The sequence below is a fragment of the Thalia democratica genome, chromosome 2 (assembly GCF_965202585.1).
Source record: "Thalia democratica chromosome 2, ktThaDemo2.hap1.1, whole genome shotgun sequence".
Classification (NCBI taxonomy): domain Eukaryota; kingdom Metazoa; phylum Chordata; class Thaliacea; order Salpida; family Salpidae; genus Thalia; species Thalia democratica.
The window spans coordinates 67722288-67794376 of record NC_139166.1 but is presented as its reverse complement, the minus strand read 5'-3'; the positions used below and the strand labels follow the sequence as shown (position 1 = coordinate 67794376).

At 28.8% G+C, this 72089-nt stretch overlaps 1 protein-coding gene across 1 annotated transcript; it reads right to left on the bottom strand.

The window, feature by feature from the left end:
- Nucleotides 1-27351: 27351 nt before the first annotated feature.
- LOC145828884 (splicing factor 45-like) lies at nt 27352-57055 on the bottom strand. Its single transcript, XM_082936630.1, has 12 exons — nt 56924-57055; nt 55422-55520; nt 52656-52813; nt 32265-32346; nt 31700-31769; nt 31348-31416; nt 30719-30776; nt 30141-30234; nt 28438-28620; nt 27769-27846; nt 27652-27713; nt 27352-27433 (listed from the first exon to the last, which is right to left on the bottom strand). Exons 1-12 carry the CDS (start codon nt 57014-57016, stop codon nt 27352-27354), a joined length of 1128 nt encoding a protein of 375 aa, XP_082792756.1. The 5' UTR covers nt 57017-57055.
- Nucleotides 57056-72089: the final 15034 nt, after the last annotated feature.

The window sequence follows — 72089 nt, the reverse complement described above, 5'->3', positions numbered from 1 at the left end:
GTGGGTAATCCTAATTGTAATTTGACAGCAACATTATCAACTTTTGTTTTTGAGTCTGCATCTCGGTGACTTGGCTCGTCTTCGTTTGACGCTAAAAACTCCATCAAAAGATTTCTCCGTGCTGGCCTTCTTATTTTCCCGCTGCAGTCTCCTGAATCCACGGGGTTGGTAGTTTTTGAAGAGTCTGATGAAGCCAGCTACGTTTTCCGCTTCTGAAAACAGTCTAATAACGTCTCCTGCGCGCTCTTCGGAACTTTCCTCTTCCAAATCCTTATTTTTAAACAAAAAAATTTTGATCATGGAGATCGGCGACTAAAACGACTTGGTTCGTCTTCGTTTGACGCACTAAACTTCGTCATCAGGTTTCTTTGAACCGTTCCTCTCCCCTCATTTGTTTCTGCCTGCTCATTGAGAAATTATTGGAGCAATTTTCTATAAACCGGCCTCCTCTTTTCATTCTCTTGTGTCGGTTCGTTGATCAAGTTTCTTTATGCCTTGAAAACCTGCTGCACTAGGATCTCTGAGATGTCAGCATCAGATTTTTTTATGCTGGGAAGGTCCTCTTTTTTTAAAAAACATCTATAAAAATCAATAACATCTTGTATTCTTTATTTGGCGCCAAAAATTTGTTAAGCCTCCTCTCATGCCCTTGTGCCGGTTCGTTTAGAATTCGTACTTCTCACTCTGTTGTTCTTCATTTCGCGCTTGTGCAAACTGAGAATAATCTACCCTTTTTTTTCATTTTGATCTGAACTCTATTTATAATTTTTGGCGCCAAAAATTGGCGGGCTTCATTGAGAATGTTGTCATAATGGTAAGGAGGTCTTAGAAAATTAGAACAAGAAGCTGTTGTTTTACATGCACAATTTTTTAGTTTTTATCCAGTTAAGCATAGGTTTTTTATTTATTTTAATTTTAACTCCAGTTGAGTGTAAATGACCAATAATAAACTTACAATTATATTTACATTTACTATGATAAACTTCAACCTTTGTTGCAGTATTCTTCACAGCTACAATCGCAAGATATTTGTGAAAAGAATTTCGAAGTATTAACCTATAATAGGAACTGACCGGCAAATTACGTATTTGTACTCTGGCTTAATTTTAACAAAATATATTTGGTCAATTTGGAAACTTAACATACTAAATGAATAAATGACAACTTAAAACATCATAATTATATCAAACACGGTGGAGCGAATTTTCTATCTTTTGTTTGGTCACTCATCGCCCTTCCTTCAAAAAGAAGGTAGTTCACGTTGTGTTGCCATCTATGGTTTTAGCATCAATAAATTCAACCCGTTTTTCGGCCTGTTCTTTTCTTACATTAATATTTGAACAGTTCCTATGCATGAGTACCAGCGATTTTTCATTGAAGAGACAACACCATGCCTGCGCTGAAAAGATCGAAGCTGTGATCGTGATTCGACTGAGTCATTTCGGTACTTTTTCTTTAACACCTCATTAAAGCTGTCCTGTTTCTCCACTTCGGCGTGGTCAGTTGAATGGTCCGATCGCCTCAAGTGCTGAATATGTTTGGCTCATTTTCGTTTGACGCAAAAAATTCCGTTATCAGGTTCCGTTAGAAAGTCATCTATCAAGTTCCTCTGTCTTTCCAAGGTCGTTGTTCTTTATTCGGCGCTTGTTTTGCAAACCTAGACAAATTTATCCTTTTTTATCAAAAAAAGAGGTCTCTTCCCTTCATTCATTTCTGCTGGCTAATTGAGAAACTATCTGCAAGTTTTTGTGTGTTGGCCTACAATAATGCTTTAGTTGTGATTCAATTTTTTTCTTAAAATTTAAAAGGCACCTAAGGTTTGAGTTAGAGGAGACAGTAAACTATTAAATATTTGCTTTTGTTGTTTTTTTATAATGATTTGTGTTTAAAAAAGGAGTTGCTCTAACTAAAGTAGTAATATAATTAACTTCATATAGAAATCATTTGATGTGGTTTTTATATGCGAAGACAATGAAAAACTGAAATTATTATCATATACTTAAAAACGCATATTTTAATTGAAACATTATTTAAATACTTTTTAACTTTAGTGACTAAGTGAAAGTATTGTGTTGAAAGTTAAAACAAAGTTTTTAAAAGCCCACCTGTTTAAATTACAGATCTTGATTTAAAAAAAGAAATTAACAAATACCTAGTATATTAAATTTTTACAGATAATATCTTGTTATTTATTGATAAAAATAATCTTTTTGTTTTACAAACAAAATGGCTGAGAAAACAGCTGAAACCTATTCTAATTTGATGAATTTTTTTCGCACATTACCCATGGTTTTAGCTGGAAGTTTAAGTTAGTAATGAGTTTTTTAATAGTCAAGTTTCACCTATGAACTGATTTTTTTTTTCAACAATAAATGGCTTTTTATGTTCTAAACCAACTTCCGAATCTGCCAATAGCTCTTCACAACCCTCTACAACAACTTCCAAATCTTCTCTTATGTTCTCACAACCCTCAACACCAACATCTGAATCTTCTCTTATGTTCTCACAACCCTCAACACCAGCATCTGAATCTTCTCTTATGTGCTCACAACCCTCAACACCAGCATCTAATTCTTCTCTTATGTGCTCACATCCCTCAACACCAGCATCTGAATCTTCTCTTATGTTCTCACAACCCTCAACACCAGCATCTAAATCTTCTCTTATGTGCTCACAACCCTCAACATCTAAATCTTCTCTTATGTGCTCACAACCCTCAACACCAGCATCTAAATCTTCTCTTATGTGCTCTCAACAACAGCATCTAAATCTTCTCTTATGTGCTCACAACCCTCAACACCAACATCCAAATCTTCTCTTATGTTCTCACAACCCTCAACACCAGCATCTAAATCTTCTCTTATGTGCTCACAACCCTCAACACCAACATCTAAATCTTCTCTTATGTTCTCACAACCCTCAACACCAGCATCTAATTCTTCTCTTATGTGCTCACAACACCAGCATCTAAATCTTCTCTTATGTGCTCACAACCCTCAACACCAACATCCAAATCTTCTCTTATGTTCTCACAACCCTCAACACCAACATCTAAATCTTCTCTTATGTTCTCACAACCCTCAACACCAGCATCTAAATCTTCTCTTATGTGCTCACAACCCTCAACACCAGCATCTAAATCTTCTCTTATGTTCTCTCAACACCAGCATCTAAATCTTCTCTTATGTGCTCACAACCCTCAACACCAGCATCTAAATCTTCTCTTATGTGCTCACAACCCTCAACACCAGCATCTAAATCTTCTCTTATGTGCTCACAACCCTCAACACCAGCATCTAATTCTTCTCTTATGTTCTCACAACCCTCAACACCAGCATCTAATTCTTCTCTTATGTGCTCACAACCCTCAACACCAGCATCTAAATCTTCTCTTATGTGCTCACAACCCTCAACACCAGCATCTAAATCTTCTCTTATGTTCTCACAACCCTCAACACCAGCATCTAAATCTTCTCTTATGTTCTCACAACCCTCAACACCAGCATCTAAATCTTCTCTTATGTGCTCACAACCCTCAACACCAGCATCTAATTCTTCTCTTATGTGCTCACAACCCTCAACACCAGCATCTGAATCTTCTCTTATGTGATCAAAACCCTCAACACCAACATCTAAATATTCTCTTATGTGCTCACAACCCTCAACACCAGCATCTAAATCTTCTCTTATGTGCTCACAACCCTCAACACCAGCATCTAATTCTTCTCTTATGTGCTCACAACCCTCAACACCAGCATCTAAATCTTCTCTTATGTGCTCACAACACCAGCATCTAAATCTTCTCTTATGTGCTCTCAACACCAGCATCTAAATCTTCTCTTATGTGCTCACAACCCTCAACACCAGCATCTAAATCTTCTCTTATGTGCTCACAACCCTCAACACCAGCATCTGAATCTTCTCTTATGTTCTCACAACCCTCAACACCAGCATCTAATTCTTCTCTTATGTGCTCACAACCCTCAACACCAGCATCTGAATCTTTTCTTATGTTCTCACAACCCTCAACACCAGCATCTAAATCTTCTCTTATGTTCTCTCAACCCTCAACACCAGCATCTAAATCTTCTCTTATGTGCTCACAACCCTCAACATCAGCATCTGAATCTTCTCTTATGTTCTCACAACACCAACATCTGAATCTTCTCTTATGTGCTCACAAAACCAACATCTAAATCTTCTCTTATGTGCTCACAACCCTGAACACCAGCATCTAAATCTTCTCTTATGTGCTCACAACCCTCAACACCAGCATTTAAATCTTCTCTTATGTGCTCACAACCCTTAACACCAGCATCTAAATCTTCTCTTATGTGCTCACAACCCTCAACAACAGCATCTAAATCTTCTCTTATGTTCTCACAACACCAGCATCTAAATCTTCTCTTATGTGCTCTCAACACCAGCATCTAAATCTTCTCTTATGTGCTCTCAACACCAGCATCTAAATCTTCTCTTATGTGCTCACAACCCTCAACATCAGCATCTGAATCTTCTCTTATGTTCTCACAACACCAACATCTGAATCTTCTCTTATGTGCTCACAAAACTAACATCTAAATCTTCTCTTATGTGCTCACAACCCTCAACACCAGCATCTGATTCTTCTCTTATGTGCTCTCAACACCAGCATCTAAATCTTCTCTTATGTTCTCACAACCCTCAACACCAGCATCTAAATCTTCTCTTATGTGCTCTCAACACCAGCATCTAAATCTTCTCTTATGTGCTCTCAACACCAGCATCTAAATCTTCTCTTATGTTCTCACAACACCAGCATCTAAATCTTCTCTTATGTTCTCACAACCCTCAACACCAGCATCTGATTCTTCTCTTATGTGCTCACAACACTCAACATCAGCATCTAAATCTTCTCTTATGTGCTCACAACCCTCAACACCAGCATCTAAATCTTCTCTTATGTGCTCTCAACACCAGCATCTAAATCTTCTCTTATGTGCTCACAATCCTCAACACCAGCATCTAAATCTTCTCTTATGTGCTCACAACCCTCAACACCAGCATCTAAATCTTCTCTTATGTGCTCACAACCCTCAACACCAGCATCTAAATCTTCTCTTATGTGCTCACAACACTCAACACCAGCATCTAAATCTTCTCTTATGTGCTCACAACCTTCAACACCAGCATCTAATTCTTCTCTTATGTGCTCACAACACCAGCATCTAAATCTTCTCTTATGTTCTCACAACCCTCAACACCAGCATCTAAATCTTCTCTTATGTGCTCACAACCCTCAACACCAGCATCTAAATCTTCTCTTATGTGCTCACAACCCTCAACACCAGCATCTAAATCTTCTCTTATGTGCTCACCTCCCTCAACACCAGCATCTAAATCTTCTCTTATGTTCTCACAACCCTCAACACCAGCATCTAAATCTTCTCTTATATGCTCACAACCCTCAACACCAGCATCTAAATCTTCTCTTATGTTCTCACAACACCAGCATCTAAATCTTCTCTTATGTGCTCACAACCCTCAACACCAGCATCTAAATCTTCTCTTATGTGCTCACAACACCAGCATCTAAATCTTCTCTTATGTGCTCACAACCCTCAACACCAGCATCTGATTCTTCTCTTATGTGCTCACAACCCTCAACACCAGCATCTAAATCTTCTCTTATGTGCTCACAACCCTCAACACCAGCATCTAAATCTTCTCTTATGTGCTCACAACCCTCAACACCAGCATCTGATTCTTCTCTTATGTGCTCACAACCCTCAACACCAGCATCTAAATCTTCTCTTATGTGCTCACAACCCTCAACACCAGCATCTAAATCTTCTCTTATGTGCTCTCAACACCAGCATCTAAATCTTCTCTTATGTGCTCACAACCCTCAACACCAGCATCTAAATCTTCTCTTATGTTCTCACAACCCTCAACACCAGCATCTAAATCTTCTCTTATGTGCTCACAACCCTCAACACCAGCATCTGAATCTTCTCTTATGTGCTCACAACCCTCAACACCAGCATCTAAATCTTCTCTTATGTGCTCACAACCCTCAACACCAGCATCTAAATCTTCTCTTATGTTCTCTCAACACCAGCATCTAAATCTTCTCTTATATGCTCACAACCCTTAACACCAGCATCTGATTCTTCTCTTATGTGCTCACAACACCAGCATCTAAATCTTCTCTTATGTGCTCACAACCCTCAACACCAGCATCTAAATCTTCTCTTATGTGCTCACAACCCTCAACACCAGCATCTAATTCTTCTCTTATGTGCTCACAACCCTCAACACCAGCATCTGATTCTTCTCTTATGTGCTCACAACACTCAGCATCTAAATCTTCTCTTATGTGCTCACAACCCGCAACACCAGCATCTAAATCTTCTCTTATATGCTCTCAACACCAGCATCAAATCTTCTCTTATGTTCTCACAACCCTCAACACCAGCATCTAAATCTTCTCTTATGTGCTCACAACCCTCAACACCAACCTCTAAATCTTCTCTTATGTTCTCACAACCCTCAACACCAGCATCTAAATCTTTTCTTATGTGCTCACAACCCTCAACACCAGCATCTAAATCTTCTCTTATGTGCTCACAACCCTCAACACCAGCATCTAATTCTTCTCTTATGTGCTCACAACCCTCAACACCAGCATCTAATTCTTCTCTTATGTGCTCTCAACACCAGCATCTAAATCTTCTCTTATGTTCTCACAACCCTCAACACCAGCATCTAAATCTTCTCTTATGTTCTCACAACCTTCAACACCAGCATCTAAATCTTCTCTTATGTGCTCTCAACAACAGCATCTAAATCTTCTCTTATGTGCTCACAACCCTCAACATCAACCTCTAAATCTTCTCTTATGTTCTCACAACTCTCAACACCAGCATCTGAATCTTCTCTTATGTGCTCACAACCCTCAACACCAGCATCTAAATCTTCTCTTATGTGCTCACAACCTTCAACACCAACATCTAAATCTTCTCTTATGTGCTCACCTCCCTCAACACCAGCATCTGAATCTTCTCTTATGTGCTCACAACCCTCAACACCACCATCTAAATCTTCTCTTATGTGCTCACAATCCTCAACACCAACATCTGAATCTTCTCTTATGTGCTCACAACCCTCAACACCAGCATCTAAATCTTCTCTTATGTGCTCACAACCCTCAACACCAGCATCTAAATATTCTCTTATGTGCTCACCTCCCTCAACACCAGCATCTGAATCTTCTCTTATGTGCTCACAACCTTCAACACCAGCATCTAAATCTTCTCTTATATTCCCACAACCCTCAACACCAGCATCTAAATCTTCTCTTATGTTCTCACAACCCTCAACACCAGCATCTAAATCTTCTCTTATGTGCTCACAACCCTCAACACCAGCATCTAAATCTTCTCTTATGTGCTCACAACCCTCAACACCAGCATCTAAATCTTCTCTTATGTGCTCACAACCCTCAACACCAGCATCTAAATCTTCTCTTATGTGCTCACAACACCAGCATCTAAATCTTTTCTTATGTTCTCACAACCCTCAACACCAGCATCTAAATCTTCTCTTATGTTCTCACAACCTTCAACACCAGCATCTAAATCTTCTCTTATGTGCTCTCAACAACAGCATCTAAATCTTCTCTTATGTGCTCACAACCCTCAACACCAACCTCTAAATCTTCTCTTATGTTCTCACAACTCTCAACACCAGCATCTGAATCTTCTCTTATGTGCTCACAACCCTCAACACCAGCATCTAAATCTTCTCTTATGTGCTCACAACCTTCAACACCAACATCTAAATCTTCTCTTATGTGCTCACATCCCTCAACACCAGCATCTGAATCTTCTCTTATGTGCTCACAACCCTCAACACCAGCATCTAAATCTTCTCTTATGTGCTCACAATCCTCAACACCAACATCTGAATCTTCTCTTATGTGCTCACAACCTTCAACACCAGCATCTAAATATTCTCTTATATTCCCACAACCCTCAACACCAGCATCTAAATCTTCTCTTATGTGCTCACAACCCTCAACACCAGCATCTAAATCTTCTCTTATGTTCTCACAACCCTCAACACCAGCATCTAAATCTTCTCTTATGTGCTCACAACCCTCAACACCAGCATCTAAATCTTCTCTTATGTGCTCACAACCTTCAACACCAGCATCTAAATCTTCTCTTATGTGCTCACAACCCTCAACACCAGCATCTAAATCTTCTCTTATGTGCTCACAACCCTCAACACCAGCATCTAAATCTTCTCTTATGTGCTCACAACCCTCAACACCAACATCTGAATCTTCTCTTATGTGCTCACCTCCCTCAACACCAGCATCTGAATCTTCTCTTATGTGCTAACAACCCTCAACGCCAACATCTGTATCTTCTCTTATGTGCTCACAACCCTCAACACCAACATCTAAATCTTCTCTTATGTGCTCACAACCCTCAACACCAGCATCTAAATCTTCTCTTATGTGCTCACAATCCTCAACACCAACATCTGAATCTTCTCTTATGTGCTCACAACCTTCAACACCAGCATCTAAATCTTCTCTTATATTCCCACAACACCAGCATCTAAATCTTCTCTTATGTGCTCACAACCCTCAACACCAGCATCTAAATATTCTCTTATGTGCTCACCTCCCTCAACACCAGCATCTGAATCTTCTCTTATGTGCTCACAACCTTCAACACCAGCATCTAAATCTTCTCTTATATTCCCACAACCCTCAACACCAGCATCTAAATCTTCTCTTATGTTCTCACAACCCTCAACACCAGCATCTAAATCTTCTCTTATGTTCTCACAACCCTCAACACCAGCATCTGATTCTTCTCTTATGTGCTCACAACCCTCAACACCAGCATCTAAATCTTCTCTTATGTGCTCACAATCCTCAACACCAACATCTGAATCTTCTCTTATGTGCTCACAACCTTCAACACCAGCATCTAAATCTTCTCTTATATTCCCACAACCCTCAACACCAGCATCTAAATCTTCTCTTATGTGCTCACAACCCTCAACACCAGCATCTAAATATTCTCTTATGTGCTCACCTCCCTCAACACCAGCATCTGAATCTTCTCTTATGTGCTCACAACCTTCAACACCAGCATCTAAATCTTCTCTTATATTCCCACAACCCTCAACACCAGCATCTAAATCTTCTCTTATGTTCTCACAACCCTCAACACCAGCATCTAAATCTTCTCTTATGTTCTCACAACCCTCAACACCAGCATCTAAATCTTCTCTTATGTTCTCACAACCTTCAACACCAACATCTAAATCTTCTCTTATGTGCTCTCAACAACAGCATCTAAATCTTCTCTTATGTGCTCACAACCCTCAACACCAACCTCTAAATCTTCTCTTATGTTCTCACAACTCTCAACACCAGCATCTGAATCTTCTCTTATGTGCTCACAACCCTCAACACCAGCATCTAAATCTTCTCTTATGTGCTCACAACCCTCAACACCAGCATCTGAATCTTCTCTTATGTGCTCACAACCCTCAACACCAGCATCTAAATCTTCTCTTATGTGCTCACAACCCTCAACACCAGCATCTGAATCTTCTCTTATGTTCTCACAACCCTCAACACAAGCATCTAAATCTTCTCTTATGTGCTCACCTCCCTCAACACCAGCATCTGAATCTTCTCTTATGTGCTCACAACCCTCAACACCAGCATCTAAATCTTCTCTTATGTGCTCACAACCCTCAACACCAGCTTCTGAATCTTCTCTTATGTGCTCACAACCCTCAACATCAACATCTAAATCTTCTCTTATGTGCTCACAACCCTCAACACCAACATCTAAATCTTCTCTTATGTTCTCACAACCCTCAACACCAACATCTAAATCTTCTCTTATGTGCTCACAATCCTCAACACCAGCATCTGAATCTTCTCTTATGTGCTCACAACCCTCAACACCAACATCTAAATCTTCTCTTATGTGCTCACAATCCTCAACACCAGCATCTGAATCTTCTCTTATGTGCTCACAACCCTCAACACCAGCATCTGAATCTTCTCTTATGTGCTCACAACCCTCAACACCAGCATCTGAATCTTCTCTTATGTGCTCACAATCCTCAACACCAGCATCTAAATCTTCTCTTATGTGCTCACAATCCTCAACACCAGCATCTGAATCTTCTCTTATGTTCTCACAACCCTCAACACCAGCATCTAAATCTTCTCTTATGTGCTCACAACCCTCAGCAATTAAAGGTTTTCTTATAAATATGTACAACAAGATATAGACTGCCTCGAAAATAAACTACAAGGTAAAGTGTAAATACTGTTAAATCTTCTCTTATGTTCTCAAAACACCAACATCTGAATCTTCTCTTATGTGCTCACAACCCTCAACACCAACATCTGATTCTTCTCTTATGTGCTCACAACCCTCAACACCAGCATCTGAATCTTCTCTTATGTGCTCACAACCCTCAACACCAGCATCTGAATCTTCTCTTATGTTCTCACAATCCTCAACATCTGAATCTTCTCTTATGTTCTCACAACCCTCAACACTAACATCTGAATCTTCTCTTATGTTCTCACAACACCAACATCCAAATCTTCTCTTATGTTCTCACAACATCTGAATCTTCTCTTATGTTCTCACAATCCTCAACATCTGAATCTTCTCTTATGTTCTCACAACACCAACATCTGAATCTTCTCTTATGTTTTCACAATCCTCAACATCTGAATCTTCTCTTATGTTCTCACAACCCTCAACACCAACATCTGAATCTTCCAATACTTTCGCAGAGCCAATTAAACTAAAGTATTTTTCTTTACTGCAGGCATTTGCTGTCCGTTTAACCCTCGTGAATACTCAAGCAGAGGAAGATCAAATTATACATCCACCTGCCCCGTGAGATTTACAAAAAATAACAAAGATGTTTATGTAAATCATGTGTTTTTTTAAATGCTGAAGTGTAAAACTTATTTTTAATATTCACTTTAGCTCTCGTAAAATATTATATTTTCTTATGGTAGCATTTTTGAAAAGTAAACCTAACTTGTCTTAACTGCTAATTTTTAAATTTCTTGATTTTTATCAGACAATTCTTTTTTCTTAAGTCTTCCTATTATGGTGTTTAAACTTAATTTACTTCAACAGTTTCACTTGCATCTTTGCAAACTCAATTATAATAGAACAATATGTTTTCTATTGTTTTACAATATATCTACTTTTTCATTTTGAGTTTATATGGTTAATAAATTAACTGGTCTTCAATATACCTACATTAAAAATATAAGTTTTTTGTTTGTAATATTCATTTTTATTTAAAGCTTCAATTGCAAGCGGTTTGTATGAGAATTGTAGTATTTTAATTCAGAGCTGACCAAAAATAATTATTTTTTGATTGTCTTTTTACTTCATTAAAATGTTTTTGTTCAGTTTGGAATCTTAATACACTAAAAGAATATAATTTTTTCAAAAATTGTTATTAGTAATAACAGCTTTTAAAATATAACACTTTTGACTGTCAGTCCTGAGTATCATTTTAATTTACTATCTATGAACAGCAGCTATTTTGTATGTTTTTGGAGGACACCCAATAATCAAATGACTCTCACTGAACGTCTCGGGGTCTGCACATTAAAGAGATCTCTCACATTAAGGTGCTTATGACAACGAAAACCCTGATTTACGATTATATGATCGTTGATGCGTTTGAATCGGTCTAGTGGGGTTCCAGTTTGTTGCGGCACCCTGGCTTGTGTAAATTACGCTCATTGTCCTTGTTTTTTCACTTGGCAGTGTCGATGATTGTTCTGACAGCGTGGTCGTAAATTCTTATGTCTAAGTGGAATTTTTCCCTAATCTTCCGCCTCAATCTAGGGGATGCTAAGTGTATTGTGACAAACTTCTTCAAGATTGCCACATCCCTAAAGTCTGCCTTAAACTTGCCTACTTCGACGTTTAATTCTTAGCCATAGGACGAGTATTTCAAATCTAATTCTAGGATTAAGTCGGATAATTTCGGGCTCAAGCACAGTGACATATGTAAATTTTGGCATACAGAGAAGTAGTAATACAAAATCAGTCTGCAAAACCGTGTTTTTTTAGATTTGATTCTCTTACAAACAGATAGCTTTTACATTCGGACATGTTTTCATCTTTTCTTTTAAAGTAACAAAACTTCTGTTTAAGGCTGTATTCTGATATCAGACTCTTCAGTTTATCCAATTCTTTTATATTTGAATTTTTTGATGATGATTTTTCAACCTGGTGGCCAAAGTTAGGGAAACTATTTAATATGGGAAATTTTTTGCACACTTTGTGAACCTCTTAAAAAGAGGTTTCAACCGAAAATATCTAATTAACTTTGCAACTATAAACCATCGGTAGAGAAAGAAGCAATTCCTAACAAGACTAGTTGGATGCTAACCGCAGCTAAAATGACATGAAATACATACATTCGAAACATCTAATTAGCTGCTAAGTAGGATAATATCGTGCTCGTACACAGCGAAATACGAAGGTCTACAAAACTGTGTTTCTATAAATTCCGAATCTTTAACAAACAGATAAATTTTACATACGGTATTTTTTTAACCTTTTTTCACAAGTAATAATAATTGTATTTAAAGCTATCTGTAACTAAGTTAAGCAATTAAGTGTAAACCATTTGCCACAAAAATTTAACCGTGTTTCTCAGCTTACAGTGAAATACAATAAATGCTAATTGCCGTCCAAAATGCCAGCCGACCGCTTGTCTGAATTGGATACAAAATTGAATATACAATTAAAAATTAATTTTACTAATGTTCTATTACATATTTATACAATACAGCAATCGCAAGATATCTGTACTGAGAATTTTGAAGTACTCTAACCTTGATTAGGACCTGAATACCAATTTAATTTCTTTTTTGCATTTTGATTTCATCAAAATATGTATGTTCAATTTGGAATCTTAATATACTGTTTAGATTATCAACAACAATAACAGATTCTTGAAACATAACATTATTTTCAACTATCAGTCTTGGCCAGAGGTATAGTGTTTCATCAGCTCTATGAAGTAGTACGTGACTTAAGCGTCCCTCGCCACCTATAAGGTATTCTTTTAATGTATGATGACCCCGATCTAACCTATTTCTCTAATCATATTTATTCCCACACGCCACCGAGCAGCTGGTATCGTTACGTTCTAAGCACAAGTGTTCAAAGAACTCTGGCTTGAGAGTAATAAATTCTTCCTCGTGCTTTAACTCCCCTATCCCGATGTGTTTCAGGAAGAGATCATTCTGGTTCAAGATGTGAGAAAGTTGAAATGGGCCACGCGGGGTGTCTCACCATAGCTTTCTGTAGATGTGCCAAACCTGCCTTCCTCCGGTTAAAAATGGGCAGTCAATTTACGGTCCAGAGTTTTCTCCTACGCTCTGTCCTAATGGGCGCCTGTCTGAAGAAATGAGGCTAACCATTAGTTGTGATTATGAGTTAATTGTTATCTAGTTGTAAGTCAATTTATATAAAGTTTTATTTAATTTAATGCTTATTTGCCACCAAAAGTTTGTTAAGCAGATTTATTTTTACTGGTTTCTTTGCAGCCTAGTCGTCTAAAATGTGGTCTCTTTCAATGGATTTCAAAAAGTACTTTTATAATAAAGCCTGCCGTGTTCGGCCTGTTCACAATTTTCCATGTTTAGTAACCCATTGCCCTTCCTTCAAAAAAAAAGGTAGTTGACAGTATAATTCCATCTCACGTTTTCTACCTCAATTTAGTATCATAAAAATTTTTAAATAGTTTTTCGGCCTGTTCTTTTGTTGCGTTCAAAAACTCAGACGTCCGGCTTCTCCGTATAAGTACCAGCGCTTTTTCATTGAAGAAATACAAAACCTTTTTATGCTTTAAAGTTTTTTTATTCAAGTAATTTTAGTATTTAAAAACTAAGGTTCAACAAACGGGTTGTTGTATGTCTTTTGTAGAGTTTTTAAGAAAATTAGGGCACTTGCCTACAAAGGAACTGTCGGGGACAAGTTTTTAAAAATTTTTTGAAAAAATTAAAGTAAAAATAGTTCTTTTTACCTTTAGGTGCTTGATGGTTTTGATACATCATAATTCTTTTTAGGTGCTTGGTGGTTTTGATACATTGCCTGGCTAATGCTTTTTTACGGTACTTTTTAAACAACATCGCGCTTCTCTCAGAACTTTAGGTGTTCAATTTCGAATTAAGAGCTCCTTTAAGTAAGCGTTCATTTCCTGTCTGAGTCCATGATCGCTTCGTAAACTTGTCATAATCCTATTGAGTTCAGCTTGTCCGTGAAGATGTCCTCTCAGGCAACATATTTTGCTTTCAAAGCTCAACTGCGGCCCACAAGTAACTTTATTTGAAAGTGCATCGTTATACCGCAAGAGTACAAGTCGACTCGTCATAAAAAAAACTCTCCATTCTTTTGTAGGAATAAACCTATAGACTAAACACATACACCAACTTCTCTATCTGTTCTGTTGCAACGATTTGTTAGTACGGTACCGCAGTACTTTATCCGCTTCCGAGCGGCGTCCGGCAGGTTGATCCGACCAAGAGTTTGATGCTTTTTTCAGACAATTTTAGGATTTACTGTTTGTATGAAATTAGTGTTGAAAGTTTAAAAAACTTATTTTTTAATTTACTAACCATAGGCTGAAACAAGCACAAATTTGTATACTAATCAAAAATTTTGATGATTTATTCTGAAGTTTTTTTGTAGAAACTTATTCATGATAAAATTAAAAAAAAGGCAAATACACTTTTTTTTTGTTTTAATACTTCTTAATATTTTACTACCGCAAGATTCTTTCCAAATCTTACTAATAATAATCAGCTGATGATTTACTTCACGAGTTTTACCAAAATTAAAGTTTCAAGTCTCGTTTACAAGCTGACTGTAATAAAATAGTTGTGTTTAAAGTTTATTTTGTTTAAACAAATTCATTTTTTACAATCTCTGTTTTTCAAATTAATCTAAATTTTAAGTAATATTTTATTCTAAATAGTTCATAATGATTGGTTTTTATTAAACTTTCTATATTAGTCTTAAACTTTGCAATGCATTAAATCAAGACAAGTTTGCGTAGCAGATAGGTATATTGAAAAACCCGACAGAACAAGTAAAACTTTCGCAAAAAATAATCTTCCAACAATCTGTTTTCCTTCCGTCAAGTAATTGAATTTTACCATTTTGCTTTTAAATATTACTCGATGCTTCTCTTAGTTATGCTGTTGTTATTCCTTATATGTTATTTATATTTAACTTGTATATTTTCAATCCAGTCTTATTCACTTGAAAATTTTCTAATACTTACACAACATTAATAGTGCAAAATATCAATATTGCCTGACTGACTGTTCTTTTTAGTGATCTACCGGATCTAAAATCCGGATCCGGTCGGATTCTAATTAAAAAAAGATCCTGATCCGATAAAATCTTAACTTTAAAAGATATCGAGATCCGGATCCAGTTTGTTTGAAAACTTTGTTATCAGCGATCAGATTCTTTCAGTTTTATATACTTAGATTATTTGGTTTTGAGTACTTAATATATATAAAACTAGTCAAGCGAAACAGACTAATTTAAGTTTATTTAATTCATTTATTTGACAGGGGCGTGGGGTGGAACGCTGTAGCTGTAGCTCCACCTAAAATAATGATAGAATATGCTAATTTTTTTTGACTTTAGAGTTTAAGCCTTTAAACACGCTGATTTAAATGGGCCCCTACTTCAGCTGTACAACCCTAAAATACGTCAAATTAACTTTATTTATTAAGCTGAGGAATTAAGCTTTAAAATGATATATAATTTTTTAAATTACTTTAAAAATAAGGAAGTTGTGTTATCATAAAGTTGTACTAAAATACAGCCAAATGTGTACATAAACGTCGTTAATTTCCCTGCTAAATTAGGATTTTCAAATTTATATGTTTGATGTTCAAAATGTTTGTAAAATTGGAGCTGCAAGCTCAGTCTGTGTCAGCTGCATCTTAAATATATACAAGTTTTCAATACAAAAAATGTTAAAAAAGTTGAATTTTTGAGCTGCATGAACTTTCAGCACCATGAGAATTAAATCATGATTGTTATTGAAAATTTACTACAACGCGACAACAGTAAGACAAGTTGAATTCAAGCAGAGGCAACTCGAGCAGAGGCGATTCAATCAGGGGCAACTCGAGCAGGAACATCTCGAACAGGAAAAGCTCGAGCAGGAGCAACTCGAGCAGGAGCAATTCAAGCAGAGAAAACTCGAGCAGGGAAAACTAGAGCAAGAGCAATTCGAGCAGGAACGATTCGAACAGGAAAAACTCGAGCAGGAACAACTCGAGTAGGAGCAATTTAAGCCGGGAAAACTCGAAAAGAAATAAACTCGAGCAAGGGCAGCTCGACAAGGAATAAACTCGAGCAGTAAAACTGGAGCAGGAGCTACTCGAGCAGGAACAACTCAAACAGGTAAAACTGGAGCAGGAGCAACTCGAGCAGGGAAAACTCTAGCATGGAAAACACGGGCAGGAGCAACTCGAGCAGGAACAACTTGAACAGGAACAACTCGAGCAGGAGCAACTCGAGCAGGGGCAACATCGTTTTTTTAAGTTGCTTGCATGTTTTTATTTGTTTTTTGTTACTAGTTAGACAACTCGTAAAGTTAATTTGGTAAATTTATAATTGTGCAAATACAGAAACTTACATTGACATAAACAAAATAAAAGTAGCTATAGTCGTTAAGAAAAGGTGATGATATACATGGGTATGAGATATGTGTTTTTTTTTAATTCTTTTTTATATTATTTTTTTTTATTTAAACAAATATATTCAACTTTTTTTTTTTCTGAAAAATTTGCTTCTTCTTTATGTTACCTTTATGATTTAAATCTAAATGTTTTAAACTAGGGGACTTTTTAATTTGAGAATGTCAATCTGCAGCACCCCCTAACAAAAAGACCACGCGACGCCACTGCTATTTGATATAAAGATACAAGTATATACATTCATTAGAGTTAAAAAAAGTGAATTGCTTATTTAAAGTTTATTGCAGATTAGATTCTTTTACTGACCTTATAGTTTAGTTCTATTTAAACAACTTCCAACTTACAATTTTTTAATATATAACATGTATTTAAACTTTTATGCATTTCAATTTCTTAAAAGTAAGTATAACTGATCTATTCTCATTTAAATACAATGAATAATGTAAAAACTCTTCAAATACAGCTCATTTAATATTTGGTTGCTATAACTTTAAGTGGCAGCAGTTGTTCAACATTTTTTTTGATTTTTCAATTATTCACATTAAAAAAAAATTGTTTAGCACTGGTTTATATTAGATGAAAAATAGTATATAATAGTAGGAAATATTTCTGTGAAAAGTTTAGAAATTTGTTGAACAACTGCTGTTTCTTATAATTTAAGTAACCTAATAACTTAAATACTTTATTCTGTATATATAAAGTAGTTTATTAAGGAAAGTTTTTATAAAAACAAGAATGGCAGCCACAAACTCAGTATTCTAAGTACACACAGGATAACTCTTGTGGCATTTGATTGTGGTACACTTAACTTATTAGTACTACCCATCATAATTAAATCTATTTAATTACTATCTAATAAATACTAAATTCTATTTAAGACTACTTTATATAATCAGACAAGACAGTTTGGAGTGATGAATCTATTATATAAAGAACCACAAAACAATACAAACAAAATATTACAGATATAATTTAATATGATAAACACTTTAGGAACTGGAAGTTATTTAAATCTATTTCAACAGATTTAAAACAATAAACTAAAAATTAAATAAAACTTTTAGTAAACAAGAAACTGTAAAAGAATAAACTATTAAACTACAAACATGGCTTAAATATTTAAGCAATTAAACACAGTTGAAATATTCCTTTTAAAGTTTAAAACAATACTAACAATAAACATTCACAAATCAGTTCAAGATATGCTGTTGCTTCCAGCTGCACACCAAACTAAGTAGCTGCTTACATTAAACTGCATACCACGCCTTGACGCCCTGTTGCATCAGTATTTAGTTTGAAACATTACATCAGATGATTCTCATTGGCTCGTGCAATGAAGCGTATCTAACTCTAAATACTCTCAAAAACAATGACAATGCAAGGAATTTTGCACGGTCATTACACTCTGAATGTTTTTTAATCTGTTAAGTATTTTAGATAACTGAAGATATAATGCCTAGTTAAACTTTTAGAAAATAATGCTAAATAAGTTTATTATTAAAATCTCTGGGTAGTTATAATTTTTTATTAAATTTAACACTTAAGATTTGAATTTAAACGAGAATAAAATGAACCAGTAACAATACTTTGTTATTACTTATTTGTTTTATATAACCAATTTTATTGAAACCCTAGTTTATAAAAGTTAATTTAGTTTTCTTTTAAACCCATGGCTTTTTTTTTTACACTTTGACAAATTTTTATAACATAAGTTTAGTAAACATGAAATTTAGCAGAATTTTTTCTTATCTCTTAAAAGTTAAAATGTTTTAAGGTATAAGTTTGAGAAAGAGGAATACTTTTTTAGGACTTTAAAAAAACAGGATAAATCAGGCTAGTTTTAGGTAAGAAAGTATAGTTTTTTCAGGACAGTTTTAAAACTTAGAGGACAACCATAATTTGTTCTGAGCAGAAAACTATTTTACAGGGTGGCCAAATAACCTGGAAACCTAGAATTAGAAAAATAAGTGAAAAAAACTTGCAACAATCAGGTAGATCTATTTAAAAAAAAAAAAATAAGTATTTAAGTATTAATTAAAAAAAAAACAAGAAATTAGTTAAAACTTTGTTAAAAGAAAACTTATGGGATAACCTGTAGTTTTTAATAATTTTTTTACGTCATATAAGGTATAAAATTCAAGTTTAGTCGTATAAGTAGCTTGAAATTTAACATTTAAACTGAGATTTTGTATAGGTAATTTTTTTTTACAAAGTTCTTTTTCTTAGTGTTCAAATAAGTATTTAAACAATAACATTAGACTTTTTTAACAAATTATTTGTATTAAACAGTTTTTACTAATTAGTTGTATTATAGTAACTAAATTTTATAAGTTTGTTCTATATTGAAACTAAATAAAACTTATAACATTTAAGACTCTCATTTAAAAGTTAAATCCGGATTTTGCCTAGTCTTAAACTGAAAAAAGATCCGGATCTTGCCGGATCCTAAATAGTGGATCCAGTAGATCACTATTTTCTATTTAAAATTTAATTGGTCTAGAATTATGGTCTCCTAAATATTTTTTTTAAGAACTTGAGATGTCGGAATTTGAATTGTCATGTAACCATTATTTTAAACGTTATCTCAAAAAAACCTTTTATTAATTTCAAACACTTTGTTATACAAATTCAGGTGACACTGCGCTCATCCGTTGCGTGGAAGCCAACAAGATGGTGCTGAGCAAAAACATCTAAGGCAGCATCGTGGCGAGCTTGAAAAAGAAGATAAAAATTCTCAACGCGGCCGCAATCCTTCCGGTTGTTCGCATCTTCCGCCCGCTTGAGTTGGAAATTTTCAGCTACGTGGAAAGGTGCTTCGCCAACGTTGCCGAAACTCCCGCCTTCTTAGAACTGGACTTTGATTTGGTGCAGAATATACTTTCCAGCTCCGGGCTGAACCTCGGAGATGGAAGTTTTCGCGGCGGCGGACGTTTGGGTGAGTCACGCTTGGGTGAGTCACGCTTGGGTGAGCACGCGCAAGACCTGCTGGCAACCGTCCGTCTGAGCTTACTGTCGCAACCGGCTTTGAAGTTCGTTTTCCACAACTCGTCGTCTTTCAAAAAGCAAAGTTGTTGTCTCGGCGTCATGGAACGCCATCTGGAAAACAGTAAGTTTTGTGGCAAAGCGTCGAGCGCACCTGATACGAACAGACATTGCAACCAGTATTCCTACAGGATACTGACCTCCGGGGGCGCTGTTACAAAGTACGGGCAAACTCTGCTTACTGGTAAAGTAAAACTTCAAGATGAATCGAAAACAAACAGTTTTACTTTTCACGCATTATCAGATAGAGCTTGCAATTACAAAAGTGTTGTTTTGAAGGGAAAAATTTATTTTTTCAGTGAAGATCCATTGCTTGGTAAACCCATATCTGTTTTTACGTGCTTGCAAGATTATATTTTAAATAAAAAAGTGGCCACAATAGGACAAAGGCGGGTGCAAAGACGGAAAACGTGCAAAGTTTGAACTCTTGTACTGAGTTTGACACAAAAACGAACAAATACAAAGAGGTTTCCGGAATGTTTTACACCAGAGCGACTGCCTCTAGTGTTCAAAGGAAGAGTCGTGGTAACCGGCGGTTGTGACGTCATCGACAGATTTGAAGTGGATCTGCAAACAGTTGAGTGGTACGATCACGTGTCAGAATCTTGGTCGCCGACATGGTCCGTCCTAGGAGCCGTCACGGGTCGGTGGCGATGAGAAACAAGATCTTCGTCGTGGGAGGAGTCGGAAGAAACACGTGCGAGGTGTTTGACGCGGTTTCTGAAAAGTTCGCCCTCCTCGCTAAAGCGTCACCGGTTTTCAAGAGTAGCGCTGTCCATCAAAAAATTACATTTTTGTTCGGAAACAAAGTGGTCGTGCCCGGTTCGAAAAAAATTTTGTTTTTCGACACGGAGACTGAAAAGTGGTCGGAAGTAAAGTCAAAAAAAGTAAGTACCATTCTTTCCATGTATTTTTGTGTTAAAGCTCCCATCTCAAAATATTAGGTTAAGAGTTCAAGAACGTAAACGTGTTTTATGTTGAGCTGAATTTAATAAAGCTTATTCTTTATACATATACGTCTTTTATTCATTTAGCTAACAGTCGTCTAGGTATTTGATTTTACTGAGAAGTATAAAAACTATTAAATAAAAAATACTGTTATTCGTTTGAAAATTTTTATTTAAATAAATAGTGCATGAAAACTCGTTTTATAGTCTTGAATGTAAGAGAATTATTTACAACTTTTCGAATGTGCATTAAATTATTGGAAATTTTATAACGGGTCAAATGTGCACTAAGAATTTTTGCTCGAAGGTTCAAATATGCAGGAGAGGTGACTTTTGCACAGAAATGTAATGAACCTGCTGCGTTAACTTACATAACTTTGAACGTTGAAAATGTAGTTTTTGTTGACAAAATAACCATATATGAACTTGTGCGTTCAAGCATAACACTGAATAACAGAAATTTTAGTTTAGAATAGATTAATTACTCGAATCGTTTGTCTGATATATATAAAGTAAACTTAAATTGCTTCAAGTAATTAAATGAGTAAAAATTTTATCATGAATAGTAATAATAAACTGAGTAACCAACAACCTTATAACTATTAGTCATACTTTTTTTAAAATTAATATGTACTTTTTTAACTTAATGAAACTTAACTCGTTTCACTTTTACCAAACACTTTCATTTTCAACTATGATACTAATGTATATGTTTCAATAGTATGAACTTATACAAGTTTGAGTGTTATAAGTTTAACAAAAAATAAAAAAAATTAAGTTTAAGTGGCCTTACATCCGAACAAATTGCAAAATTTCAACATTTTGGTGTAGATTTATCTATGGTCGTCGAACAATGCGTTGTTTGTTTGAAAGACCTGGAAATTAGAACACAGGTGGAAAAGTTTAGACCAGGGGTCGGCAGGCAGTTGGTGCCAGCAGGCCAAGTTTCAAGTACTAAAGTTTTCGCAGGCCGCATTTTTAGTTTAATTGACATTTAATTATGTAACATTTTGGTTTAATTTTAGTCAAGTTTTAGTTTAAAAGACAGTTTTACTTTTATTCAGTTTATTATTTTAAATGACTTTAAGCTAAAAATAGAATGTCTATTTATTAGAGTAAAACTTAAATTGACTACTATACTTAAGTCATAAAACTATGCTGTGTACAACTCGATAACCGAAAGGTTCCTTTGTACACCAGGTCTTTAGACCAAACTTTTTGAGCGCCTTTATTTTAAACTTTCAATAAAAAAAAATATATATATATGTACTATCTTAAACAGTTAATAAGTTTAACTTAACGGTTTTATTTTTTACGTACAGCCTAGCTATCCATAACGACCGAGCTTAAAAACTATTATTGGTCACTTTTGTACAATTTTTATATTATAAACCACTTTTTAATATTTTCAACATATCAATTTTTAAAAAAATTTTGCATTGCAAAAAGTTGTCACTCTTTAAAAAATTCAGTAACTAGTTGACTAAATAAAATTAATACATATTTTAACTACAAAGTTGAAAATTACAAAAATTTTAATCACATACTAATGATTGAATAGTTTAATAAAATGCGTTATTATTAATTAAATATTCTTTTACACGGTTGCCACATTTTATAGCAAAAGTTTCCAAGTCACATCAAACCAGCCTACGTATACTAAAAGTTGAAAAAGTCAAAAACTTGTTGTTTATCAAGCTTAAATACCTAACTAAAGTATCATCATTATAAAAAAGTACATAATCAGTAACAAAACTAGAAAAACTACAACTATTAAACTACACTACAGTTATAAAAACTATTCTGAGAGTTGAAAGATTTAATTAAAAAGTATTTAAAGTAAAAATTTTACACACCCCTATGTTTTTAAAAATGTTTTAAACAGGTTCAACCTAGTCTGAGTTTTACAAACTCGCCTGTTTGTTTGGCAACCCTGTTTAAAATAAAATTAACAAAATGGAGAAATAAGGAAGTTTATTTGTATTGCGATAGATAAATACAGCAAAAATATATAAGTTATTATAAGTCAGCTTGAATAGACAGATAAGTTTTTGAAATATTGTTATAAAATTACAAAAAGTTATAAAGCCATTAATGATGTATAAAAACTTATTTTTATTGAGCGCATTCTACCAATTCTTTATTGTTTTATCTGCAATAAAATATTGCATTAAAAAGATTAAATGTGAAAATAAGACAAACTGCGCCAGTTTACCTCCCCACGCTACGCCCCCGGTATGCAATGCACGTAATTTAACTTAATATGCCGAAAAATCTAAAAAATAAAAATGTATACTGTTCAAAGACGATTACAACTTTTGTCATGTATGTTGTTTTAAATGTGTCTATTCACACTTGAATAGTACGTGTGGAAACAATTACAAAAAAAAACCTACACTAAATCTAATTTTTGTAATTACATGAAAATTGGTTTGAAAACTGAGCATTTTTGTACATAAGAGTTAGTTTAAAGTGCATAGAAAATTTCTGAAAGATCAAAAATTTTCAAAACCAAATTGATCAATAACGTTATAGTACAAACCTAACTTTGTACTATAATCTTATTTAAATGTTTCTGTGTACTTTCAAATATAACATGTAGTGATAAGATATATATAACATAAACTTAGGTATAAATTAAAATTTAAACAAAATACCTTAATTGTAAAAAAAAACTTTAGTTAACTACTGAGCATTATTTTTGTACATGATAGAAAATATTATTTAGTTTATTTACTTTATTACATAAGTATATCACTGAAACGAAGTATTTTTAGCAGTCTTCTTACAGACCACAATATACTATTGTAAGAAGAAAGATATTTTGAAACGAGAAATAAACACTGCGCGAAGGATAATCTGTCTTTTTCAAATTTTTAAGCCAAACCAGTAAAGTCCTTAGCTGTTTTAAATGCTATACAGGGACTTAACACGAAATAATCAAATTATATCAAACAACCGAAAAAAACTTAACTTAAAATATATTTTTGCTCAGCGGGCCACATTTACATACTCGCGAGCCGCATTCTATTCAAAATTAAAACATGCTCGAGGGCTGCAGGTTTTCCCTTCACGGGCTGCAGTAGGCCGATCACTGAACTAGTTTCTCTGAAGATGTGCTCATAATAAATTGTAAGCGGTCAAACGAAAATAATTCAAACAAATTTTATTACATAACCCCTTGATATTTAATTAAATATTTTAGTATAGTAGCATTTTAAACTGAACGAGAAAAACAAAGAAATTTTAATAAGATTAAATCAGAATACAAGTAAAAAAAGACTTGACTCTAGGTTTAAGTATTTCAAGATTTTGAGTGCAAGTCTTTTGCAATTGAAGCAATAACATTATTACACGTTTGCTATTAGTGTTACTTATCTCCTTTTAAAAGTTAACTTAAAATTATATATATTTTTTTGTTCTTATGTTACTAAACAAGATTCATCGTACATTATTAAACACAAAATTCAGTTAGTTTTCGTTCAGTTTTATTTTATTCATTTTATTTTCTTTCATTATTATTATTTTTTAACTGATTGTTTTATTAGTAATTGTCCTGGACATGACTTTAAATTGTATCCTGGTGTACGACTCAATAATCGAAAGATTTTTTCGTACACCAGGTCCTTGGACCAAACATTTGAGCTTTGTTCAATAAACTTACTTAAGAAACTTATCAAAGCATAGTAAAATTTAAAAATTATTACAGGTATTTTCAAGTTAATAAGACTGGATTACAAGTATACAACTTAAATATAAATAACAAAAAAATGCTTTACATATAAGGAATAAAAACAGCATAATTTTTTTAATAATACATTATATAACTAAAATGCAAACTAACAACCCATCAGACAGATAATTACACTAATAGGGAAAAGTGAAATAATTCAATATGAAAGATCCACAGTTTTCTTAGAGGCATTTTACAAAACAAATGATTGGTTTGCACAACTTTGTAGAAACTTACCAAAAGCTAATTTCGCACAAGTATTTTTAAAGGTAGAGTGCTTAAAAAAGATAACCTTTTTGTCAACCTAAAAATACATAATGCTATCATCAACAAAAAAAAATGTGTACTTAAAATTTTTTTTAAACTCAGTCTTAAATTATTTATGAAAGTTATAAATCAACTATAAAATAGTTATTTTGTTTGTCAAATGTACAGTTTGTTATTTTAATATGATTTGTCATGTATAAGTTCCGTTATTTCAGGAAATAAGATAGTTTTGAAGAATTTATACAGTATAGACTGTTAGCAAACTATTAAAATTGAAAACAAAAATTATTTTTCAATTACAAATAAAATTAAAATAAGAGTACGTTTGCAATTTGCATACTTATACGAATAATTATTAAATTTCCAAGAACTTTGAATACTGAAAAAAACATCATAATTTTAATAAAAAATATAATTTTCAATCAATTAAGGCTACTCGCTTATCACTACATTTGCAAATCTACTTATAATTAATCATAATTAGGTTTTTTAGGATTGTTATTCTTATCTTAGACGATATAAAATGTAATTGTGTTTTACAAATTTAAATCGTTATCATCAAAACAGTACTTCAGACAACTTATTTTGCTATCTTTTGTTATATCTATTTGTAGATTTTTTAGAGATTCTAACTACTTCTGTAAAAATATTACTAACATGATAGCGCTATTGGGAACGGGTCAAAATTGCAAGAACAAAAAATTTGACGGGGGGACTAAACTGCACGAAGACAAAGTTGCACGAAGGGTCAACTTTGCACGAAGATACTTTTGCACCAAAACAAATTTGCACGAGGGGACAAAACTGCACGAAGACAATTTTGCACCAAGGGTCAAATTTTGCACGAGTTACAATTTTATACGGAGGGTCATTTTTGCATGAGAGTAAAATAAAACTAAAATAAACTAATAAAAAAACATAACGAAAAAAGAAAAGTTCCTGACTGAGGGTAAGGGAAAACAGTGATAGTAAAAATCTGAAAAAACTAGAAAATATATTATCATAAAAAAACAAGAAAAATGAATTAACAAAAATAAATTAGTTGAAAAGAAAAATAAGTTACCCACCGAGGGTAAGAGGTAACAGTAAAATAAAACTAAATTAATGATAAAAATTGAAATTAATAGAAAAATAACAACAAATTAAAAATTTAACCCGTGAAAAAATGTCTCCGTGCAAAATTTCCCATTATGCAAAAATGTCTTCGTGCAATTTTGTCCGCTCGTGCAAATTTTACACCTACCCACCGCTAGTAGTTATTTTAAACTACTATGCTTATTTTATTCAGTTTGCTAGCAAAATTTATAAACCAATTAGATTGATTGATGTTATTAGTTCTACCTTTTGGATATGGTTTATCTTTATGTGCATGTAACATTACTATAAAATATTTTAAAAATGCTTTATTGTAAAATTGTATTAAAATCATGGAACCTTAGTCCTTTAATTCGAAAAAAAGTCAGGTAATTCAATTGAATAAAACTTTTAATTAACTTGACTTAGTGAACAAGTTCTTTGTAATTTGAATTGTGAACTATCCTTTTTTTATAGCATTAGAAATTACATCTATTTTTGAAAAGATTAATTTGTACTTGAAAAATTTACAGTTAAGGTTTTAAGAAAATTGTTATTCAAATTAAGCATTTTTTAAACAAAAATTTAAATAAGCTGTTGTAGAATTCACAAACTCTATTTAGATACAATATATAAAAGATTGTAATGCAATTGAAAAAAATAGCATTTCAATAAAACTTACATTACTTTAAAGTTTGTAAATTACAAGGGATAAAAGCTTGAGTTAAAAATGATATTTTTGTTTAGCAACATAAACTAAACTAGTAACTTTTTAATACTTTGATTTCAAAAAAACTTGTTTTACAACTTTTATTTATATAAGTAAAAACAATAAATAAAAACAAATTATACAGTAATCTTTTCTTATTCTACCTAGAATAATCGAAAGTAGAATAAAGGAAGATTACTGTATAATTTGTTTTTATTTATATTCCAGTGAAGTTACTTCACTAGGATCTTTTGTTAGCAAACAATTAAAACTATATTTTGAACAGTTATAAGTAAAAACATAAAAGTTCTAGTTTTAAAAAAGATTAGAATTTTAAAGTTAATTTTGAAAAATCAACAAATTAAGTGTTTTTATAAAATCTACAATTCAACTAAAAAAACTTAAAATAAGTCAAGTACTTAAAAAAAACTTGAAATGTCGTTTTCATAATTACACAAAAACTTAATTACATGAACTTAAATGTTTAGCAAAAAGTTTTCATACAATTATCTAGAATAAGATAGCTTTAGAATGTAATATAAATACTGCTTAAAATTTGATAATACATATATCATAAACAATGACTTTATGAGTAACAATTTAAATTTAGCTTTCAGCTTTAATTAAAGTTAAATTTTACTTTCACTGAGTTCAAGTTATACAAGCTTTAGAATATTATCATTTAAAAACTACGCATTTTATTTCCTTAAAAACAAGATTATCCATTCGATTTCAATCTATCCAACAATACTTTGAAAGCTCATTTCTTTCCAAATTAAATATTTTCTCCCAACTGAAAACTTTTGAACTTGTCCTCATTGTAAAAATTTGCTCTCACCTTTCTACCTCCGAAGAATCTGAATAGATTACAAATTTGAAAATTACGTGTTAAAAATATTCGGCAGATCTTAAGCCACATCTACATACATATTCGAATAAAATAACAAATATTTTTATCAGGACATATTTTTAAAAAGTAACTAATATTTAAAAAAAAAACAAGTATTTAGATATATTAACATTTAATTTTATACTAATATATAAGCAAGTTAATAAGAAATGTTTTTATACAAACCTCCCTTTGAGATCAATCATTGCCCTAACAGCAAATGGTACTTTTTCAAATTCAATAAATAACTAAATAATTTCAGATACATTTTTATACAAATCTCCCATTCAAGTCAATCATGGCTCTCACAGCAGATGATACTTTTTCAAATTCAATGGATATTCTGATTGCTTTTTCATCAGGGACTTGTATACCTCGCATCTGTGATGAGATTTTACTTTCTTAAAAGTTTATTTACAAGTTAATTTAGTGTAATATTAACATGGTTATTAAATTCTAACTTATTCAAATTTTACCAATTTAGTTACTTTGCTTTCACTTTTACATAATATTTTGTTTTGCACTGTATATTTAATCTTTTGTTTGTTGCTTTTACTAATTACTTAAAAACAATTCACTTCCCGTTAATCTTAAATATATTTCGTCAGAAAATTTTAGTTTATTTCAAACTGATTATTCAAAACAGGGTTGCTATATTTTTGGCAAAAAAAAAACATCCTGAGACCATAAAACTAGCCGGAATAAAACCAGCCTAAATCTATGAAAAATTGAAAAATAATTAATGAGCTAAAAACTCAAAAACAATACTTTTAGTAAATAAACACTTAAAACAATAACTCTGATAACAAATAACAGTTTAACATAATTATATATTTAAAAATATTTGAAAACTAAAAAATCTAGCTTGACATTTTCAAAAAATTCAAACTATTCTGAGTTGTTCTGAGTAGCTAGAGTGCGTTACAGCCCTATTAAAATACAAATAACGACAGCAATCAAAAAATTACTAACCATATTCTTCAAACAAACAATCTTGGTAGGTTCAGCCAATGGATCATTCTGCAAGCTAGCGGGAGGTGGCATGGCGTTGAAACTAGGCGGAGGCATATCAGGTTTCACGAATTGTTGCTGGTTCCTCGCTTCCTGCTCATTGGAGGATATTATCTTGCCTCCGCGCTTCGATGTTTTCTCAACCTGGGGGAATTTTTGTTAGATAATGTTACAAAAAGTAAAATTTAAATATATAATATGATATAAAATCATATTGAAAAAGCCGTTTATCATCTGAAGATGTTTTAAACAAACAAAATACTCATGAAAAAAAACTTTTTTTGTTAATTTTTTCAATGACATTAAAAACAAAATTTTATTTATTACTATAATTTTGTTGTTACTATATATTTTATACTATTACGATTAGATAGCTTTCTTATTGTTATATTAACTATGTTCTAACTTTAAACAATTTTTAACTTATAAAATTGTTTATAAGACTTGAATGTGAAAATTGCTCAAAATGTTTATTGGCTTACAATGTCAAGTTTAAAAGTTTACATATGCTTTTAATTAAGGGTACTTTGATGAAAGTAGAAATGACACCAAAATCCCAACCTTGACTAAATTTGTATATTTTTTTAGTCTGAAAACTAATGAAACCTTGATGGAATAAAATAACGGAGACATATTAGGACAAACAAAAAATTTCATAGACTTTTAAATCATTTAACTATTTTTTTGAATTTAGTTTATATATTAAAACTTATCATCATCTCGTTTTGACGTTTTCTCAACCTGAAGGATTAATTTTTAGTTTTACAAGTCTTAAAATAATATGTTGTGCCTATGATTTTCTTCTAATTTTGAAAAGTGTCAAGATTTTTTCAATTAGATTGGGTAATTTTACCTCCCAACAATAGAACTTCTGTACCAAGGGGAGAAAAATCTTTCTATTTGATATTAGGTATAGTATAACAATGATCAAAAATTTAAGCATGACCCATTCTACAGGGTTGCCACTTGTTTTTCAAAAATTTTTCCAGGTTTTTAAAATTTCTTCCAGATTTTGAAAAGTACAAACTTTTGGGTCTATTTTTGGTTTAAAGTTAAGTTTAAGGTAAGAAACTGTTTTATATAGCATAAAAACATTGAAAAGATAATATAAAGCTAATTTTATTTAAATAAATTTAAATAATAATTTAAAATATTTCAAAATTTTTTTAATTTATATGATAGACTTTTTGGGTCAAATCAAAATTTTACTACTGAACATCTGAAAAGTTAAAATACCAGGATTTTTTTCAGGTTTTTTGTTCAAAATTCCAGGTTTTTCCAGGTTATTTTCAAAATTTCTCAAATTCCAGATTTTTCCAAGTTATTTTTGCCTAAATTGTCGAATTTCAGGTTTTTCCAGGTTTCCAGGTAAAGTGGCAACCCTGATTGTAGTACTATCTTTATCAAAAATATTATTATTAGAATTTTATTATGTTCATTACACTAACAATTAGAGCATGTGAAATTCCTGTATGATCTTTTACCAATATAAATAAATACATAAATAACTAATTAATTACAATCAAATCCAAATAAATAAATAAAACTAACAATTAGTGCATTTAGCATTCGTGTATCATTTTCACTAAATATCAAACTTAATAAACTAAATAATTAATTATAAATTATTAGTCTAAATTAATTAAACATTAATTAAAACTAACAATAAGTGCATGACTCATTCCAGTATTATCTTTTCCCAATCCTTTACCCTCTTTGAACCCATATTTTGACATAATTTTGTGAGCTACAGATCCCCTGAAAACATGGAAGTTTACTTAAAAATTATAAAAAATTGTAACAAATTTATTTTTTTACAATAAATTTTATTGTAACATGCTTTATTGAAATCTAGTAGAGCTACTATAAAACTACAGTCATGTTTTATGAATGTAGGCTTAATAAAAACTAAAAAGTCTTACAATTAAGTTCTTTTTTAATTGATCACTTATCTTTTTAAATTAAAAACTCTAAACAAATTTTCAATAGTTTAATTATTATATTTATGTACTTAAGATCAAAAACAAACTTAAGATCTTTAGCAAATTGATTATTGTAAATTGAACTACTTTTATTTCTAATAATTATTGATTAAATCTTAAAGTTTTAAAAATATTATAATTGTTGATGATTATTTTCAATATTAAAAAAAAAATTAATTAATTTTAATAAATTTTTCCAAACTAAAGATCTTAACAATTTAAAAGATTTTATAAGTTTATTTAATTTATTTATTACTTACTTGAGATCTTTAGCAAATTGAAATCCTCCCTTGCCCATGACTGGCGCTGGTGTTGCAGCTAAAACAAATTAAATTAATTAAAATAAATATACAGTAATATTTTGAAAATTAAATTTTGATGTAAGTCAATTTTGAAAAAAACTTCAAGTCAAAATAAAATTATATCATATTATTTTGTAAATTTTATTTTATATAGTCAAATTTCGTCACGAATTGAAAACAAACTAATTTATCAACATACGTTGTAAGCGTTGAAAAATTTATTTAAAAGTGACATCATAAAACTAAATGCTAATAAATTAGAAAAAAAAGTAAACTATGCAAAGCATAAAGCAAACTTTTATGAAACAATTTTTTCTAGTAAAATGTAAAAATTAATAAAAAGTAGAAAAAATTCAAATAACTTGGTATGTAAATATACAAAAAAAATTACAACAGATAATTTTATAAGGTTTTAAACTATTAATATAATAAATAAACAAACGTTGTGATCTAGCATTTGTTTAAAAGTAAAACTACAAGCATATACTCTGCAACCAAATAAAAAAAAATTACAAAAAATAAAATACCATTTTATATTATAAATAATATTTTACCATTTTACATAATATATAAAATAATAAACAAACGTTGTGACAGTAGCTTGCTGTCAGATTCCATCAACACGCTTGGTGGCGCTATTGCAGCTTTGGTGGCCGCTGTAAATAAAATAAATTAAAAAAAAAACCTGTAAGATAATATAATGCTAATCTTTACTTTTTTTACATTAAATATCAAACATCAAAACGCTTGGAGGGGCTATTTCTGCTTTGGTTTAATTAAAATCAAACTAAAAAATACAAATATATAAAAGGTATTGATTTTTCATACTAACTTGAATACAATTTCTTAATTTTGTTATTTATTACACATGTTATCTAATGATTAATACCTTTAACACATTTAGTTTTAGAAAAATTAAATATTTAACTATTTCAAAACCTCTAGCAGATTTAGCTTTTTCATATTCCATGTCTTCTGTTTCGTAATCTCTGGAGACCAGACTTGTTACCTGAAAATAAACAAATTAAAAATAAATAAAGCAATGTAAATTTTTTTTGTAAACTTTAATTTATAGCATTCTCAATAATTAGTTCTAATAAATACCGGATTGACTTTATTACATATTTTAGCAATATAAATAAATTCAAAAAATTTAATAATAATTCAAATAAATACTTTTGATTTAATTACATATTTTAACAATATAAATAAATTCGAAATATTTAATAATAATTCAAATAAATACCGGATTGAGAGAATCGGGATCAAATTCTAAATTCAAAATATTTTATAATAATTCAAATTACTACCAGATTGGGAGAATTTGATTTAATTACATATTTTAAAAATATAAACTAGTTAATTCATACATTTAATTGCATAATTCCAATAATTACTGTATTGGGAGAATTGGGATCGTACTTGCTTATTGCGTGTCTTTGATTTAATTACATATTTTAACATAATAAATAATTTCAAAATATTTAATAATTCAAATAAATACCGGATTAGGAGAATTGGGATCGTATCCTGTTCTCGCGTGTCTCTGTGCTCTGCGCTTCCTCCGTTCTTCTAACTCTCTTACTCTGTAATAAATAACCTTTTATTAAAGTTTTTTTGTTTATTAAATACAACAAAAAAAGTACTAAAAACATCAAACTATTTAATCCTAACGGTTACAGTAGTAAAAGATTAAGAAAAAAACGTTTGTAGCTAAATTAAATACAATAAAGTTTAAAAAAAACATTAAGTTTTAATTGTTTTTTGATAAAACAGGGTTACCACTATTTTGAGAAAAAAGTCAATCTGAATGACCAAAAAATAACCTAAAAATTAATAAAAAACATATAAAATATAAATTTACATAAACGAAAAACTGTTTAAAAAAACTGCTATCGAGTTTATACACAAGAAAATACGAAAATAACAACAAATTGACTTTATATGTCAATTTCTTTTAATAAAAAGGTTTAGAGTTAGAAAAACTATCCTGAGATTAAGAAAAAAGTATCCAAATCAGTCAGAGTTTTGCAAAAGAACTTAACTAAGCACTTGGGTGTGCACCCCATTTAAACGGTTTGAATTGTTTTATAATTCTTTCAGCTGTGTTACGACAGCTACTAAATTGTTTTAGTCACAGAAGATTCTTGGCAGTTACTATATGCTTTGCTATTTATAACAAGTCTTAATTACAGAGTTTGTGGCTTCGCATTGATTGCGTCACGAAAAAAGAGAAAAGCATAATTAAAAGCAACCAGAACGTACATAATATAATAGTTGTAATATATATCTTTCAAATCTTTTAAATTCAAGAGTTTTTACATCTTTTTTTCAAATCTTTTTCTAATAACACTGAGCAAAACTTCGCATGCTGAAGAAAGTTCAAAGAAACAAAAACATAGCATACAATTAAAAAGAGTGAAACATATGATTAAAAAACCAGTGGTCTTAAACTGTTGTTAAAGTTCCGCGCACTAAAGTGCTACAAAATAAATTCTGTGCACACTAGTCTTTTAAATATATAGTTAGAATTTTATGTTGTGCGTGTCTTGTTAAGCAATTAACGTGATAAGAACTTTCTGTAAAAAAACGACGAAACAAATAGAATTAAAAAATTTTTGCTAAGTTTTCAGTGTACAGTGAAATCATTACAATGCACTGCACAGGTGTGTACACAGGTGAAAAACAATGAAATAAACAATAATATTTATGAGAAGTAATTGGAAATAATACTAAGTTTTAGTATTTTAAATCTAAATAACATTAGTTTTAACTCTATTAGGAATAATCATCTTAGTTAAGATTTTATTTATGTTTTAAATTAAAGTCATACTATTTACACGGTAAAATTAATTACTTCTACTTCATACTAGTTTTAAATTAATTGATAACCTGATATAAGTTATCTTCATTTAATTTTGAGTGTATTTTAGCTAAAATATTTAGCTTTAAAATTTATGGTATTGTGATATAAAATTTCCTAATATTTAAAGTTGTAATTTGATTCTATAACAACTTTACAACACAACGTTTGTGATCTTGCATTGAAAATCACGAACAGAGAGAAAATTGTTATTTGAAAAAGTAAAAGGCTGAAACGTAAAATTAATTGAGTCTACACTTTACTGTCAAGTATTTGTAACAAAAGTTTGATAATTGGAAGTTTTAAAACTTTCTAGCTTTAGTTCTAGCTTTGTAGTGTTGTGTGCTTCAAAATTTACAAATTTAACTTCTTTAATCGAAATAAAAGACAGTTATGTATAAGTATTAAGTTATAAATTTGAACAATGTAAAGATATTACAAATTTGATTAAAAATGTTATAAATGTACTACAGATAACTTTTGTTGTAGTAAAACTAAAAAAATAAGAAAAAACTTTAATATCTTAAAAAAATTATAGTTCAGGTTTCATATAACGATAGTTTTCCAAATACTTAAACAGGCTTGAGCTGGTCTTTATTAAATCAAGTCTATCTAATTTACGTATATCCTCCACGGAAATCATACTTAACAATATTTGCAGAAAAAAGAAAACTTTCTCAAGCCTTAGTTTTTAAGAAAATAGTTTCAATAAATCCTGTTAAGTGCGTTTAATACATTATTTAAAGTAAATTTGTCACGCAACTTTGCACGTTCATTTTTTAATGAGTGCGAAGATACAGTACGTATGCTAAAACCAAGGCAGATTCAGTTTTGATTTTTTTCAATTCCACAGTTGTAAATGTGCAAAGTTAAACTGTGTTTAAATGTACTCAACTGAAAACACTTTAGTCCTGATGGAATCATCACCTTGAATGTGCAAATGTCAAAAAAAGGCATACTTTTCAAGATTTTTTAAGATTGCAAAAATACAAGGCGTATTTAGTGTAATTAATACAAATTCAACCATTGGTCTCATTTGAATCAACTATAAAAGTTTTATAGCTGTATGACCACAGCTTACAAATTAAAATTAGCATATTTGTTATCATGTTGGGCACGTCAGCATTTTTAAATATTAGAAGTGAATTTGAATGTTTGCGATTTTATGTTAGTTCGTCACAAAACCCAATACTTCAATGCATTTCAAATTGTTTTTAGAGTGAATAATTTTGTAATGTAATTTCAAATACGCTTACAAGTAGTCTGCAATAAAAATTTATATTAAACTGAAAAAAATTACTTGGCTCCGTTTTTGCAACCAAGTATAAATTTATTAGTAAGCAGAGTATTTTAATAAATATAGTTTCAACTGATTTTAAATATTATATTTAGTTTGTCAAAGGCACATGTCAATATAATTGTGAGAAGAAAGCTAGATTTACAACCTTTAAAAAAAAACTGTTTACGTAACGAATTCCTAAATATTATATATTATTGGTTTTTAAATTTAACTTACTTCAATTCTAATTTGATACTTAATGATTAAAGTTTGTATTTTTGTTTAGAAATTACTATAAATATTTTAAAAATTAAAAGCAGAAAATTTAAACGGTAAAATTATTTATTTGTACTTCATTTATAAGCGATAAAAAGTATTCAAAATAAATCATAGTTGATTGTTACCAAAAATAAAAATCAATGCTAATCGTTTTATTACTTTTCTAAATTTATTTTAGCCAAAACGTTTCAGCTCTAAAACTGTTTACAAACGCAGCCAGTCACTAGTTTTTAACGTTGTAAATTTTTAAAATAACAACTTTTCAACACAGCGTTTGTGATTTTACATTAAAAATCACAAATGGAGAAAAAATTGTTACCAAAAAAATTTACACTTTATAAAAAAAAGTAAATAACTGAAACTATCTATTAATAAAAACTGTGCTTTATTTTGAAGTATCTTTAAGAAAAATTGAAATTTTGACGGTGAACTAGAGCTTATTCCCTTTAGGTTCTAATTTTGTTTAGGTTCTAATTTTATTTTTAGTTTTTGTATGACATTTTTAATTTAGCTTCTTTAATCAAAATAAAAGACAATAATGTATTTCTCTTTAGTTTTAAATTCATCAATGGGCAGGTATTACCAATGTGATGCAAAATGTTATGAATATTTTATTACTACGATTACTTTTGTCAGGGTTAAAATTAGTATAAACTATAAACGTTATAATCATGTTTAAAATAAACCAGATTTTTCCATAAAATTAAAAGAACTTATAAATGTATGAGTCAACAGACTAGTTTAATTTACATATATCTACCTTGGTTTGAAAATCATTATATAACTTATCAGTATTTGCAAAAATATAATTACATATTACTCACACATAAATTATAAATAAATTATTGCAACAACTCCTGAAAATAGATGTTTAAATATTATGCTGCATTTCCATTTTAAAACAAATGTAGACAAAGTGCAAAGATCAAAAAGCATCAGGAGAGATTCAATGTTTGTTATCTGCATCGAAAAATGCAGTGCAATAATTTCAAAAAGGACTCCAAAACTACTTTAATCTAACAAAAAAAATGCATAAGAAGATTAGAATAAGATACTTTTAGAGCAATTTAACTTATTTACATGATCATAAATAAGTTTATAATGTAGTAAACTTACAGTAATTTGAAAAAAAGTTTTAATTTACCCAGAAACAAAGATTCTATTAGGCTACAATTTTGTAACAAAGCATAAGTTTGTTTTTAAGCAAAGTTTAAAAAAAAAACTACTTTAAACTGATTTGAAATCTCATACCTAATATGCCAAGAAGCGATCTAAGCATAGGAAAAAAAATTAGATTAACAATGTTTCTAGAACATATATTACGAAAACTATGTATGGAATAAAATAATTTTTTAAGTAGAAAGACTAAATAAATGTGACCATATAAAAAATACTTTTTCCAATTGAAAAATACTTAAAATATAATTATTTTCACAAGAAAACTTTACTTCTTCTATCAGTGCAATTTAGCTTATGATCATAAACAGTTTTATAGTACTTTTACAGTAGTTTACAAAAAAAATTAATTTACTGAGAAATTATAATTTTCTTGGAAACAATAATTTTATTTGGCTACAATTTTGTAACGAAGCATAGATTTGTTTGTATGCAAAGTCTTTTCATAAAACTACTTTAAATTTATTTTAAATTTTGTATTTAATCAGTCAAGACTAGGCTTATGCCAATCTAAATGCAAAAAAGCTAGACTTCCAACCTTTAAAAACAATACAGTTTATATGACAATTTGTAAATAATTTGTATTATTGGTATTTAAATTTAACTTACTCCAGTTCTTATTTAAAGCTTAATGATCTTATTTAAGTTTTTATTTTTCTTTAATATTTAACATTTTAAAAGATTTAAACATCAACATTATTTATTTTTGTTTCATTTATAAGCAACAAAAAGTTTCAAAGTAATTCAAAATAAAGTTGTATAGAAACAAAGTTAGTCTTCTAATTATTACTGATTTTCGTTTAGCTGAAATATTTCAGCTTTAAATTGAAGGGAAAAGTTGTAAATATCAGGTGTTCTATTAGTTACACAAATATATAAAATGTTTTCCACCCAGCGTTTGTGATTTCACATTGAAAATCACGAATAGAAAAAAATTGTAATTTAAAAAACTATCTTAATCAAAAATGAAACAACTGACACAATCAATTTTAAAAAACTTTGATTTATTGTAAAGTATTTCTAACAGAATTTGAAAATTCAACGTTTTTAAAGCTTTCTTACTTTTTTTCTAATTTCGTAGTGCTTTATGCTTCACATTTTAGAAATCAAACTTCTTTATTCAAAACAAAAGACAGTAATGTACTTAATTATTATTTTAAGGTCAAAAATCTACAGGTTTTAAGTATCCGATAATTGTTTCATACTACAGATAACTTTTGTTTGGGCTAAAACTAGTATAAATTATGTGAACTAATTATGTGAAGTATTTGGAAATAAAATAAAGTATTGGTATTTTAAATCTAACTAAGATTAGTTCTAATTCTATTAGAAACAATCATCTTAGTTAAGATTTTAATTTTATTTTAAATTGAAGACATACTATTTATACGGTAACATTAATCACTATTACTTAATTTATTAACAATAAAAAGTCTTAAGAGTAGATTTAAATTAAATAATACCTGATAAAATTAATCTTCATATTAATTGAGAGTATATTTTAGCCGAAATATTTCAGTTTAAAAATTGAAAGTATTGGGATGTAATTATTATTATGAAGTAGTTGTTTAAGTATATAAAAAGTTTTCAACACAGCGTTTGTGATTTTACATTGAAAATCACGAACATTGAGAAAATTATAATTTTGAATCTGAAACATTAAATTAATTGAGTCCACACTTAACTGTAAAGGATTTGTGACAAAAATTTGATAATTGGAAGTTTTAAAGCTTTCTAACTTTAGTTCTAGCTTTGTAGTGGGTATGCTTCAAAATTTAACTTCTTTAATCGAAATAAAAGACAGTTATGTATTAGTATTAAGTTCTAAATTGAACACACTAAAGATATTACAAATTTAGTCAAAAATGTTATAAATGTACTACAGATAACTTATGTTGTAGTATAACTAAGAAAATAAGAAAAATGTAATCATATTTAAAACAATTTTTAGTTTAGGTTTCATATAACCAGAGTTTTCCAAAAAACTTCAACAGGCTTGAGCTGGTCTAAATAAATCAAATCAATTTAATTTACGTAAATCCTACACGGAAATCATACTTAACAGTATTTGCAGAAAAAAAATCTCAGGCCTAAATTTTTAAGAAAATTGTTTCAATAAATTCTGTTAAGTGCATTTTATCAAAAAGAATACATTGACAGTAAACTTGTCACGCAACTTTGCACGTTCATTTTTGAATGAGTGGCAAAGATACAGTAGGTATGCTAAAACCAAGGCAGATTCAGTTTTGATTTTTTTCAATTTCACAGTTGTTAAAGTGCAAAGTTTAACTGTGTTTAAATTTACTTAATCGAAAACACTTTAGCCTTAATGGAATCATCACTTTGAAAGTGCGAATGTATGCGGCAAAGAAGGGCATACTTTTTAAGATTTTTTTAAGATTGCAAAATTACAAGGAATGTTAGTGTAGTTAATGCAAATTCAACCACTGGTCTCATTTATATTAACTATGAATGATAGTTTTCTAGCTGTATAACCACAGCTTTCAAATTAAATTTAACTTGTTTGTTATAACGTTAGCTATGCCAGCATTTTTAAGTACTAGAAATAAATTCAAGTGTTTGCGATTTTATATGAGTTCGTCACAAAACTCGATACTTCCAATGCATTTCAAACTGTTTTCAGAGTAAATAGTCTTGTAATGTATTTTTTTGTTACGCTTACAAGTAGTCTGCAATGAAAAATCGTAGTCTACTCTGAAACAATGATTTTATTTGGTTCAAATTCCGTAAGCAAGAATAAACTTGTTAGTAAAGAGAGTCTTTCAATAAAATATTTTCAACTGATTATTTAATTTGTCAAGACTAGGCACATGCCAATCTAAGTGTAAGAAAAAAGCTAAATTTAACAACCTTTTGAAAAAAATACTGTATTTGTAACGAATTTTTAAATAATATATGTTATTGGTATTTAAATTCAACTCACTTCAGGTCTAATTTGATACTTAATGATCATATTTAAGTTTTTGTTTATGTTTGGAAATTACAACAAATGTTTAATATTTTAAAAGCAGACAACTTAAACGTCAACATTGTTTATTTGTATTTCATTTATAAGCAACAATAAAGTTTTAAAAGTAAATCAAAATTAAATGTTACTAAATATTGAAACTGAGCTTTATATTACTGATTATCTTTTAGCCGAAATGTTTCAGCTTCAAATTAAAAAGAACAATATAAACATTTAATTTCTTGTTTGTTATACTATTATATGAAAAGTTTTCAACACAGCGTTTGTGATTCCACATTGAAAATCACGAACAGAAATTTGAAAAATTATCTTTATCAAAAATGGAACAACTAAAACAATCAATTTAAAAAACTATGATTTATTTTAAAGTATTTGTAAGAGAAATTGAAAATTGGAAGTTTTAGAGCTTTTTAACTTTAGTTCAAATTTTATAATGTCGTTTGCAACAACATTTTAAAATTTAACTACTTGAATCAAAATAAAAAACAGTTATGTACTTATTTTTAAGTTTAACCTTCAAAATCTATTGACATTAACAATCTGATCAAAAATGTTATGACTTTTTAATATTACAGAAAACTTTTGTTGGGGTTAAGACTAGTAAAACTTGTAGATGCTTTACTCATTTACGAAACATACTTTTTTAAGGTACAAAATAAACCAACTTTTTAACCTTCAACAGGTTTGTATGAATAAAATAAAGCAATATAGTTTGTAAACAACCATCTTACTCTGGAACTCTTAATAAACTTTACAGTACTCTAAAAATAAAAAACAAAATTACTCAGGCCTAAATTTTCAAAATTCCTGTAGAGTTGTTATACACATTATTTTGAGTTATCTAGAAGCGTAACTTCGCGTTTTAAATGTTAATAAAGCGCGAAACACACGGAAGGCGCTAAAACCCAGTCAGATTCAACACATGCTAGAAATTTACTTTTCATATTTGCAATTGCGCGAAGATGCGCTGTATGTAATTGTAAATAATTTTATAAAACTAGTTAGTTAGGACTTGATTAATTAATTTAGTCCTGATGAAATAAGCACATTAAAAATGCAAAGACGTACAGCAGGTCAAATGTTTATTTATCCGAGTTTTGTTTGAACAGCGCGAAATTAAGAGGTGACTTTTTTTGACTGTATGATTTTAACCATGGTTTAGATCAGGGTTTCCCGAAGTGGGCCAAGTGGCTTCCTTGGGGGCCATGAAAGATACTCAGGGGTCCACGAGCAGCAAAGGGGTAAGAGGGGGGGGGCATGAGTTCATAATTTGAAACTTACACTAGATATTCTTGAGTTGCAGATGAAGAGCAAAAAAAAAGGTCTTTGGTGCTTTTTATCGTAGTTTATGAGTGATCTTGTTGAAGGGGGCCATGGCTTTTTCAATTTTATTAAAGGGGCCATTTGCAAAAAGTTTGGGAAACCCTGGTTTAGATTGTCATTATGTACAAATAATTTTTTTTAACTCTGTCAAGCTACAAAAAGCAAAATAAATAGAAATTTCTCTGATATTGATCTGTTTTGTCAGCAAACTAAATATTAAAATGCATTTCAACGTTTGAGAGTTTTATATTACTTCGTCACAAAAGGCATCAGGGGCAATTTTTCTGATGTTACTAAATATAGAAACGAAGCTAGTCTTCTAATTACTTCTGATTGAGCCGAAATGTTTCAGCTTTAAATTGAAAAGAATAATAAAAAAATTCAATTATTATATCTATTAATATATAACAAGTTTTCAACACAGCGTTTGTGATTTCATATTGAAAATCACGAATAGAGAAAAAAATATAGTTTGAAAAACTATCTTCATTAAAAATGTAACAAACTTAAACAATCAATCTTTAAAAACTATGCTTTATTGTAAAGTATTTGTAACAGCATTTGAAAATTGGAAATTTTAAAGCTTTTTTACTTCAGTTCTAAGTTTATAATGTTGTTTGCAACAACATTTTAAATTTTAATTTCTTCAATCAATATAAAAGACAATATTGTATTTATTTTTAAGTTTAAACTCAAAATTCTACAGATATTAACAATATGGTGCAAAATGTTATGAATGTTGAATACTACAGATAACTTTTGATGGGGTTTAAAACAAGTAAAACTTGTAGATGATTTACTCATATTTAATAAAAATTTTTTGTACGGTTTAGAATAAACCAATTTTTTAACTTTAGACAGGTTTGTATGATTTAAATTAAGCAATATAGTTTGTAAATAATCATCTAATTCTGGAACTCTTAATAAACTTAACAGTACTCTCAAAGTAAAAACAAATTTACTCAACTTACTAAATTTTCAAAAAATCTTGTAGAGTGTGTTATACACATTATTTTGAGTAATCTAGTAATGTAGCTTCGCGTACTTTTGTTTAAATTTTAATACAGCGCGAAAATACACGGCAGGCACTAAAGCCAACTCAGCTTCAACTTAGGTTAGGTTAGGTTTCAACTCAGTTAGGACTTGATTAGTTTATTTATTCCTGATGAAATAAACACATTAAAAATGCGAAGATGTGCAGCAAGTCAAATGTTTACTAGAGAAGTTTTTTTTTTGTGCGAAATTGCGCGGCAGATTATTATAATCATTTCAAGCACGATTTAGGTTATTTTTATGTACAAATAAAAATTTTTGCTGTATTCCGACAGCTTACAAAACCCTAGATAAATAGAAATAAGTAATTATAAATAATAAACGTGATAAGAATTTTCTAAAAAAAAAAGATACGAAACAAACGTGATTAAAAAAATATTGCTAAATTTTATGTGTAAAGTAAAATTATTTCAATGCACAGGTGTGTACAATGTGAAAATCAATGAACTAAAATATATAAAAATTATTTTTGTATGTGAAGTATTTGGAAATAAAATTGTGTTTTGGTATTTTAAATCTAACTAAAATTAGTTCTAATTCTATAAGGAATACTCATCTTATTTGAGAATTTATTTTTGTATTAAATAAAATTCATACTATTTACACGGTAATATTAATTACTTTCACTTAATTTATAAACAATAAAAAGTTTTAAGAGTAGATTCAAACTAATTGTTACCAAAAAATAATCTTCATATTACTTCTGATGTGTATTATAGCCGAAATATTTCAGCTTTAAAATTGAAAATATTGCAACGTAAAGTCTTTGATATCTGAAATTGTAATTTGAATATGTAACAATTTTTTAACAAAGCGTTTGTGATTTTACATTGAAAATCACGAACAGAGAGAAAATATCTTAATTTAAAAAAATAACATTTAAAAAAAATAGTAACAATCTGAAAACTTTTATAAATGTTGTGTGAGATTTTAACGCAAAAAGTAAATTATTAATTTTAAAAAATCAGGACACTAATCAATAACAAAACTAGAGAAGCTCTCGGGAAAGACATAACAACTTCTCTCAAACAGAAGTTAACTTCTCTTTTAAAATCTGTGTTCGGACTATTTAAGTGGTAATTAATTTAAGTGATTTCTATTGCTGTATTCCAACAGCTCACAAATTACTTCTTCTACACTGTACAAATGCTTACTACACCAATGCTTCAACCTTTATTTAAAATGAAAAATTGTTTGCTAACGTTTGTGGTTTCAAATTAACTTTTTCACAAAAACCATCAGACGCAATGATTTTATTAATCGAAAAAAGAACTTGAGTAAATAATCTAGTATCACTCACTTTTGATATATATAAACTAAAATAAAATTCAATAGTTTCAAATAATACTACAAAGCAACTTTAATATGACAATTATTAGCATGAGAATGTCTGATTCTTTCAGTGGAATTTAGATTATTTACATGATCATAAATAACTTAATAATGTAATACACTTACAGTAGTTTGCAAAAAAAAAAGTTTTAATTTACTCAGAAACAATAATTTTATTTGGCTACAATTCTGTAAGAAAGCATGAGTTTGCTTGTAAGCAAAGTTTTATCAAAAAACTATAAGATTTTAAGCAATTAATTTTCTAGTAAGCAGAGTCTTCTAATAAAACTCCGTTAAACTGATTTTTAATCTTTTACTTAGCTTGTCAAGAAGCAGTCTAAGCATGAGAAAAAAACATAAGTTTGTTTGTAAGCAATTATACTTAAAACATTCGTTTGTAAGTCCTATAACAATTGATTTTAAATCGTATATTTAATTTGTCAAGAGGCAATCTAAGAAGAAAAAAAAAACTAGATCTACAACATTTCTAAAAAAATTTATGAAAACTATGTACAGAATAAAATAAGTTTAAAAGTAGAAAGACTAACAAAATGTGACCATATAAATTAGTTATTTCCATTTTAAAAACACTTAAATTATTTTCACAAGCCAGCTTTAGTTCTTTTAACAGTTCAAACTACTTTGTCACATTAAAAAACGAATGATGTTAATCTTTTTCAATAAACTGTTTCATAAAAAAAAAACATTTATAGAAAACAAGAATTTCAAAAAAGTAAAAAATTCAGTCTACATTGTTGTATAAATTAAAACAAAACAAGTGCAATCACATACTAGAGAAAATTTATGTGATACACAATTATAATTCAAAATTTAATTAAGTAAATTTTAAATTTCATATGTTACATACTAGTTTCTTATAGCAAAATCTAAGCAACAAAAAGGATTGTGGAAAATAAAACTTTAAAATAGAATCGACTAGCTTTAAATTATTCATCTTTATTGAGATTTTATATTTGTTTTAAATTAAAATCATACTAACTATACGGTAACATTCATTACTTGATTTATAAACAATTATAAGTTATAAAAGTAGATCTAAATTAATTGCAAGTAATTAAAACAATCTTGTTACTTTTTTCTGAATATAATTTAGCTAAGTATTTTAGTTTAAAATTATAACATTCTCCGATTACACACAATTTAAAAGCAGTTGTTTGAATATATAACAAGTTTTCAACCCAGCGTTTGAGATTTTACATTGAAAATCACGCACAGCGAGAAAATATCTTAATCTAAAAAAGTAACACTTCATTAAAAAAATGAACATATAGCTAAAAAAAACAACGCTTTGTTGTAAAGTATCTGTGACAAAAAATTATTATTTTTACTTTTTTAAGCTTCCTTACTTAATTTCTAATTTTATAGTGTGTATGATTCAAAATTTATAAATAAAACTTCTTTAATCAAAATAAAAGACAGTAATGAAATTATTTCTATGTTCGAACTCCAAAATCTACAGATATTAACAATCTGATCCAATATGTTATGAATATTTAACACAACAGATAACTTTTGTCGGGGTTAAGACTAGTAAAACTTGTAGATGCTTTACTCATATTTAATACATACCTTTTTAAGGTTCAAAATAAACCGATTTTCTAACCTTTAACAGGTTTGTATGATTTAAATAAAGCATTATAATTTGTAAACAGCCATCTAATTCTTGAACTCTAAAACTTTACAGTACACTCAAAATAAAATTAAATTTACTCAGGCCTAAGTTTTCAGAAATCCTGTATAGCGTGTTATACACATTACTTTGAGTAATCTAGAAATGTAACTTTGCATGTTTATCTATAAATATTAATACAGCGCGAAAATACACGGCAGGTACTAAAACCAACTCAGTTTCAACTCATGCTAGGAATGATTTTTTTTAATATATGCAAATTTACGCTAAATGTAATATTTAAGTAATTATTATGTACAAACCAAAATTTTGCTGTATTCCGGCAGCTTACAAAACGCTAAATAAATAGAAATAAGTATTAATAAATAATAAACGTGATAGGAATTTTCTAAATAAAGAGACGAAACAAACTTGATTAATAAAATATTGCTAAATTTTATGTGTACTGTAAAATTATTTCAATGCACAGGTATGTACATTGTGAATACTACTGAACTGGAATAAATTTTTTTTGTATGTGAAGTATTTGGAAACAAAATTGTGTTTTGGTATTTTAAATATAACTAAAATTAGTTTTAATTCTATTAAGAATAATTATTTTAATTGAGATTTTATTTTTGTATTAAATTAAAGTCATACTATTTACACGGTAACATTTATTACTTTCACTTTATTTATAAAAAGTAAAAAAAATTAAGAGTAGATTTAAATTAAATGTTACCAAAAAGTAACTTTCATATTAATTCTGATATGTATTGTAGCCGAAATATTTCAGCTTTAAATTGAAAGTATTGTGACATAAAGTTTTTAATTTTTTAAATTGTAATTTGATTATATAACAATTTCTCAACAAAGCGTTTGTGACTTAACATTGAAAATCACGAACAGAGAGAAAACATCTTAATTTAAAAAAGTAACATTTAAAAAAAAGTAACAATCTGAGACTTTTATAAAAGTTGTGTGAGATTTGAACGCAAAAAGTAAATTGTGGATTAAAAAAAATCAGGACACTAATTAATAATATAACTAAAGAAGCTCTCGGGTAAGACATAACAACTTCTCTCAAATAGAAGTGAATTTCTCTTTTGAAATCTGTGTTCGGACAATTTAAGTGTTAATTTACTTAATTGATTTCTATTGCTGTATTCCAACAGCTTACAAATTACTTTTACCACACGGTACAAAAGCTTCCTTTAGCAAAGCTTCAACCTTTATTTATGAAGAAAATTGTTTTCTAACGTTTGTGGTTTCAAATTATTTTTTTTCACAAAAAGCATCAGACGCAATGATCTTATTAACAAAAAAAAGAACTTCAATAAATAATCTAGCATCACTCAATTTTGATATATCTAAACTAAAAAAAAAAAAAAAAACTTAGAATATGTTGAGCGCGGTTTAAATTAAATTAGTTACAATTTCGTGTCCAAAAGTAATTTGTTTCAAGCAAAAAAAAATGTAAATTTTAAATTTAGATAACTGAATGAAGCTTTTTTTTTTAATCTACCACTGGACAAGAAAAACAGACAAGCAAACTAAATGTATATGGAAATATCATTTAAAATTTAAATTTACAAAAAAAAATAAATTTATGGCAGTTAGGTTCGGAATAGTAGTAATTAATATTTATAAAATCTCAAATTTTATTAAAAAACTGTTTTAAATTGTAGACAAAAAAAAAATTGTCATAGAATATCTTCAACATATATTTAACTAATATAAATTGATTTTGCTAACAAATGCTATTGGTATACTTTTTAATTAACTTATTTCACTTTAAATTAAAAAAGACTTTACAAATATATTGAAAATGCAGTTTATATTTCTTAGATGTAAAATAAAAACAAAGCGTTTACTCAGGTATTATACCCTACAGTAGAATTCCGTGATAAATAACAACTTACTAAAACAAAAAAGTTACATCACTACAATCTTCAACCAAAATAAATATTATGGAACTAGAACAAACATCGGGACACTAATTAATGATAAAACTAAAGAAATTTCTGGGTAACTTATAACAACTTCTCTTAAATAGAAGTGATTTGTTTTTTGAAACTATCAACATTAAAGTGTTAATAGACGAAATATTAAGAATTAAAATTTTATTGCTGTATTCCAACAGCTTACAAATTAATGCTCTTTCACGGCACTTGTCATTACGTATGCATCGCTTAAAAATTTTATTATAAAAAGAATTATAACGTTTGCGGTTTCAAATTACTATCACCACAAAAAGCATCTAGCAATGACGCAATAATATTTTTTCAAACCAAAAAAAAAATTACAAATTACTCACTTGAGATATAATAAAACTAATAAAATTTATAAGATGTTAAGATTTACAAAAAAAACTAATTTATTGCATCTATGATCGAAATAGTATCAATTTTCAATTATAAAAGTTTAATTTCCATTAAAAATAATTAATTGAAAACCAAAACTTTATATTTGTCATGGAATAAGTATCTAACAAATGTAAATAATTGTTCAAAACTAATTTTGCTAAAACGATATTAGCATGCTTTTTACAAAACTTATTTTATTCAATTAAAGTAAAAAACATATAATTTATACAAATTCAAAACGCAGTTTTTATCGTTTTGATGTAAAACAAATACAAAGCGTTCAATCAAACACTATAGACATTATTAGATTTGCGTGATAAAAAACAAACTATTAAAACATTATGTTTCATTTGTTGTCTACTTTACTTACTAATAAATCATTAGACAAAAGAATCATAAAAAATTACATGTAAACGTTTTTTCGACAGAAATTTGTGATTGCTGTAAGGTCAATAAATAAGTAGTTAATCAAGAAGATATTTTTCAAGTTTGAATTTAATCCTATAGTCACTTTTTAAAACAAAAAAACTCAGTGACCGAAAATAGATGCAATAAGCATAAATGAAAGAGATAATTAAAAAGAAAGTAGTTATGAGAATTAAATAGAAAAATTTACTGCTTTTCGAATTTAAATACTACGAAAACTTATCTAAATAACAATTTAACCAACAGAAATAAAAACAAAAACTTTAAGAAAAATTATGAATCAAAGGAAGGGGACGGAAATCATATAAACGTATTAACGTAATATTCTTAAAACATCTTACTTTTAATCAACTTTTTGTAAAGGAGTAAACAAATAAATTAATTCTAAAAGATAAGACTAAAAAATTGAGGAACATATTTCAAAAAAAGAAATCTGCAGTTTGCCGACCTCTAGTTGAGTTATAAAATTTTGCCTGGTATTTAGAAAAGATATATTTCGAAAGAACCTGAGTTTTTCACCTTTAACTTTGATTGGAGAATTTCAAAAACAATTTTAAATAACAGCGCTATTTCAGATGTACACCAAATGTTTGATGGAAAACAGGCCTGAATGTAGTGGTTGAGTATAAAACATATTTAAGGCAGTGAATGACTACCTAGCTGGGGTGTTTTAGTGATTTGAGCTTTAAATATACTTAAAGTAATAAATGGCATTAGAAGACGTTTTTTGTTTGAATCTTATATGTAGCTCTAGCTAAAGCTCTCCCAAATTACGTTTAAACAAATTTGTTTATAGCTGTCTTACGACAGCTTACAAATTTCACCAGATGCTAATGACAATATAATTAATCAATTGTTAGTATTTTAAATATTTAAATTGAATTTCAGTGTTTGCGATTTATTCCAGTTACGTCACTACAATTTTCAAACGTAACAAAAATTAATAATTAATTTTGAAAAAATAAAAAATAAAATAAAATACAAGATCCGTTAGGTTTAATTTATTGACTTTACAGTACAAATTATTGATTTACTTGAGCAATTTTCTTTGTAATTGAGTAATAATTAGATCTTAATACAAAACGCAAAAAACAGTTATGGATTTAAAAAATATGAAAAAAGAAATAGAACTTGTTGCTAAAAATCAACAGCTTTTTATAAAATAGGTAAACAATTCAATGATAAAAGTTTTGATACGAACAGTATGTTGGTTTACTTTAACAAATTTCCATAGAATAGTGGATAATTAAACGTTATTTAAACTTTAACAATTTAGTTGCGACTTCTTAATAATGACAACTACTTTAACAGCTGCTAAATTTATACTAAATCATACTTTTTTTATAATTGAATAACTCCTGGTTTAAATTAACTTAAGTTTTGAATGAGAGCTAACAAAAAAATAACAGAGTAACCACCAAAGATTTTTTAAAAAGTGGATAAGTATTCGTAGGTAAGATTTAACAATTTTACTCAAAAACATTGAAGAGAATTTAAAGTTTTCCGTACTTTTTAAATATTCTGCAGTAAAATTGTGTAATATTAAACAATATTAAAAAACGACTAAACATCTTATATGGTAATCTTTAAAATCAATTTTAATAATGAATACTTATAGCTGTCTTACAACAGCTTGCAAAATTAAATCAAATGATATTGCTGATAATTTCTAGCAATCGCTAGTATTATAGGTATTTAAATTGTATTTTATTAATTATAGTTAATTATAGCTGTATTACTACAGCTTACAAATTTCACCAGTTACTAATGGTGCAGAAGATGCATCAGCTAATTATATTAAAAATATTATCATTGTAAGTAACAAAATTGTATCTCAGTGTTTGTGGTTTATTCAAGTTACGTCACTACAATTTCCAAACGTAACAAAATGAATTATGGATTTCGAAAAAAAAAAACAATCATCATACAAAATAAGATAAATTTTCCAAATGTGAGAATAAATTATAGATTTTGAAAAAAATTCAGTATAAAAAACAAGATCCGTTCCGTTGGGGTTATATTAACATTTTTAATTGACATAATATTTATTTATATGAACAAGTTTCTTAGCAATTTAATAATAAAGACAATACAATGTTAACACTAAACGCATTAAAATAAGTCTTTTCGGTTTACGAACTAAATTAGATAAATAACAAAGAAACCATCAAAATAAAATTAAGCAAAAAAAAGTTATTGAATTCATTTGAACAATTCCTCACGACGGAGGTGAACTATCAATTAGAACGATTTGTTGAACTACTTAAACTGTTTTTATTTGCAATTCAATTATAGAGACAATTACTTTGACAACTGAAAAAGAAACTCTAAGAGGATTTAATAATATCCATAAATTTCAAGTGATAACTTAAATTATTAACTAGAACAAAAACAAAAAAAGGTTATAATTACGGTTAACAGTAAACAACTAAGCAACCATGAAAATTTGACGAAAATCCAAATGAGAACAAAGGAAAAACGTAGCAACTTATTTAGTTTGTAGAATTTTTTTATTAGGTGTTCTACACGATATTTTTTAAATGCTCCTAGCAGAAACCAGTAATATTTTAAAGAGTCAGATAAAACAAAAATAAACATTGAATGTAAGAGTTATAATTTAGTCTCATTGGATAGGGTGACAAGTTGGAAGTATACGTCAAAAAGTTGGGTATTTCGTTCATATTTTTATTTTGTATAACTATTATAAAGTTATTATAAAGTATTTTGCTTAACATTTAGGAATAAAAGCTAGAGTTTGCATTTATCCATTATACAGTTTGCAACTATCGAACGTATTAATCTTAAATAGTAAGTTTTATGACTAGATATAATAAAAAACAATAATTGTAGTCAAGCATATTCTTCAGAAATTTAACAGGAGTTTTAATCAAAGCTAAAAACAATTTTAAAATATTCTTTCATTTTTGATTTAATTAAGCAGCAGAGTATATTACATCTTAAACTGTTAATATAAAAAAACACTTTAGTTTTTATTGTTTTTAGACATAACATGATAAGCACAACATTTATAACTAATTCTGAGTGTAAAAAGTTAATAAACTATATTCAAGTGCAACTAACAATTAATATGCAACGTCGAAAAAGTAACACAATTTTCATATAGAAATACCTCCCAGTAATGATTTAGCTACTAAATTTAGCACGTTTTAAGTTATTAATATTTTGAATTCTAAATTATTACAACCTGCCGTTTAAGTTCGCATTTTTTTCAAATTTTAAACAAAGCATAAATGTCTTTGCTACACAGGAAAAAAATAGTTAAAATGACAAATATATATTAAAATTAACAGATTTTTAATTCCTGATCACTGCAACCCACTGAGTACTTCAATTAACAAATTAAACTCACTTTGCAGCACGAAATGCACAAGTTTAATTTAAAAATTTATAAATTGAATAATACAGGGTTGCCAAATTTTTCTAAGAAATTTCATCCAGGTTTTCTGAGACTCTTCCAGATTTTAAAAGTACACGATTTTGAGTCTATTTTAAATTTAAAGCTATGTTTAAAGTTAAAAACTGTGCTAAGTTGTACAACAAAAATGAAAAGATACTGTAAATTTGTATTTTTATTTAAAAAAAATTTTGATGAAGACAAGAAATTTTTGTTTATATAGTAGATTTTTTGTGTCAAATTAATACTTAACGACTTAACATGTAAAAAATGTTCGAATTCCAGGTTTTTTAGTGATTTTTATTCAAAGTTCCAGGCTTTTTTGGCAACCCTGACAACATGCCCAATTTTAAACTTTAAAAATTTACAACGGTCTTCATAATTCTCAGATTTACATTTTGCCTTTACAAAGTAAAATTTACAAAAGTTAAAAGTAACAGCAACTATGTCTTAGAACAATATAGTACACCACAAAAACTTAGAATTCACAGCTTTTGTCTGCCTTTACTGAAATTAGCAACTAGTGTAAAGGATGTTCATTACAGCAAGTGACACTAATTAACGTGGTGATAAGCTGCAAATTGTAATGTGTTATTAGCCGTTTGACTGACGGCTTTAAAGTTAGTACGTATACTTTGATATCATTTCGGGTTGATTATTACATTGAACTTATACCGAACGCGTGAGCGAGCGTTCACGAATTAAAGCTCGTTACGTCACAAAGCAGTTTAAACGCAAGTTTAATAATTTGTAACATGATCTAATTTAGGTTTAGTCACTAGCTGTAATTGATTACAGGCTATAAAAAATGTTTTGATTTGTATCGGCGTAAACTAAATTAATAAAAACTTAATTTTCACAGACCTTATTTTACTTAAATTCAATTGAAAATTTCTCTCTTCAAAGGACTTAGTTAGACTTGATAAAGAATACTCAAAAACCTGATTCTTAATACTTGATAAAATTAGTTATGACCCGAGATTATCTAATTTTTTGGTTTTCTGACATGCTAAGGGAATCCTGGACTAAATGCTGAACTAAACTTCAACCTTGGATTTACTCTACTTTGTTATCTCTGTTCCATATAAGGCTTACTTACAAGTATGCAAAAAAAACTTTATTCTAAATTCTCATTTTTGTTTTTTAATCAACTGAACTTCACTGATTTTGATGTGGTTAAATGAAAATATTGTAGTAAAATTGCTAAAACAAACAACCTGTGAATTCCCTCCCTAACCCTTTTCGCCTTACATCCATGTTTATGGAATATGAAATTAAAAATAACAGTTCTTATAAAACTAAACTACTTAGGATTTGCAAGTGCAAAAAATAAATATTGCGTTTTTGAACTTTTTTTTAATTAACTGTGTGTTCCTGACCTCTTTGGGGTATATTAAAAAAATATAAAGTTAAATCAATAATAAAATGACCTTGTCTAATCCTTATTACTTCTATTGAACTTTTTAGAAAAAAAAAATTTAAAATATTGGTATTTTTAGTTAGAATTCCTAATATGTTTTAGTTGAATTACCTGATCTCTTTGCGGTATACAAAAACAATATAAAAAGAAATCAATAATAAAAATCAGCACAAACATTTTTTTCCTCATCAACTCTCTTATTTAATAGAGGAATTGCGAGTATGAAAATAAATGAAAAATACGGCTTTACATACTGAGTCTTATTGATTTCAACATGGTGAAAGAAAAATATAAGCCCCATTAATATTGTGGTATAAAATAAATAAGCAAATATTATCACAAACCTGTTTTTCTCCTCATCAACCCTCTTCTGCTCCTTATCCCTGTTCTTGCAGATCTTCTCGTAATCGTTGGGATGCGACGGATCGTACTCATCAGTGAACTTCTCCAAACTCTCTCCTCCCAGGAACACACTGTTCGTTTGCGGTGGTTCGTCGTGCGTCTGTCGAAATAAGTAGATTAATAATTGTTGTAATTACATGTCTTAATTACTAGCTTGTCGTGTGTCTGTATGGGGATGGTATTATACTTACTTTTTTTTGCGGTTGTTTGCCATGTGCCTGTTAATCAATACATGAATTAATGTTCTTTTTTAATAATATTTTGTATGTTAAAAAATATGGTGTTTTGTTTTAGTATTTTGAATGTTCTAATTAATTTCAAAGTTTTTCTGCTCCCAAAAACACTGAGTTTGATTGTGGTGGCTCGTCGTGCGTTTGTTTGGGAAAGTGAATAATGTAAACAGGGTTTTCCAAAGTGGGCCGAGTGGCCCCGTTGGGGGCCATGACAGATACTTAGAGTTAGAGGGGGGCATGAAGTCATAATTTTAAACTTACACTAAATATTCTCGAGTTGCAGATGAAGAGCAAAAAAAAGATTTTAGGCAGTTTTAATCAATAAATGAATGTTTTTTTAATAACATTTTTTATGTTAAAAAATATGGTGATTAGTTTTGGTATTTTGTATGTTCTAATTAAATGCTCCCAAAAACACGGAGTTTGAATGTGGTGGCTCGTCGTGCGTTTGTTTGGAAAAAAGAATAATGTAAACAAGGTTTCCCAAATTGGGCTAGATACTTAGGGCGCCGCAAGCAGCAAAGGGGTGATAGGGGGGAATAAAGTCATAATTTGAAGCTTACACTAGATATTCTTGAGTTGCAGATGAACAGCAAAAAAAAATATTTTAGGCTTATTTAATGGTAACTTTTGAAAAATCTTGTTAAAGGGGGCCATGGTTTTTTTTAATTTTTTTAAAGGAGGCCATTTGCGAAAAAGTTTAACAAAACCTTATGTAAAAGATGTTGTTATGTAATGAAAACAGTGCAAAAGTTTGAAATTGTACATATTAGGAGTTAATGAACAAATAAAAACTTTAGGGAGATAAATAAGCATCAATTGGGAAGAGTTTTACTCTCTTATAGGTGCATTATGCAACTCCTAACTCTTAAAATTTTAAATCTTAACCTCAACCTTCTGTTATTGGACTTTTAATATATATTCAAAGCCAATAATGTATATGTATACGCATTAAACTTGACTTCAACTTATTTCAGTAAAAAACACACCCTGCTAAAAATTGAAAATTGGATTATTGCAAGCCCATGTTGAATTATTTAATATATATCTTGAAAACTCTCAATATTTTACAAAACTGTGCTGAATAAATCACACAATAACAAGTGCAATTTAATTTTGTTACATGAATTACTACTGTTATGTACTTTTTACTCAAAACTTATAAACATTGACAAAAATATTCTATTTAATGCAGCGCTAAGATGAAATATTTACTTTAAAATTTTTTTTTTTAATTATTGGTCAAAATAAATGTTCAAAATGAATTATTCAGGTGCACAAGTTGAGAAACACTGGATCAATTTAAAAACATTCATAATATTTCTAATAACTCAAAACATTGCAATAGAAAATTTCAAAAAGATTTAACTTTTTAAGTAAAATAATTTCATAGTAAGGAAATAAAATAAAAAATGTCAACACAGTAAGTTTCAAAGTACTAAGTTTACTTATGATTAATACTTTCTTATTTTTACTGAAGTTATATCATTAAAACATGGTAAACACATACAAATGCTTATTAACTTAACTGGAAATTATTAACTTGAACAAACTATCGCTATTACAACCAGAAAACATGTGTAACATAAACTCAAAATTTATACCCACTAAATTCAAAGTAAAAGCAAATCAACTTTAAGTAGGAAGATATGTGTTTAATTTAAAAGTTATAATATATTCATTGTAAAAGTAAATACCTGTTTGATTTCAATTAATTTTTTAGTGGTCTTAAACTTTAATTTTATTGAAAAAAAAGCACTACAAAAACTATTACATAATAAATTAGAATAATTTAAACAATTATTTATGTTACACATTACCAATATTATTATTTAAAAAGTTTGAAGTACAAAAACTATTACAGAAATAATATAAAGTTACTGTTTTAAAAAACCCTAAAATCTAAAACTCATTTTTCATGAAAATATATTTTAAAAGCATTATATCAAGTATGAAATTTTATATTTCTTAACTTTCTAAAAATACTTTTTGCTTTGAAACTCAAAACTTTAAAAAGTCAAAAGTAAATTTTAAAAATGTTTTATTTAATAAACTTTCTTCAAGGAGCTTATTATTATATTTGTTTATTTCACAATAGTTAAAAATAAAGTGTATGAAAAACATTAATATATATAATAAAACAATTATGATGAAAATGTATTAAAATCGTATTATAAAAATTTTAAATTCAGCAAAGGCATTTATTCTCAATGAAAACTGAAAATCATTAAAAAATATGTTATGTTTAAAAACATAACTAAAATAACTGTTATGTATACTAAAAATGCATCAAATTAAATAAAAAGTATTTAATTGTAAACTTACTTATAAAATTCCAACAATTGAAACAAACAAAACAGATTAAATGCCTGTATTTACCATTATAAAACAACTATCATACTTCAAATACACATAACAAAACTATATATATCTACAAACAAATATAAAAAGTTAGTAGTAATAACTTTAACTCACAATAATCTCCTGCCTGGATTTACCAAAGTCCATCACGGGTGCCACTGTTGAAACTCTTGCCCGTTCAGCTTTTGCTTTCGTCAGTGTGGCTTTCTTTGCCTAAAAATATATAAAATTAAATACAATGAGGTATTTTTCAGAACTTAACTAAAAAATTTGGTTACAGTTTACACTACTTTTTGGTAAATACTCAAGAAAAGTTTTTAAGCCTCTTAGCTTTTGATTTGTTAAAGTTGTATTCTCTGCAAACAACTTAAAATTATAACAAAAAGTAATAATTTTATTATGATTATATTGAAACTATGGTAAAGCTTTAAGATTAAAAAAAAACAGAACTAAAGAATATGTTTAACAAAATTTATTTTTACTTGTTTTAACATTTTTTATGTAAAATATGAAAAATCAATCAAAAAAGTAATTTTTAAAAGCTACTTAGTTCTAGTACTTCAAAGTAAGTGTATTGCTAAGCCTTAAATACTTTTACAAGTTGAACAGTTTTCTAGGCTGATTACAAAATAAAAGTACTATTGTTAATTTTGATATTTTTAAGCAGGACTTTTGCTGCTTAAAATGACTTTATGCAAAGAAATTTAAATAAAAAGTGTAAAAAAATTTGTTTGTTTAAAAGTAATGATGTCCTGAAAACATAAAAATATCATTGACATTTATGTAGGTCATCATACATATTAAATAACTTCTGTTAACAATTAGTATTTACTCAATTTTAGTCCTTAATTTTATATCTTCATCGGCTGGCTTTAAAAAAAAAACTTAGCTTAAGCTAAAAGATAATAACAAACTAATTGATCAAAATCACATGCTAACTTTTTGCTAAAATTTTATACATCAAGATCAAATATTGACATTACACTATAAACACTCCAGTACTTACTTTTATTTAAGTATATTTTTGAAAAAAAGTTTTTGGAAAAAAGTGAATAAATACATCAGAATTCAAAATTATTTTGTGTTTTACTGCACATCTAAAACTTTGAAGTCATAGAAAGACATTAAAAATCACTACAACTAATTTATTGAAAGGTTTTTTTTTTAATACTTGTTGTCTATTAATAGAAAATAAACTTAAAAGAAATTAAACTAATAACAATTGAACTGGGACAATATTTTACTTATGTTCATATAATATTATTCTAGCTTTTTAAAATATTTATACCTTAGTATGAAAACTGTTTCTAAATTTTATTTTTTAAGTATTAAATAACACTAAAACTTAAATAAATGTAAACTTTAAGTTTCATACAAGACAGCTGTTATGTTTTTATTTGTTTTAGCATAGAAAAAAGCAGCCTAAAACAATTAAACTACACAAAAAGTAACTGAAATGGTTTTAGTATTAAAATCTATTTGTGCTTTTTCTACTACTCTTAGTAAAATATATTTTAAACAACAAAAACTTAAAAAAATCTAAAGCTTCATCTTATATTGGGAGTACAACAATGATTATTTTAAAAATTTAGTCTGAAGCTAGTTAAACATCAAACCTGTAACTGAGTTTTGAGCATTTGAAAGCTTGGAGTCCAGCTATTCACTTTGTTTTGGTTGTTGTCCACACCAAGTCCATCGTAAAGAGACATATTTATTTCTTATATTATTTCAACTTTTAAATAAGTACTGTGAAAAATATAAGCATGTAAGTCATTAAAAACTTTGTACATTTAAAAAATTTTAAATACTTCTGTTTAGAAGTAAAAGTTTATTAAACACAGTTTTAAAAAATGTCTGATAACTATGTAAATATTAAAAATTTTTGTCAAGTGTTATAAAAATACATTTATAGATAAAAAAAGCTTTTTTTTAAAAATTTAGATAAAACCTCTAACTTAAAGGTAAAAATCAATAAAAACTGTATCTTATAAAGTTGTAACTAATGCTTTCCATAAAACTATGTTATAGAAAAGTAGAATGAATCATAATATTTTGCAAAATGTAAATTTTGTATTATAAGCTCTTTATATTTTTAGATTTTAAAATACAACTTCAGTTTGTCTTATATTATACAGAAAAGTGAAAAGTTAAAATATATACATAAATTATCTTGATACTAGCTAGGCTTTTGAGTAGCTTTTGTTAAATATATCATGGTCACAGGGAGTCTCAGTTAATTTTTTAAATTGGTTTTATTGCTTATATATTTCTATCACAACTACCAAATATTTTTACAAAAGTCTAAGTAACTTTCAAAATTTAAGAATCATAATGAGTGAGTTTAAAAAAATCCATACTGATGTACAAACTGTAAAGGTGAAAATAGACCATTATATAAAAATTATTTTCTCCTAAATTTCTATCAACAGTCTTCGAGGTTTTACAGCAAGTTTTTTTTTAATAATTTGAAAACAAAATCATGTGAAGTTTTTTTATTTGTTTTGTCACTCTAAAACTTATAAAGTATTATTTTCTGAAAATTAAATACATAGATAAAAAACAAGTAAGAAAACTTTTAACAAATTTATCATATTTTTAAAAACTTCAGTAAAATTTTAGTTTTTATGTTTGTGTGCAAAACTTTTCATACTGACTATTTATATAAATTAAATATATATATATATATATATATACTTTTAATATTGTATATGGTGAATTACAGTTTATTTAAACTTATTATTCAGATTTTAGTCAAGCCAAACTCAAGATTGCCACTAATCATAAAATAAATTTTTATTTATATGAACTTAATTTTCTAAAATTAAGTCTACTTTTGACACTAAGAACTTATAATAAGAACAGGTCAAAATTGCACGAAGCAAAATTGCACAAGGTTACTAAAAAGCACAAGGGTACTTGATTGCACATAGAAAATTTTGAACCAAGGGTAATTTTTTACGAAAGTAAAAAAAGACATAAAAAAAAATTTTTTAACAGAAATAAAATAAATAACAAAAAAGAAAAATAAAAGATAAACTAAAAAGAAAAAAAAAAGTTACTGACCGGGTGTAAGGGTTAGGGGTAACAGTGAAAGTAAAAATAAAAAACTAACTAATAAAAATTATTTTCAATAAAACAAGAAAAATGAACAAATAAAAATTAATTAATTTAAACATAAAAAGCTACTGACCAAGAGTAAGGGTTAGGGGTAACAGTAGTTGTTTAAAATAAATAAAAATATAAAATTAATTAAAAAAAAATTCGACTTGAGCAAAAATGTCTCCGTGCTAAATTGTCTGCTCATTTTGTACAATTTTATATTTGTACAATTTTACCACCAGAAGTGTCTTTATGCAAGAATATGTTTGTGCAATTTTGTGTTCTTGTGCAATTTTGTGTTCTTGTGCAAATTTGACAGCTACCCACTTGTAATACCTGATGAATTTTAAGTTTCAATCAACAATACTAACAAGAGCTTTAAAAACATACCATATCAATTCAGGTATGATAGCTGAAACATACTCACATAGACTTTTTTTATTTTTTAAATGTTCATAAAAAGTATCAACTTATGTACAGAAATAACTAGAACTTTGTAGTTAGTACAGGTAGTTTAGGATTTATAAAGTTCATTTTTGAGTTTTCAAGATAAGTAAATTGAAAAACCCTAAAGCTTTAAACATTTTGTAAATTAAAAAAGCAAGTTTTTTAAAGATAATCCCCTAAGAACAGGGCTTCTCAAAGTGGGCTAAGTGGCCCCAATGGGGACCATGAGCAGTAAAGGAGCCACAAGGGACCATAAGGTCATACTTTGAAATTTACAATAGATATTCTGGAGTTGCTGACGGAGAGCAAAAGAAAAGATACAAATTTTTGAATAATTTTGTTGGAGGGGCCATAGCATTTTTAATTTCTTTAAAGGGGGTCTTTTGAAAAAAAGTTTGGGAAACTCTGCTTTAGAAGAACTTAAGTTTTTAAATTGAATTTACTTTTTTTTTAAAGTTTCAAATGATAAATCAAAAATTTAATTTCACTACACACCTTAATATTAAGACAAAAGGGGGTTCTATATAAAGTAAAACCTTTGAAAATTATTTAACAAAACTTTTGAAAGAAAATTGAAAGCTATGAAGCATCAAAAAAGACAGAATATTATTCTTAACTTTAGATATAAAAAATAAAAAACAGTGAATAATTATTTAATGACAGTATAACAAAGATTTTTTTTTAATTTACTTAAGTTGTCATACTCTTAATTTCACATTCAAACTTAAAGATAATTTGAAATAATAATCAATGATGTAATGTTAAAAAGACTAGAAAATAAAAACACTTATAATCAAAAAACTAGCCTGAAATTTAAAAAAACATCCTTACAAAATAAAAAGCAAAAGTGGCCTGAATGTTTGACAACCTTGTTGTTCATATTTAAACTTGTGAGTGATTTCAAAATGACTTGCGACCTATATTTTTTTCTGTTTTTATAGTAGAAAAACATCAGAACTCACTTTTCCCTCTGCAACAATAAACCTTTTCTGAAGTTCTCAATAGCTTTTTAGCTTTCAATAACTAAAGGTTGATTATTTATGGCAAGTACAACTACATATGATTTACTTGCTTGCTTGAAGTTTGTTAGAAGTTTATTTGTACTGATATTTATTTGTGCTGATATTTATTATAAAACCAGAAACTTCAATTTAATTTAAAAATTAAGTTACTTTAATATAAAGTTTTAATTCTGTCTGTGCTCATAACAAGCTTTAAAAGTAAACACTACCTAAAAAATAGTACAGTAATTTAGATTATGTAGCAAATATTTACTCAATTAATTTTCCTTGAAAGAAACTTGCTTCTTCAATTACTTTAAGACTTAGCTGAAATATTACAAATTAAAATATACAACAATATGAAAGCTTCTAAAACCAACCATGCATAGCTATTTTACAAATAAAAGTTTCAAGTTAACACTAAGATTCAAAGCTCACAATGCTAAAGCTGTACATGTAGGTAAAATGAATAGTTATCTTCTATTTGTTTTCAGGGAAAGTTTGAATTATTAGTTGATTTGGATGAAATTCAATAATTTTATAAATTTTGTCACAAATATTTTTTCTATTGTTATTTTAATAAGTTTTAAAGTTTTTTTAATTTGAGCTCGTAAGACAGTTTCGAAAAAAAAAAATTAAACGAAAAAAAAACTAGAAACTAAAAAACTAAACAATAAATAACAGTTTGAACAATAAAAAAGTACTAACCAGAGAAATAAACAACTTTTTTGAGTTTTTAGTGCACTAGATGTAGTTGTTTTACCTAAAATAAATAACAATGCTCTGAAAAATTATTCTTGGCTTGTAAAAAATAAATTAAATATTTTTTATATGCAATAGACCAGGGGTCGGCAAACTGCGGCCCGCGGGCCAATTGCGGCCCGCGAAGAAAAATCTGCGGCCCGCGAGCACGTTATTTTTTTGAATGGAATGCGGCCCGCGAAAGAAATTTTTGTGGCCCGCGAGCATGTAAATGTGGTCCGCTGAGCATAAATATATTTCAAATTATCTTTTTTTCGGTAATTCGACTTAATTTGATTAGCTTGGTTTTAAGTCTCTGTATAACATTTTAAAATATTTAGAAGAAATTACTGCTTTAGTTGAAAAATGTGAAAAAGACAGATTAGCATTCTAACAGGATTTTTTTCTCAGTTTCATAATAACTTCTTATTTACAAGGGCAAGTAGTTATCTGAAAAATGAGTGTAAAGAGTGCTTGGGATTAATAAGTTAGTTACATAATACCTATTTATTAAACAAACTAAATGCAAGTGTTTTCAATGTTTTACAAAAGTAATGCACAGTAATTAACTTTAGTGTCATTTCTTTATATCTTAGATATTCTTTTTCAATATTTTTTATACCTAAGTTTCTTTTATAGATTTTTTATTTGTAAATGTTATATTTTAGTGTAAAAACATATAATAAAAAACATAGTAATAAGAAATAAGGTTTATTTGATTTTTGTTTCGACACATTTTAATTTTTAAGAAGTTTTTTTTGCACTTTAAATTAATTTATATGCACACCAACTTAAAAAGATGCTCATATTTTAAACCACTTTTTATTTGATACTTTAATATTAGTTAGTTTAAGTCTAGTTTATGCATAATTTTCTACATTGTTGTTTCTACATGTAATATCTCAATTTGAACAGACACATTTAAAACAATATATATGACATAAATTAATATAGTTTTTTTTATGTATACATTTTCATTTTTCAAACATTGTTTTTGTCAAACTAACTTAATTTAAATGCCTTGCATATCAATTCACACAATTGCTGTTTTTTGGAGCTATCTATTTAATATAATCTAGATTTAGGGATGGTAAATTTATTAAGTTTGTACATTTTTAATCAAAATAGTTCAAATTCAAGCAAATAAACAATTTAACATTGCCACACACTTAGACTGTCACTACTTGAAGACTTCAAATCTCAGGCCAACTAAGTCATTTTTTAAGTTTTTGACTAGAATTTTTTTTTGTATACAAAAATATCAGGAAAGTTTTTGTTGACTCAGGCTGGCTTTTTTGCTTAAAAGAGTGGCAAATTAAACTTATGATGTATGTTTTTTTCAATCCACAGTGTTAGTTTGAGTTGTAATATATGTTAAATTTTAAGTTTTGCAGCTAATATAATTGAACATATTGTTTATATTATTGTGTACATTTAAGTGTGAACAATCAGTGTTGCCAAAAAATTTGAATCCCGGAAAAGCTTTGAATTTGAAAATTTATGTTAAAAATTTTGGAAAAAAAATTGAATTTGAGAGTTTTTGAAAAACCTGGAATTTCAAACAACTTTTACATGTAAAGTAATAAAATTTCGATTTGACAAAAAAAATTACCAAATGAATTTTTTTTAATTAAAAAATATATTAAAGTAACTTAACAGTATTGTTTAATATAGATATATTTTTAAAGACATTTTTTTAAACTTTAATTAAACTTTTTACTAAAAATAAAAGAAGGGATTGTACTTCCAAAAACTTTGTATTGGTGCTTTTCACCTTTATTTGTAAAATTTTACCGATTGTTGTGCTTCGTGTTGGAACTAAACCAAGAAATTCTACTAAAATGTCAAAGTTAGTAAAAACATCTCTAATTAACATTCTCAGATGAGCAATAGTTTTTCTATCAGTGCTCCCATGTTAACAGATTGATTAAAGTCCTAATTTGATTTATGCGACTTTATAACCTTAATGAATTTCCTAAACACCACTTCTTGTTGTAATTAAGGAAATAAACAAAAGTTTTTCATTACTGCCAGCATTAATTCTTTAAAAAGTTTTCAACTATAAACGGTATCTCATTTTAAGTGATAAATTTTGCTACTTTATAACTTAACAATTTTTTCTGATCATTCTGTAGTTACTGAAGGTAATCATGTGCTTTGTTGGAACTGACTTTGGTGGTTTGATTTTAATTTTTCTCGCAATAACTCCAAACTAATTTTATTTTAAGCTCGTCTTATATTTTACAATTACTATTTTAAATGAAATATTTATATTGCAGATTAAGAATTGCTATAATGTTTAATAAAAAATAAGTTTTTCTACTTCGCTAATGACTCAATAAAGTTTTATACTTTTGTTAAATTTGTTTAAGAAACTTAATTATCCATTCCAGCTAACTTATATTTTTTTTTGGCAAGTAATTTATTTACTGTTAATAACCTTCGTTATTTCTATATGTTGTGAACTTTTTTTTAATTTGGTTGCTAAACAAACAGGCTGTTATAAAAGCTTGAAATCTCAGATGTTTGTGAAACTTTTATTTCAAACACTTTAAAGAAATCTTCCAATTCTCAGAATAGTTTTTATGACTGTAGTGTAGCTTACTAATTGTATTTTTTTCTTGTTTTCTTACACTTTGTGTACTTTTTGATAATGATGATATTTTAACTAGGTATTTTAGCTTGATAACAACTATTTATTAGCTTTTTTAACTTTTAATAAACTTAGGCTGGTTTGATACAAGTCAGACATTTTTGGTTTTTAAATGGCAACTATTTAAAAGACTAATTACTAATAAAATAATTTATCAAAGTATTCGAGAATTAATTATTTTGAAGAATTTGTTTTAGCTTTCTGGAATACAAACAGGTATTAATTTAATTAAGTTAACTAATCACTAAATTTTTAGTAAGTGTAAATTGTTTAACACGCAAAAAATTTTTTAAAGTTAATATTCTTGAAAAAACGGTTGATAATGTAACAAATGTATAAAAGTAACCCATAAATTGTCTTTCAAGTTAGGTTTTTATAGAGAGTTAGGTTGTAAGTAAAATTACAAAAATATTAAGTTTAACTTATTAAGTGCTTCTGAAAGTACATAGTTTATTAACACTTAAGTTTATTAGTCAATGTAAATTCTATTCTAATAAATATTAATTTAAATAGGCATTCTTTGTATAGCTAAAAGTCATTTAAAACAATAAGTTAAATAAAAGTAAAACTTTTCTCTAGTGTGACTAAGACTAAAACCAAACGAGTATTCAAATGTCACTAAAACTAAAACTGCGGCCTGCGAAGACTTTGGAAGCTTGAAATTTGGCCCGCGACCACCAAATGCCTGCCGACCCCTGCAATAGACTTACATCACGTAGTAAATCTAAACTATGAGTTTAAAACGAAACTTAACATGCAAAACTATTAAAAGATTACTTGCAAATGGTTTAGTTAAACTAATAACAACTCGTCTCTTACTTTTTTTTGACAACTTTGCAGCCAGGTGTAAACTTTAAACAAATGATACAGTAGGTTGAGATAAGCATGCGACTTTCTTAAACCTTGACGTTGTAAAACTTATACTTTTTGCATGTAATTTATTAAAACAATATGATATGACGTTTTAACTGTAAGAAACTATTGCATCTACACCAGTAAAACAAAAATATTATTTTTCTTTGCAGGCTTGAGTTTTTTAGTTTGGCACTTGAACTAAAATTAGGACTTTCAAAAGTTTTTTTTGTGTTTTACTAACCTGTAAATACACAAAAAAACCTGAATACCTAATTCCTAATAAACGTATGCATGTTATAAGTTCAAGCATTTTTGTAATTCCTAAAGTTTTTGAAAAGGTAACTATGTCAGTTTGCTTAGTAAAGTTAGTTAGTAAGGTATCAAACAATTTTTTTTTAAATGTAATTCGTTATAGTAATTTTAATACATTTTTCAGATACTATTTTGCAACTTTTGGCATGTTGAAAAAATTTATAAAATAAACATGAATTTTCAGTTTCAGATAAAAGGACTATTACTAACAAGAGCCACAACTTTTTTTATGTCCTGTGATAGACTGGGCTTAGATTTTAACGGATTAACTATTTCATTGTATTAGCAATAGTTTGACATTGTACTAAACTTTAAAAAAATGCGTTAGGGTCCCTTATTATAAATCTTATTTTTTTAATAAATAAAAACTTACGCTATTTTATAAGTGTCGAAAAAGCAGCCGAACAGTTCAAGTCTGAGGCACCTTAAACCTCATCAAGTGAATAATATTGTATTAAAAGTCAATAATAGCCATAACATAACACAGAACCTATTAAAACAAGGCGGAGCAACATTCTCTCTGTTTAAAATCAGATCAAATTTATAAACATGGCTTGTACTGGTGAGTTAAACTTTTAACAAGCAAACACATAACTTCTGAACTGGAGCTTGAGTTTAAACAAGCTTAAACTACGAAGTTGAACAGTTTTACGATGAAGTACTATTTGGTACTTTTAAAACAGATCAGTTTTTCAAACTTGTTTTAGATCTAATATATTACTTGCAATAATTTCGACAAAAAGTAGCTTACAAGCCTAGGAATTCGTCTAAAAAAAGCAAAACATTGTTATTGCTTATTGAACTAAAAAAACGCTCAAAAATTTGGTCCAAGGACCTGGTTTACGAAAGTACCTTTCGGTTATCGAGTCATACACCAGGATACAGTTTAACGTCATGTCCAGTACGAAACACGTAAAACCTTCCCAACAAAAAAGTTAGTATTTTTTTCTCTATTGAAAGTAATCCTCAGAGCTAAAAATTTCCGGCGGATATAGACAATGAGATATTTGCTCCCTTTGAAATCCAGCAAAAGATAGAGATTTAGCAGCGATTTCACTCCAATCAGAAAAAAATAATAAAAAGGTCCCAACTACGAGATATTCTTACTCTGATATGCTTCCCTAGATCCTAAGAGAAAAAAAGAAGATTGGAAATGTTGAAAACTTTTTATCAACTTTTTCCGAGGATGAGGTATCCTAATTGGTTACTGAGAATGAGTACTAAGAAATAATAAAAAGTACATTTAATAGCAAACAAAAGTAGTAGGTTATTTTTTATATGTTGTTTTTGATTAGTATACAACTCGTTTTGGTACATTACTCGCTTATAGCAAATCTGTTGTGTCCAAAAATATATAAGTTTAAAATGGTAAAAATTAGTGTTTACTAAAAGGACTATCTTTGTTAAAAGCAAATAATTATTTTTAATGAAAGTTATTTTATTAGGCAAAAAGATAGACGATTTTCAAATGGAAACAATTTAGTTGGTATGAAATTCAAGAGTACTTTTAAGTTATTCATTCAAACTTTTTGTAATTTTTTAAGTTGTATATTTTGTTTTTATCATTTTTTCAATCAATTTCAATTTTTTTGAATCAAACAAAATGCTATTGTAAAAAAAACACTAAATTGGATTGTTTTGTTTGTTTTATTTTTAAAGAAGTTTATTTCTTACATATCCTAAAGTTATCAGTTATTAGCCTCTACACAAAATGCAATAAATTGTTCTTTTAAATAAAATAATAACAAACACTTTAAATTTATTCAATTTTTTCATCTAGTAATAAAAGTTGTTTTGTCTTGTATAATGTCTGCTTGGAAGTTTTATTACAATTTCAAGGTTTTAGTTTTATACAAAGTCGAGTTCATGCTAAAAGATAATTACGCTATTCCAAGTATTTAAAAAATCAGATCTAAAAGTTTATTTTCACTTAAGAAAATAATTTGAGTGATATTTAATTTTTTTTAGTTACACAGGCACTTAGCTAATTAACTCTGGTTATTTTTCTTAGAACATTTTTAGTATGTTACTTTTTCAACTTACTTACATTTATTACATTTTGTATAAAACACTTTCATATTCAGTAAAAGTAACCAAGTGTTTTATTTACTGCAGCTTAAAGTTAAAAAATGTTAATTTAAGTCGTTACCCTACTTTCGTTTAATTATTTACTCTAACAATTTATTTATAAACAAATTAATGCCCAGAGAAAACTCGAGTCTTTAATTTTTTATAAAATCAAACGTAGTTCTAGATTTTGGACGTGTTATGTTAAAAAGCAGTGTAGGAACAGAATATTTCTTTTAATTGCATTATTGTTTTATTTTAAAAGAAGCAAATCTTATTTACTGTTTGGTAATTTATTGTTTACTTACACGTTGCTTTAAGGTAACAGTATACTTAATTATAAGTCAAATTAGTTTATGTTAGACTGACATTGAAAATAGTTTTTTTATTGCTACAATGTTGTAATAAAAAATAAATTTACATTATTAAAATATTATTGGTTGCTGTTTTGAATCTTTTACAAGTAGATGAAGTTTAGAAAAATACTTCGATATATCAACTTGTTCAGGCGGGAATATACAGGTATTTCTTAATCGTTTAAATTATAATGACGTAATAATAAAGACTGCAAAATAAATTCACTTTTATACTTTAAAATATCATTTGCTAAAAACTTTTTTACAGTGTGTTGCACATGTGCAAAGCAAAACTATTTGTTAATTTCAAACCACAGAGTTTTAATTTGAGCTGAGTTAGTATAAGACGTAGTAAATATGTCTTTTAGTTGCAGCTAAATTAGATTATTTACCTGTTTTATGTCATTTATTTTAAGTTAGCAAAAGTTATGAACAACTATCAGCTTTATTTTCTAAACTAAAATATGTTTTACACATCAACCAAAATATATCTACTATTGGAAAAGCTTGTTGTGTTTTTCCAAGTCAAACTTCTTAAACCTATAATGTGGTTTAAATACAGAGTTTTAATACCAGTCAGTTGAGTTCTATGAACAGAAATATAGAGGTTAACAGAATATCTTGATGTTACAGTATAATTTATTTGTACCTCAATAACATGTACTCCACAGTTTACACCTTCAAGTTGTAGATTATGCTTTATACCTTAAACTTCTTTAAATTTTTGCTTGACATTCCTAATCTAGCATTCTGTTGTCTGTATAATGAACTTTAAACAAATGTTTATAAGTTAATATTATAAAGAAAATGTTGCATTTATTATTTACATATTATTGTTTAAAATAATTCATTTTATACATATCTTAATAGGATACTATTTCCTTTTCAAACTTCTAACCATATTTGAACCTTCTTTAGGTAGGCCAAATGCATAAGCTTTACTGAATTGATTCAGTTTATCGTTAATGTATACTATTTAAGTTTGCCTAAAATAAGTACATTAAATGGCGGGAAAACTAAAATATTTTTTTTTATTATTTAAATCATAATGACGTAATAATTCAGCTTTGCAAAGTTTATTTATTTTAAATTTTGCTTTTTATTTGTCAAAAATTTCATATACTCTGTCACTTTTCAAGCTTCTTCTTTAATTTAAATTTTTATGCAAAACAGATTTATTTTACTTTGGCTTTTCAACTATCACTTTAATGATAATAATGCTAGTATTTGCATGCTGCGTGTTATTGATCAAAATAGTCAAAACTTCTGGTTTAATGATTCAGTCCAATAATCTTTTGCAATTCACACCTTGAATTGTAACCTGCATGTTATTAAACAAAAGCAAACTTCAATATCTTCAATCCAAAGTTTCCTTCAATGCAATTGGTGTACTCACTTTGAATGCACTTTGAGAATTTTAAATTGATACAGTATGTCAGTTTGCAACCTTTAACTTAATTCTATTGCGTTTATAAGTGTTTCAACTTGGTTTAAACTCTCAAAGCTTTACAAAAAGTATCTTTTTGCAGCTCAACGATAATTTGCTGTTTCCTGATTCTTTTTTCAAACGTTCCAATTGATCAACTTCATATTAACTTCTACCCACTTTTATCCAATGTATTTCCAGCTCAATTAGTAACTTTAACCTTTGTCTAACAGCCTTGTCCGGGAAGATCTGTTATCAGATGACAACTTACGTTTTCAAAGCACAACTGCGCTCCTGTCTGTATGCAGCATTCTTTGATAGTGCAGTACATTGTAATGCCGCAAGAGTACAAGTCGACTCTTAATATAAAAACGACCTCCATTCTTTTGTAGGAAAAATAAGCATATATATTAAAAACAAATAATCGCCTCCAATCCTGTTACAAGAAGAGACCCGTCAAAATCTTCTAAACTTTTCTTTTCTGCCGCTTCCCAAAGCTTCGCGTTCAACCTTTTAATTGCCTCGGAAGCATAATGGCGATCTCTTGGGTTATTAGAGATCTAATCATTAGTCTTTCATCTACCTCTCCTGGGAGTTTTATTTACACTTTGCTGTTCCCAGACTTTTAAACGTTTTAATTGGTCAAATTCTTCTTGTCAATTAGTTTCTTAGAGTTTTAACGCTTGTGTGTTCTGATTGCAGCTAAAATAAAAACTCAATCTATGTTCCATTGTTTATTAATCTTAGATAAATTTAACAATGTTTAACTATAGAGTTTAGAACAAATAAATAGGACACAGTAATCTATCCACTAATAGGAGATTGATAATTAATAATTTATTATTTTTGCGAAAAAACAATTTACTCAGTTTCACCGCAGAGCTCAAAAACGCAAATCACTCTTTATGCATTCTGATTAGGTGCTCTGAATCACATTTATTTCAATTTAATATTTTAATGTCTTTACAGAATTAAATGCTTTTTTCTTGTAGTTTGTTTTATTATATATCACCCCAAGCGCCTTATAATTGACTGCCTGATCAATTTTTGAGTCAACCATGTTCAAAACACTTATTTCACAACTACTTTCTTCAATACACAGGTACATTCTGAATGTTTCCAATTCTTATCTCTTATTGGTGTGTCACTTTAAATTGTGTTTCTTGTATATGTCATTGTATATTAGTTCCTTTAAGCAAAATTTCAACTTCATTGAGTTAACTAGTCTAAATCTGGTCTTTTAAAAAACTCTACTTTATTTGGACCATCTATTAAAGTTTATTGAACGACAAAAAAGACGCTCAAAATTTTGGTCCTAGGACCTGGTGCACGAAAAACCTTTCGGTTATCAAGTCGCACACCACGGATTTTATGTTTTGTCCAGGACAGTCTCTATTTTTTAGGAATGTTTTTTTTTGAAAGCTTTTACAGTGAACAAATGAAAATTGATTCTTTCAGTTAATGATTTGATTTATATTATTTTCTAAATGTACTTGTACGTGTACCTGCTTTTTGCAAGCTATACATGGTTTGACTCAGATACATTTTTTTCTTGAACGCGCTTTGAAAACCACGAGTTGGCCGTTGCAAGATCGAAAACCGTGGCCGACACACGTACATTGATTGTATTTCATTAGAGCTAAAAATGTTCAGTTTCATTGCTCAAAATCTCTAGTTTAAAATCTTATTGAAGTTCCTTTTAAAGAATTAACAAAGTCGACATGCTATACAGTTGTTATAGCACCAATTTCAAACTTATTGTACTATAACTTTTCAACATCTCATTTGTTGTTGTTTATAGCTTGCCCAACAACAAAGTGTTTTCAATTAAAAATGGAAAATTGTAATAAATAACGTATCGTTACAGAAGTTGGTTTTTCATGACTTGTTTTAACCATGTTATTTTTCCAAATGTATCTGTGCTTGTTCCATTCTTTTACAAAGGTATTCATTGTTCGACCAATGTATAGTTCTTTGTATATATTACCTGTTGCACCAGAATATTTGTTTCTTGAACGCTTAATTTGTGTTGTCGTTGCAAAAGAGCCCTCCCTTAAAACTTTTGTACCAAAGTAATTTCACACATCAGTTTTCTGAGAACACTCATAGATATTTTATCAACTCTTTCATTATTATGATACAAGTTTACCCTTCTTTCGTTTCCTTCAGTCAATTGTGATTTTGCTACTTTTCACAAACATTTTTCAAAACATCATTTTTACAAGAAACTGTTTGTGTTTTCAGAGCATAATTGGCATTTTCTTCTGAGTGTTTTATTGCAATGACAGTTGCAAAACACCCTTCTCCAAAAATCTTTGTTGAGTCTGCACCGAAGTTGTATCCAACTTTTAATCTTATTCTAATAAGAATTTCAGTAAAAAAGATAGTATTGTTTTGCTGAAGCTTGAATGACATATCTTTTTCACTTCTTATCACATTATGAATTAAGAAGAAGTTTTTATTTAACTTGTTTGTGCACATATCACTAACAGGTTAACGCTTGTGTTGTGTTTTTCTATGTCCGATGAGTTCGTTTGAATGATTATGGAGCCTTGCTAAGTACGGCAGCAAAGAAATAAAATAAATCGATTTTTGACTTAGTTAGTGCCACAATAAATAACTAAGTTCTCAAAACAAACTTTTATAAAGTCTGATGTCTATGAAAGTTTTTTTTTTTCTGTCATTTTTAATGGATATCTCCAGGAACTTGTAATGTATTTATGTTATTTTAAATTGAAAAAAATTTCCCAAAAAGACATGTTGCCGTTACTGGTTTCTAGATTTTTTGAATTGTTTTTCTTATTATAGGCAATTTTTTTAATCTCAATGGGTTCTCTCTAATGGTTTCGGATTGTAACTATTTTTGATTTTTTTTGTTCTGCCGTCCTAATGAAAAATAAAGTAGTTTGAGCAGCCCTTTTTTCAATAACATGTGAATAAATACAGTATTGTTTTCGATTAGCAGACCATCTTCTAAAACGCCACTATATTGACTTAATCTTTCGTCGACAAAAATGTTGCTGTTACAAGTTTTCTCTTTCTTTACTAGTATTGGATTTAAAAATACACAAAATATTTTTTAAATAAAAACTAAAAAGCGTTTTTTCTCCAGTCAATTATTCTTAGTTTTGTGAAAACTTTTTTTTTCATTTCGTGTACCAGGGCTTGTCTTTCTTCTAATTTTTAAGCTATATACACCTGTAACTGCTGAAATTCTTAAGACACATGCAAACCTGAGCAGCTGTTCCTTGGCATCGTTTGTGATGTTTTTATCGTATTGCGACCGCTTAAAATTCAATGTTGTACCTGTCACATGTACAAGATTGTAAAATAAAGGATTGGCCGAAGCTGGCTATGGAGAGATTTTACAAATTCCGAAGTCTTTGATGTAGGGAGTGTAAGAGTTGGGATCAATCTATGTCCGATTTTACTAGCACTTTATTGAAATATGCGCAAAACCGTTTTGTGAACAAAGGGGAAAGATTTATTTCCATTTTCTTCAGTTTTTTTTCAGCATATCATTTGAAATTATTTTTGTTACCATTACTAGTTTGTCATCTGTTTATTTTAAAAACGTGTGATGCAACTGATAATAAACATGGAGTGTATCTTATTCTATTCAAGTAATTTGTTATATCATGTTTCCTGCTTGCACATCACGTATGCTTTGAGACGGAAGTTTGAATAGCATTTCAAGTTTTGTTGTCATTAACCGTTTGTGTAGCAGACCTTAGCTGAAAAAGTTCCACATACTTTAACAAAACAAGTTTAAAAAAGCTGAGCAGTAAAAAGTATAATCTTTTACTAGTATTATGCTCAGCTGCA

Bases quoted from the DNA above. Each gene is read 5' to 3' on its own strand.
- LOC145828884 (XM_082936630.1), bottom strand. From the start codon at position 57,016: ATGTCTCTTTACGATGGACTTGGTGTGGACAACAACCAAAACAAAGTG. The intron at 32,347-52,655 runs GTTTGTGATAAT...TATTTATTACAG, and splicing joins GTTGATGAGGAGAAAAACAG to AGTAAGAGAGTTAGAAGAAC. The intron at 31,417-31,699 runs GTTTTGAAATAG...TTTTATTTACAG, and splicing joins AAAAGCTAAATCTGCTAGAG to CGGCCACCAAAGCTGCAATA.